This window comes from Delphinapterus leucas, chromosome 10 (assembly GCF_059928025.1).
Source record: "Delphinapterus leucas isolate spDelLeu-1000000601 "Yukka" chromosome 10, BTC_Dleu_Yukka2, whole genome shotgun sequence".
In the NCBI taxonomy this organism is placed as follows: domain Eukaryota; kingdom Metazoa; phylum Chordata; class Mammalia; order Artiodactyla; family Monodontidae; genus Delphinapterus; species Delphinapterus leucas.
Window position 1 is genome coordinate 71,386,661 of NC_143138.1, and position 71,687 is coordinate 71,458,347.

The 71,687-nt window shown below is 47.2% G+C and overlaps 1 protein-coding gene across 1 annotated transcript; it reads right to left on the reverse strand.

Moving 5' to 3' along the window:
- Positions 1-19,800: 19,800 nt before the first annotated feature.
- WNT5A (Wnt family member 5A) lies at positions 19,801-46,902 on the reverse strand. Its single transcript, XM_022572845.2, has 5 exons — positions 45,564-46,902; positions 39,544-39,677; positions 38,040-38,290; positions 33,194-33,486; positions 19,801-22,794 (listed from the first exon to the last, which is right to left on the reverse strand). Exons 1-5 carry the CDS (start codon positions 45,567-45,569, stop codon positions 22,336-22,338), a joined length of 1,143 nt encoding a protein of 380 aa, XP_022428553.1. The 5' UTR covers positions 45,570-46,902; the 3' UTR covers positions 19,801-22,335.
- Between the last annotated feature and the right edge of the window lie 24,785 nt (positions 46,903-71,687).

Below are 71,687 nucleotides of genomic sequence, written 5' to 3' on the forward strand. Positions count from 1 at the left end.
ATAGGGATTATATTAAATCTGTAGATTGTTTTGGGTATTATGGCCATTTTAATAATATTAATTCTTCCAATTGAAGAGCATGGGGATTCCCTGGCCATTCAGTGGTTAAGAGTTGGTGATCCCACTGCTGGGCCTCTGGTTTGATCCCTGGTCAGGGAACTAAGATCCCACAAGCTGTGTGATGCAGCCAAACAAACAAACAAACAAAACAGAAGAGCAAGGGGATTCTTTCCATTTCTTTGAGTCATCTTCAGTTTGCTTTATTAATGTTTTATCGTTCTCAGTGTATAAGTCTTTCATCTCCTTGGTCAGGTTTATTCCTAATTATGTAATCTTTTAGGGTGCGATTTAAAAGGTAATCTTTTTACATTCCCTTTCTGATATTTCACTGTCAGTGCAAAAAATGCAACTGATTTCTGTATGTGAATCTTGTATCCTGCTACCTTGCTGAATTTGTTTATCAGCTCTAGTAGTTTTTGTTTGGAGTCTTTAGGGTTTTCTATATATAGTATCATACCATCTGCATATAATGACAGTTTTACCTCTTCTTTTCCTATTTAGATACACTTTATTTCTTTTTCTCATCTGATTGCTGTGGCTAGGACTTCCAGTACTATGTTGATTAGAAGAGGTGACAGTGGGCATCCTTGTCTTCTTCCAGATTTTAGCAGGGAGTCTTTTAGCTTTTTACCATTTGGTATTATTCAGGTGTGGGTTTGTCATAAATAGCTTTTATTATATTGTGATATGTTCCCTCTATACGCACTTTGGTAAGATCTTTTATCATGAATAGATGTTGAATTTTGTCAAATGCTTTTTCTGCATCTATTGAGATAAACATGTGGTTTTTGTCTTGTCTGTTGTTTATGTGGTGTATCACATTGATTGATTGGTGTATGCTAAACCATCACTGTGAACTTTGGATGAATCCCACTTGGTCATGGTGTATGATCTTTTCTATGCATTGTTGGATTCAGTTTGCTACTATTTTGTTGAGAATTTTTGTATCTATATTCATCAAAGATATTGGCCTTTAATTTTCTTTTTTCATGGTGTCTTTGTCTGGTTTTGGTATCAGGGTGATGGTGGCTTCATAGAATGTCTTTGGGAGCGTTCCTTCCTCTTCAATATTTTGGAAGAGTTTAAGATGGATTGGTATAAGCTCTTTGTGTGTTTGGTAGAATTAACCTGTGAAGCCATCTGGTCCAGGACTTTTGTTTGCAGGGAGTTTTTTAATTACAAATTCTATTTCACTTCTAGTGATCAGTCTGTTCAAATTATCTATTTTTTCTTGATTCAGTTTTGGTGGGCTGTATGTTTCTAGAAACTTGTCCATTTTTTCTAAGTTGTCGAATTTGTTGGCATATAATTGTTCATAGTATTCCCTTATGTTTTTTGTATTTCTGTGATATCAGCTGTTATGTCTCCTTTTTCATTTCTTATTTTGTCTATTTGGGTTCTCTCTTTTCTTTTTGATGAGCCTGACCAGATGTTTGGCAATCTTGTTTATCCTTTCATATAACAAGCTCTTGGTTTTATTGACTTTTTCTATTGTGTTTTTCTTTTTATCTTTTTCTTTTGCTGTACGCGTGCCTCTCACTGTTGTGGCCTCTCCCGTTGTGGAGCACAGACTCCGGACGCACAGGCTCAGCAGCCATTGCTCACGGGCCCAGCCGCTCCGCGGCATTTGGGATCTTCCCGGACCGGGGCACGAACCCGTGTCCCCTGCATCGGCAGGCGGACTCTCAACCACTGCACCACCAGGGAAGCCCCTCTTTTGTGTTTTTAATCTCTATTTTATTTATCTCCTCTCTGATCTTTATTTCCTTCCTTCTGCTGACTTTAGGTTTTGTTTGTTCTTCTTTTGCTAATTCTTTTAAGTGGTAGGTTTTGTTGTTTATTTGAGATTTTTCTTGTTTTTTGAGTAAGACCTGTATTGCTATGAATTTCTCTCTAACAACTGATTTTGGTGCATCCCATAGATTTTGTATGGTTGTGTTTTCATTGTCATTTGTCTGAAGATATCTTTATTTTCCTCTTCTTTTCCACGTTGACCCATTGGTTGTTGTTGTTTAATCTCCATGTAATCTTTTTTTCTCATTTCTTTTTCTGTGGTTAATTTCTAGTTTCATGCCATTGTGGTCAGAAAAGAGGCTTGAGATAATTTCTATGCTCTAAAATTTGTTGCTTGTTTTGTGCCCTAGTATGTAGTCAATCCTAGAGAATGTTCCATGTGCATTTGGAAAGAATGTGTATTCTGGTTTTTTTTGGATATAATGTCCTGAAAATATCAATTAAGTCTAACTGTTCTATAGTATCATTTCGGATCTCTGTTGCTTTATTGATTTTCTGTTTAGAAGATCTGTTCATTGATGTGAGTGGGGTGATAAAATTTCCTACTATTACTGTATTTCTGTCAATTTCTCCTTTTATGTCTGTTAGTATTTGTTTTATCTATTTGGGTGCTCATATATTAGGTGCATATTTGTTGAAAAGTATAAAATTCTCTTCTTGTATTGATCCTTTTATCATTATAGAGTGTCCTTCTTTATCTTTCTTTATGGCCTTTGTTTTAAAGTCTATTTTGTCTGATACGGGTACTGTGACCCCTGCTTACTTGTCATTTCTGTTTGCCTGAAATATCTTTTTCCATCCCCTCACTTACAGTCTATGTGTGTCCTTTGCCCTAAAGTGGGTCTTTTGTAGGTAGCATATCATAGGCACTTGTTTTTTTGTTTGTTTGTTTTTTAAATCCAATCTGCCACACTGTGTCTTTTGATTGGAGCATTTAGTCCATTGACATTTAAGGTAATTATTGATATATATGAGTTTATTGCCATTTTAAACTTTGTTTTCCCATTGATTTTATATTTCTTCTTTGTTCCTTCCTTTTTCTTTACCTTCCTGTGTGTGTGTGTGTATGTGTGGTTTGATGATTTTCTTTTGTATTATACTTATGTTCTCTTTTTGTTTTTTGTGAATCTGTTGTATGTTTTTGATTTGTGGTTACCCTGTTTTTCAAGTATGTTACACCCTTCCTATATCTACTTGCCTTAGACTGATAAGTTATACAGGCTCAAACACGTTCGAGATAAAAAAATCTGTTTCCTTTCTCTCCCCCCACCACATTTTATGATTTTGATGTCCTCTTTTACATCTCCCTGTTCATCCTTTTTCTGTTCATGGTGGTTATCATCACATTCACAGAAAATTTTTACTTTTTAAAAAAATCCATGTACTGGTTTATTTAAGTGATTTTCTTTCCAATTGTAATTTTCTCTTTCCTGTAGATTCTTACTACTTTTCTATTTAGAGAAGACCTTTCAACACTTCCTTTAGGATAGGTGTAGTAGTATTCCTTTAGTTTTTGCTTGTCTGAGAAATTTTTTCTCCTATTCTAAATGATAATCTTGCTGGGTAGAGTATCCTAGGTTGCAGGTTTTTCTCTTTCAGGACTTTGAATATATCTTGCTACTCCCTCCTGGCCTGTAAGGTTTCTGTAGAGAAATCAGCTGATAGCCTTATGGGGGTTCCCTTGTAATTAGCTCTTTGTTTTTTCACTTGCTGCCTTTAGAATCCTCTCTTTAACTTTTGCCTTTTTAATTATAATATATCTTGGTGTAGGTCTGTCTGGGTTTATCTTGTTTGGGACCCTCAGTGCTTCCTGAAACTGGATATCTGTTTCCTTCTTTAGGTTTGGGAAGTTTTCAGCCATAATTTCTTCAGATACATTTTTGATCCCCTTTTCTCTTTCTTCCCCTTCTGGAATCCCCATTATGCATAGATTGACCCACATTTTATTACCCCATAGGTCTTTTATCTTGCTTTCACTTTTTTTTTTGTCTTTCATTATCTCATTTCTGAAATGGGCGTCTATTAGACTAAAGAGATTTGTTTCCTTGTTTGTTCTTTCAGGGGAATCCTCTTGGTCTTTTAACTGGTAGTGGGTTCCTCTGCTTCTTTATTTTACTTACATTTCCCTTGCTCTCTGAGTTTAGGAGAAACAATTATCTACTGTGATTTTTTAGGGCTCTTTACGTGTGGGAGGGTGTCACTGTGTAGCTTGGCTGGGTTTAGTATATTGATATTTGGTGTGATGGTTGTTTTTAGTATAGATGCCTATAGTCTCTTTCCTCAGCATGTGCTGGTCATTATCCCCTTGAGTGGGGGTGTGCAGATAGGGTGGCTGATACCCAATCCTGGGGTTCTCAGCAGCAGCGGCAGCTCAGGTGCACCCCTGGAGCATGTGATTGGAGCAGAGGTGGCTCACAACCACTCCTGGAGTCTGGATGGGCAGTGATGGCTCAAAACCACTCACAGTGACTGGACAGGTGACAGTGGCAGCTCACTACCCCTTCATTCTTTTTTCTTTATTCTGTTCCATGGCAGTGACTTCCACTACTGTGTCTTCCAGATCACTGATCCATTCTTATACCTCATTTATTCTGCTATTGATTCCTTCTAGTGTATTTTTCATTTAATTTATTGTATTCTTCAACTCTGCTTGGTTGTTCTTGATATTTTCTAACTCTTTGTTAAAAACTTCTTGTAACTTCTCGCTTTGTGCATCCATTCTTTTCCAGAGTTCTTGGATTGTCTTTATGATCATTACTCTGAACTCTTTCTTGTGTAGATTGCCTTTTTCAGATAGATTGCTTATCGCCACCTCACTTAGTTGTTCTTCTGGGGTTTTATCTTAATCCTTCCTCTGGGACATATTCCTCTGCCATCTCATTTTGTCTAAACGTCCATTTGTATTTTCATGTAAGTGGTATGTTTCTTGACCTCGGAGAAGTGGCCCTCTGTAGGGGATGTCCTATGTATCCCAGCAGTACACTCCCCTCTCGCCATCCAAGGGCCAGTGACGAGCCCCATGGTATGTTCTGGCTGGGGTTTGTGGACTCAGTTTCACAGTCTGAAGGACTGCAGATTTTTGCCTCTGGTGTCTGCACCCTGGTGGGTGAGGCTGGTCTAGAGGCTTGTGCAGGCTTCTTGCTGGGAGGGTCTCATGCCTGCCCACTGGTGGGTGGACCTGGGTCTTGGCCTTCTGTGGGGCCGGGCCATGTCACGGGGCATGTCTAGAGGCGGCTCTGGGCTCAGCAAGTCCTTAAGCAGCCTGTCTACTGATGGGTGTGGCTGTGTTCCTACCCTGTATTTTGTTGGGCTGAGGCATCCCAGCACTGGGGCCTACAGTCAGTGGGGGCCAGGTCTCGGTGCTAATGACCTAAGTAAGATATCAATCTCCAGTGAAAATTTACTCAGATGAATAGTCCCTGATATCTCTGCCACCAGTGTCTATGTCCCCAGGGTGAGCACAGTCTTCCCCCTTCCCCGACTCCCCAGGGGACCCTCCAAGAATAGCAGGTAAGTCTGGCCCAGACTCCTATGAAGTCACTGCTTTTGCTCTGGTTCCTGGTGCGCATGAGACCTTGTGTGTGCCCTCCAAGGGTGGAGTCTCTGTTTTCCCCAGTCCTGTGGAGCTCCTACAATCAAGCCTCATTGGTTTTCAAAGCCAAATGCTCTGGGGGCTCCTCCTCCCAATGCTGGACTCCCAGGCTGGGGAGCCTGATGTGGAGCTCAGAACTCTCACTCCTGTGGGAGAACTTCTGTGATATAATTATTCTCCAGTTTGTGGGTCATCCACCCAGGGGGTATGGGATTTGATTATCTTATGTGCATGCCCTTCCTTTATGTATTTGGATGTAGAATACTGTTTTTAGTAGGTTCCAGTCTTTTTTATTGTGGTTGTTCAGCTCTTAGTTGTGATTTTGGTGTGCTTATGAGAACAGGTGAGCTCAAAGTTCTTCTACTTCACCATCTTGTCTCTCATCCCTTAAAGGAAGCCATACTTTCTTCAAATACACTTTCAATCCCCTTTTCCCTTTCTTCTCCTTCTCAGATCCCTATTATGTATAGATTGGCTCATTTTGTATTATCCCATAGGTCTCATATATTGCTTTCATTTTTTTCATTTGTCTTTCTGTCTGCTGTTTTCATTGAGTGATTTCCATTGTTCTATCCTACAGATCACTTATTTATTCTTCTGCATTATTTACTTTGCTATTTATTGCCTGTAGCTTGGCTTTCATCTCAGAAAATGAATTTTCTAATTTTAATTGGCTCCTCTTTATAGTTTCTAGTTCCTTGTTACAGTGATCTGTATTTCTGTCAATAACCTTTCTTAATTCCTTCAGTATTTTTATTACCTCCTTTGAACCAGGGATCTGGCAGACTGGAGAGGTCTGTTTCATTGTTCCTTCTTTCAGGGGAATTCTCTTGTTCTTTTAATTGGGAGTGGTTCCTCTGTTTCATTTCTCTGACTCTATTAAGTTAGGAGAAACAGTAATCTACTGTGGTCCTGAAAGGCTATTTTTATGTGGAGCCTGCGTGAGTCTAATATTTTTGGTGTGAGGGCTTTCTTGAGTCTGGACACCTACCACATCTTTCCTCAGTGTGTTCTGGCCATTATCACCTTGATAGGTGGTGTGATTGCTGTTGTGACCCACGCTGCACTAGATGTTGAGTGGGGTGTCTTCTTTGCTCTGTGGTTGTCACAACACTGTCTGGGGCAGGGTTTGCTCCTCAGTTGTTGGAGTAGAGGTCCCCGGATCTCCTTCTGATCTGTAGTGTGAGGTAGGTGGGACTGCAGTGCTTCTGCTGGGAGAGGAGCCACCGAGTATTCCTTGGCAGGAGCTGTCCACCAGGAAGTGCACTCTGTAGTATCACCCGTCACCCTTCGTGAACACTCACAAAGTACACTGTTGTTGGCGCTGCCCTTGGCCCCGCCTCATGGGAATGCGGGCAGTCAGCCCAGATGTCCCTGAGGCACTGTGCTCACAAAGCCTCCAGTGCAGACCTACTGAAGTCAGACACCGGGAGCAGCTGTAGTCACACACCTGGACCTGCCAAGGAAGCTATGGGGTCAGCCCATACCCTGGCCCCGCCTCAGCATTTGTTATTTATAGGCTTTTTGATGATGGCCATTCTGAGCAGTGTGAGCTGATACCTCATTGTAGTTGCGATTTGCATTTCTTTCGTAATTAGTGATATTGAGCATCTTTTCATGTGCTTATTGGCCATCAGTATGTCTTCTTTGGAGAAATGTCTATGTAGGTCTTCTGCCCATTTTTTGATTGGGTTGTTTGTTTTTTTTGTTATTAAGCTGCATGAGCTGTTTGTATATTTTGGAAATTAAGCCCTTGTCAGTTGCATCATTTGCAAATATTTTCTCCCAGTCCATCCACAGGTTGTCTTTCTTTTGTTTCTGGTTTCCTTTGCTGTGCCAAAGCTTGTAAGTTTGATTGGGCTCCATTTGTTTATTTTTGCTTTTTTTTCTTATTGCCTTGGGAGACTGACCTAAGAAAACAGTGCTGTGATTTATGTCAGATAATGTTTTGCCTATGTTCTCTTCTAAGAATTTCATGGTGTCATGTCTTATATTTAAGTCTTTAAGCCATTTTGAGTTTATTTTTGTGTATGGTGTGAAGGAGTGTTCTAATTTCATTGATTTCATGGGGCTGTCCAGTTTTCCCAACAACACTGGCTGAAGAGACTGTCTTTTTCCACTGTATATTTGGGAAGGGACAGAGCAGGGACCTGTGTAGAGAATGGGGAGATTGCTGACACTGACTTATGCTTTTTACCAACTATTTTGAAAAATTAGTCAAGAAGAATTTGTTGATTATCTACCTTTCTCCTTTTGATAAAATGAGCTTTAGCAAGCTATATCTACCTTCTCCTTTTGATGAAATGAGCTTTAGCAAGCTATATCTCTCTCAAGAATACCCCAGGGCTTCCCTGGTGGTGCGGTGGTTGAGAGTCCGCCTGCCGATGCAGGGGACGCGGGTTCGTGCCCTGGTCCGGGAAGATCCCACATGCTGCGGAGCGGCTGGGCCCGTCAACCATGGCCGCTGAGCCTGCGCGTCTGGAGCCTGTGCTCCGCAACAGGAGAGGCCACAACAGTGAGAGGCCCACGTACCGCAAAAAAAAAAAAAAAAAAAAAAAAACCAGACAGGGAGTTTAGATATATGTCTAGCTACAAGCTGTTAGCAGGAAAACTTTGATAGCAAGTGCCTTGTACTTTAGACTGGGTCTTATCTTATCCTTGGGAATCAAGCGTGTCTGGCTGGCTGCCTGCCTTTCTTCTTTCCTTCTCTCCTTCCTTCTACTTCTCTACTATGAATTATAAATAGAAAGATATCATTTTAGTAGAAAGCCCAACATCTTCAACACAATTTGCAAGCTCTTCATGACCTCCAGCTGAACTTCCCAGCCCAGTTGGCCACTGTCCCCACCATTCTTGGTCATCCAGTCTCACTGGCCATTTTTCAGCTTCTCAAAGATGCCAGTCCACCACAGGGCCTTTGCATTTGCTGTTTCTTGTGCCTGGATTACTCTCCCCTGACACCACTCTTCCCAGCCCTGCCGTTGCCCAAGGTGCCTCCTACTTATTCACCAAGTTTCAGTGTAATTCCCAGCTCAATTTCTCTTTCTTTGAGGGAAACTTTCCCTGGTCCCCCGATTGGGTCAAGCTCCCTAGTATAAACTCTCAGAGCACCATGAGCCCTTCATATCAGTTACCAATTGCAATTTCATATTTATTTGTGTAATGGTTTGATTGTCTGCTTTTCCAACTATCTGGTTAATCCCGTAAGAATAGAGACAGAGTTTGCACTGGCTCATACCTGATTCCTTAGTGTCTGGCACACAGCTTTGTTATCATAGTATTTTGTGAGTCAAAGGGATGGATGAATAATTGTCATTTCATACCCAGGAAAACGTCCATTTAAGATTGATGGTTAAATAAAAATATTTTCAATAAAAAAAAACGAAGACAATTCCCATCAACTCACTAAAAGAACTTCTAAAGGCTGCACTTCTGGCGCTAAGGAAAGTCAATACAGATCACAGGTGGTCTAAGAGACAAGATCTTGGCATATATGTTGGAAAATCTAAATGAACATTGACTGTATAAAATAATAACTGCAGTATGTACTTTAGGGCATTAAGCAACCAAGACACTGGTCAAATAAGAGCATATACATTAGGAGAAGAAAAACTGGAATTGAAACGATCTAGGAACCTCACATTGTTTGAGAAGATGATCAAGGTACTGATTAATATTAGACTTTATTCAATATACATATTTAAGCATAGAGGGTATCCATATTTAAAAAAAATAGGAAATATAGCTTCCGAAACAAAAAGTAAGAAAATGGAATGAGAAAAAGGAAATACAAGTCACCCCAAAGAGCAAGAAAGGAAGATAAACAAAAGAAAGAAAAAGTAGGACAGATAGAAAGCTCAAAATATACACAATCAAAATAATGAACTAACTTGTCAGTTAAAAGGCAAAGAGTAAAGATTGTCAGAGTAAAGAAAATCCAACTCCAGATGTTTAAAAGAAACACTCAAAACCTAAAGATACAGAGCAGTTGAACAAAAGGATTAAAAGAGACAAGTACCAACCAAAAGGAGACGATGGTAGCCGTACTGATACCAAACCCAATAGAATTTGAGGTGCAAAGCATCTGGTATTAATAGGGATACTATATAATAGTAAAAGTTTCTATTTGCCAGCAACATAGCAAGTGAAGAAGATGCCGTCAATTCATTTGTATCTTCAAGTCATTGCGAAAACATGTCCATGGAAAGGGAGCAGCTCTGTTGAAACCAAGGGGGAAGCTCACCCCTTGGCTGTGGATGCATCAGCCCAGGGGGGATGCCGTCCCCCTTTACCACCGGCCTCAAACAGAAGGACCTCCCCAAGCTCACCATGGCTTCACTTCCCTTGACTGCTGGCCGAGTGGACTGACTTCTGCTGCCGTTTGGCACAATTCCTCAGTCACCCCCACTGAAAGCGACAACTGCTCACCCACACGTCCTTGGTCCCGTGCTCTTCCAGCCCCAGGTCAGAAACCTAAAGGAACCCAAATGCTCTGTGTCAAGTAAACATCCTCTGATTCTCCCTCCTCCCCAAGCTTCACCATGTGAGTCTGACTTAAATTCTTTCTTCATTTTTTCCTCCTGTACTTTTGCATAATTATCAGCACTGAGCACTGTCCCAGGTACGAAGGAAAAACCCCTTCAGAGTCCTTAGCCTGACTCTCAGGACCTAGCCTAGCGGGTCCTCCCCCCATCGCCTCCTGTGGAGGGAGGGGTGTGACGCCGATTACCAGACTCCTGAGCGGTTCTCCACCCTTGGAAGCCAAAACTTTGCTTAGCTTCAAGTGTGAAGTTAGCCCTCAGAGATCATCTTCCACACTGTTCACAGGGGTAGTCACACGCATGTCAACCATCGTTTCATGTGTCCATTTTTATATTTAAAAATGACCTTTAATGATTGCAAAAAAATCATTTTCATCATAGAAATATTAGAATATAAAGATTAATAAAACTAAAAACTGACTTCACCGCTGTGAACACTTTGGTGCACTGCTATTCAGACATTTTTCCCATACACACAAACACACACACACAGGAATAGTTTTACCCATTCATTTCCATTATGAAATAGAGCATTTAGTCTGAGGGCAAAAAGGAGATGAAGACCCTTGGATATCACCAAGTCAGGTGTGTGAAGCACCCCTTAAAATCACGTGTTCTCAGGACTAAGTTTTTCACTGAAAAGTTGCAAAATCAACAGCACATTAAATAGTAAGAGAAATGGCTTTCAAATGGTTTCCCCCCAAAAGAAAATAGAGCTCTTTGAATTGGTTACCTGTGACTGCATGACAAAATGCCTCACTACCCCTAGACGTCACAAAATAAAGCCCTGAAATGGCATTGGCCCCATAGGAGCTGTGTCTGTGCTCTCTGAACACCTCATCAAAACTCCCTCCTTTTTTTCTTTAAGTTGTGGTAAGAGAACTTAACATGAGATCTACCTGTTAACAAATTTTTAAGTGTACAATACAGTATTGTTAACCGCAGGCACAATGCTGTACAGCAGGTCTCTAAAATTTATTCTTCTTGCGTGACTGAAACTTTATACCCGTTTGAACAGCAACTCCCTATTTCCCCCTCCCCCCATCATCCCCTGGCAACCACCATTCTAGTCTCTGTTTCTAGGAGTTTGACGATTGTGGATGCCTCCTGTAAGTGGAATCATGCGGTATCTTGTCCTTCTGTGACTGGTTTATTTCACTTAGCATAACGTCTGTCCTTCAGTTTCATCTACGTTGTTGTGTATGGCAGGATTTCCTTTTTTTTAATCGAAGCTGAATAATATTTCCTTGTACGTATATACCACATTTTCTTTATCCATTCATCTGTCGATAGACATTTAGGCTATTTTCAGATCTTGGCTATTGTGAATAATGCTGCACTGAATACGGGAGTGCACATGTCTCTCTGAGATCCTGATTCCAATTCTTTTGGACAAAGACCCAGAAGTGGGACTGCTGGGTTATATGGTAGTTCCAGGAATTTAGACCCCAGGAATCGGACTTGAGCCCAGAAACTCTGCTGCCCTTCCTCCCCACCCCCAGCTGTGCTGATTGAACAATGGCAGATGAGTGGGCGAATCAGATCCTTGCTCTGGATTATGGCATTCAACCTGGCAGCAAGGTTTCTAGAAACACAGGAGAGCTGGGAGTGCAGATCTGGAACATAGGTTTTAGTCTCATCCAAGGAGCCTAGAAAAAACAGATTCCCAGGACTCCCTCCAAGCATAATGAATCTGCACGTCCAAGGGAGGGCCCTAGCATCTGTATTTTATGAATATCCTAGCCGATTCAGGAGCTCTGTCAAATTTGGAGAGCACAGCAGAGGGAAAATTCACGCATTTCTGATCTGAGGTCCCCGGAGCCACCCCTATGGCTCGAGACTTCCTTGGCTTCCAGGAGACATGGCAACATCTTCCAAGGAGCTGTTGTTTCCTCCAGCTGAAGTTGGTTTCTGGGATTGTGGTCAAAAGAACCTTAATACGGTCCAGAACCATTGGCACTCTGGGCACCTGCCGTGTTACAGCCTCCATTTTGCACTTTGCAGTCTTTGCTGTTCTTGTGTTGCATCTGCCTCTCTGTGGAGTATTTTCCCGCATTTGGACATTATGCATACGAGAAACAGGGTCCTCAGAATAAGACAGCTGATTTGTGAGTTTCAAATTCTCAATTCTGGGGGAAGCTGATCTCTGTAAGGTGTTTTTCTGATTTAATTCAGCACCCTGTTGACCGCAGGTGTTGGTGTGGTTTAAAGGTGCTGAAGGCCACAATTCTTCCTGCAGGTACAGCAGTGCTGGAAAGTGCTGTAACTACGCCGTCACTTTGGATGTGTGGTTGTTAAGCATGTGAAATGTAGCCAGTGCAACTGAGGAACTGGATATTTTATTTTATTTTAATTAAATTTAAATCGCCAATGTGGTTACTGGCTCCTGTATTGGACAGTGCAGTTCTAGATACTTCACGTGATTAATTATGCAAGGCAGGAACACCAGCTTCATGATCCAGGTGAGGAACTCGACACTCATAGAGGCAAAAGGAGATGCCTGAGGTCCCCAAGTGAGACAGGGCAAGGATTCAAACCCAAATTCAATCCATGATATGATAACTGGTCTCCCCCGCCCCCCCCCCACAAATATACAAGCACAGACTCACATACACAATGTGTGTGAAATCCTGAGAAGGGATAAAATAAAACTGAACAGCCCATCTCTGAGGCATCAGCTCTGTTTTAGTTACAAAGCCAAAACGAAAAGAAAAGCCACAAAGCAGGACACACACTGTCAATTCCTCCTAACCCTGTAGCCGGTCAGGGCAACGGGCTTGGCTTCTCCTCCAGCCGTCCTGGCTCAACACGGGGGCCTGTGGTCGAGTGTGTTTTATTGCATGCCGAAAACTCCAAGATAGCTCGGCCTCCAAGAACAAAAGTGATTGTGGGGTGAAGAGGGAAGGGGGCCAAGAGGCAGTCCCTCCCGCCTCCTAGGACGAACACTGCGTCTAACAAGAGGCATCCTGGCCTTTAAAACTACCGCCCAGCTGCGGAGGGGCCCTGCGCCCCGGGAAAACTCCATCACTAACAGTTATGGTCAGCCATTTAAATCACATTACACTGTAAGTGGATATACAAATTGTCAGCCCTAATGAAATTTAGGAGGAAGCAGTGGGAGAGGTGAAAACACTTAGAACTGGTTTCTTGGTTTGCGAGACCCGAATTCAAGTGGTTTAAACTGCTCGCTGAGAACGTGCTCGAGTGTGGTTTTCCTGCCGGCGCGTGGAGGCTCCCTGGGAATCACCGTGCAGTCTCCTTCCTGGTTCAGCCTGGACTTGCACCTCGCAGTCGACCTCGAGGTCAACTTGGAGCGGCTCGAGGCATGAGAGGGTCTCGCTCTTTTCCGCACCTTGCAGAAGGCCTGGCGCCCAGCAGCGTCTGGGGAAGGTGGAGTGAGAGAATAAAAGCAGACAGCCTTCAGGCACAGCCGGAATCGTGAAAGTCTGAAGAGGCCCTAGGAAGGGAAATCCACCTCGAGGATGCCAGAGATCCCTCCAGAAAGACGGCCGGGGGCTGGGAGGGCTGTGAAGAATTGACCGCTTTTAGCCTCTTCTCCCAGGAAGCACGTTCGGGGGACAACGTGCCGAGGAGTGCATTGGAGTTAACTCGTGAATCATCTGACGCTACATAGTTGATCAGGCTTCTCTCTCCAGGGTGGGAGGGGTCCCGGCAGACAGGAGGGCTTACAGATTAGGATAATAACATAAGAGCTTCTGGTTAATGAGTGGTCACCATGTGCCTATCACTGCGGGCACCCTTTTCCAGGTAATCCTCACAGGAGCCCTGCACCGTGGATAGGGTTTGCCCGTTTCACAGACCAGGAAATGAGAGCTCAGAAAGGTCAGAGTTGCCCAAGATGGTGCAGGTGTTTCTGATTCTGACACTCACAGTTTTCCTGTGTTGCCACCTCATGCTGGGTGGGGCATGGAGCCAGGACGTGGTAGAGGAGGACGCGCAAACGAGATGCTCTCCCTGTATGTATCCGTAAGCAGCGGAGGCCGGTTTTCATTTGCATTCTTTTTATTCCCAAGTATTAGGGTTTGAGGCCTGTTCTCCACCTCCACATGCCAGCAATTTCCTGGGACGCGATACTGCTGAACAGGAAACCAAACTCAGTCATGTGACCCCATCCAAACCGTTGTGCACATGTCAGGAAATAAGGCCCACCGAGGGGAAGGGATTTGCCCAAAGTCACACAGCAAAGTGGTGGCCAGAGTTGGGCCACTATCCAGATGGTGAAAGTGCTGTTGGGCTGGTCATAAAGCCAGAGTCTAGGTCTCTCAGGCCTGGTTCATGTGCAGAGGGAAACCTTGCAAGAGTGTGTGAACTTTCACCAGGGACTCCAAGGTGATCTCAGCTCGAAAACTAGGACAAGTGACTCTGGGTCAGGAATGAAATGTTAGGTTTCTAGTGTTTCTAGCCTTCCATTTTTCTCTTTCCAGTAACCCTGAGGTAGTGTCATCTCGTGGATAAAATGAGGGCTCTATAATCAGAGGGACCTGGCTTTGCTTCTCACCAGCTCTGTAGTTTCGGAAAAGACAATCTCCTGGGGCTTCTGTTTCTTCTGGAAAATGTAAAGAGTAACCCTTCTTTTTGTTGGCTGCCATGAGATCAAACAAAATAATGAAAAATACATAAAAAAAAAACCCCCAAAACCACCCAGGACATGTGTGCAGTAAATGGGAGCAGTTGCACAGGTCTTATTATTTCCACTTGATAGACAGGAGCCTGAGGCCCAAAGGAAGCTCACTGGCTTACGCACGGGGGCACAGCTTGACACCCGCAGTAAGCAAAGTGGGGTACGGTGCAGGGTGTGCCTAGGGTTCAGGGCTGCTCTTCTCAGCCTCAAAATCTTGCTCTGTAAAGAAGAGGTAGGTCCCCACCCTGCTCGTGTCACAGGTCTCTCCTGAGACATGGGAAAACATTCCTCGGAGTTTCCCAGGGATGGGGGAGGACTTGGCATGCCTGAGCTGAGGCTGAGCCCATCCTCTGATTCCCCACCCTTTGCTTCCCCAGCCTGAGCCTGATCAGGAACCTTCAGGAGTCCCCTCCCAGTGCCTTGAAGGGAGCGCCCTGCAATTTGCTGAATCAGGGAGGCACATGAGTCATCAAAAGCTGGTGATGGGAATGTGGCTGTTTTCTCCCCATGCCAGTGGGTGATTGCTGCCGCCACCACCATCATCCCTGCCACTCCTTGAGGTCCTACTCGGTGCCATGCTCTTTACTTCCATGATTAGCAATCCTCACCAACACTCTATAATGTTATTATATCCTCATGTTCCACATGAGAATACTGAATGAAGCTCAGAGGGGTTAAGTAACTGGCTAAAGGACACACAGCTAATAAGAGCAAAGCTTGGAACCAGGTTTTCTTGACTCCAAATTCTTTGTCCTACCCTCTGCCCCATGCTTAAGGTGGGTTTCTGGGGGTGAGAGAAGGGAATCCTATTGCAGGTGCTGTCAGAGGAGAGAGGCGAGGTAGAGCCACTCAAACACTGTGGAATCTTGGCCCATGGGAGAGACCATTTGAAGGATGCTGCAGCAACTTCTCCCAATCTGTACAGATCTCCTTTGCAATGTGACTTTGCCACTCCTCTCATTGAGAGGTGGTGCCTATTTCTCTATCTCTTTGAATCTGGGCTGTCCATGGGCTTGCTTTGGCCAGTAGATGCAGTGGAAGTGATATATAGTCATCCCTCCATGTCCATGGGAATTGGTTCCAGGACCCCCCCCTCAGATACCAAAATGCGAGGATGCTCAATTCCCGATGTCAGCGTTCTGTATCTGTGGATGTGGAGGGCCAACTCCAGTGTAACTGGATTTCAGGCCTCAAGAGGCCTTTGAGGCTTCCAGTCTCACCTTCGTGGGATGTGGTATCACAGTGTGAAAGAGCCCAGGGCACCCCTTATCCTTAAAGATAAGAGACCACATGGAGAGAAAGGGCCAGCCAGCAGCCAGAACCAGCTACTGAAGTGTGCGAGAGAGAGGCCGTGTAGGATCAGCCAGCCCCTCATCCGTCTGCCGGCCCTGAGTAACAGCAGCAGGACACCGCCCCTCACAGTTAACCCAGCCCGTATCGTTTACCCACAGGATCCCAAGCAAATACAATGGTGATTGTTTTCAGCCACTGATTTTTGGTGTGAGTGTGGTGTGTTATTCAGCAATGGACAACTGATAAAGTGAGTGACTTAATTCTCCCAGCCTCGGCATCCTCATCTGTGAAATGGGCATGATGCTCACATCCGTGTCTGATAAGCTTGTCAGGGGGAGTGAAGGAGATGAAGCCTGTGAGTCTCGAGGCGCTGAGTCTAGTACGGTGTTGGCAGCATCGGCATCAAGGGGTCACCACTGGTGTGAGCGGCTCTGGTCAGGGTCTCTGAGGCAAGAGTCATGTGGTAAGCCCCTCTGAGGGTCTGATGCACACAATAGCCCCTCACAATTATTTGGCCCAAAATGTCAGTAAGGGTGAGGTTGAGAAACTCTGAGTTAGAGGGAAAACACTTGTGACAACCATGGCAAGTGCGTGAGTCTGCAGGGGTCAGTTAGGTGGCATAAATGGCTGGCTAACTGGACACAGCCGGCCTTGTCTGGAAGGCGCAGTGGCTGCTGGGATCCCGCTGAGTGTCGCTACAGGGGACCTGTGATACCATGTACTCAGGTGGCCAGTTCTTCCTGTTTTGAAGCAAGAAATCCCAATTTGAATGTGAAAATACTCATCTTTTTAAGTGCTGCCAATTAATTTGAGTATCTTTTTACTGCTTGCCAGTCAAACAAAACACATCTGGAGATGTTATATACACAGAGGGCCACGGTTTGTAACCTCCCCCAAACACTAAGGGGGCCTTCCTAGCACTGAGCTAGCCGCTGGGGGGTATTTTAAAGAACACTGGCCCACCTTCCTGGGTTTAGTCTTCAGACTTCATCCTTCTTAGCTAGCCTATAGTGAGCTCTTCCTATGTACTCGAACCTGCGCTAAACAGTCCAAACACGGTAACTCATGTTTACAAGAACCTACAGTGTAATACTCTCTCCCACCTTAACTGGGTGCTCAGAGAGGTTATACAGCTTTCCCAAGGTGACAGAGCTAATGGCAATACCAGTATTTGAACCCAGGTGGTCTGGCTCCGGAGCCTATATTCTTAATCACTGAGCCAGGCTGCCCTGTGAAGGATGCTACAGCTCCATACTCTACATGGGAAAGCTTGCAAGGGACCTCTCAGGTTCATTAGCCACCCTAGGCAAGCACCAGTCCACCACCGTGGTCAGCCTGCGTTCCCCAAGTGCTCAGAACCTCAGTTCCTCCATCTAAAGCTGTGCGTCTCACCTGGGGTTGATTCTGCACCCTGGGGTACATTGTGCAGTGTCTGGAGACATTTTTGCTTGTCACAAATGGGGGAGCTACTGGCATCTAGTGGGTAGACGCTAGTGATGCTGCTAAACGTTGCACAGGACAGCCCCCCAGAATAAAGAATTCTCCAGCCTCAGAAGCCAAGTGCTGAGGTGGAGAAACCTGATCTAAACACCTGGCTGGCAACCATGGCAATTTCCAAAAGGGAACCAGCAGAGAATATTCCAGGTGATTCAGTCTGTTTACCTAGGACATTTTTTTCTCTCTCCTCAGATCATTCTTTCTTCTCTTGCCCTGGTACTTCTTCACAATCCCATGTTGCTGTGCTAAATGCCTGCACTGAATAATCATCTCCCGATACAACTCTCGTAGATTAGCAGCAGAACAAATAAGAAATGGGAAAAAAATAGCGACAGGCAAAAAAAGATAAGTATTAAAATACGCAACAGATCCTTGAGATTTGACCATAATATCATCTACATGCCTGAAATGTGCACTTTTTCCTGGATTCGCTAAGCCACAATCACACTCTAGGCCCACATCAAATTTCAACTGCCATGGACACCATCTCTGCCAAACATACACGTGACTGCACTGATTTTATAAAATGACTTTAATAGAAAAGTAGTACAAGATATGAACAAAAATAAATAATCTTTATCTATTTCTAGCCCAGCAAATGGTACACTGCTTGTAAAATTGGTTTAAAATGCAATTTTCCTTATTCCTTTTTTGCTTTTGAAATACTGAGACAGAATGTTAATTAAATCTTCTGGATTAAAATTGATACATTTTTGGTTTTTAAAAAAGAATCGTACCAACCTTTAATCATTCCACATCCATTTTTTAAAGTTGGCTAACAAGATGATGTTTTACTAACATAAAATATTATCCAGTCATCAGAGTTAAATGTAAGGTCTGTGCGAACAGGTAAATTAGAAGATTCCTTTACTTAGTTTTAATTCCTACGTTGCTGAATGTTTCCTGTATTAAGAATGCGTTCCATCATCTTACTTTCAAAGTATGGCATCTGGCTTTCACCATTCCACAGAGAGGGGAGACTAACAAATACTTTCTTAAAAAAATAAATATTTTAGAAGTATACTTTACAGTGATAATGCAGTATCTTAGACCTATGTCTTGGTGCGTATTTGCATCATATATACCCTTCAAGTTATCAGTACCTTTTCTAGCTGTTTCTATTTAAATGATGGGTCACTCAGTCTTTGGGGACTGTTTCTGCTAATGAATCTGTGAGTCAGCCAGTGACTCTCTTATTTGGAGTACTTATCCTGCTACAGTGTCGTCTTTGATACTTCTGGTGGCTTGAACAATGTCTTGCAAAAACAAATTGAAAATTGTATTGGCAAATCGTACAAGCAAAGGGTTTGCATGGGCTACTGAAACACAGTGCCAGTCTCGGGAGGTCAGCAGCTTGAGAAACTGAACAGATACACTGGACTAAAGCTTAAAACAGTCTTCCTTGTACTTAAGCCCATAATTACTATTTTGAACATAGCTCTGTTTGTCGCTGCCTGTATATAAATTTTTTGTTAATTTTCCTGTATTGGGAAGATCTTGAATGCACTCCAGGATGAGAAGAAAAAAAAATATGCTGACGCTCCTAAATCGAGTATATGTTTTTGCAATAAAGAACACTGGTCAATATACAACTGAGGAAAAACTGAAACAGATGTGAGTCCTAGAACCACAAGCGTTTGAATTTGCCCAGAAATGCTATTTTAAACACTCTATATGTTGGTGTACTGTTTTTTTGTGGAATAATGCATTCTTGGCATCCTTAAAAGGTTTCAATATGTTACAAGGTTATCCGGAAAGAAAAAAAGCAAAGGGCTAACGTATCAATCTGTGCGTCGCGGGCCAGGCTTCGCTGTGCGTTTTCAAGAAGCACAGGGCTTGTATTAATTGCACTTAACACAACGAACCTTCAGTTTCCTTCATTCTCTGCAGACTGAGGCTTGCTTTTCATAAACCTGCTTTCCAAGGGGCAAAGAGACACTCCATCCACACAGTAACTTCGAACTAGAGCAGCGCGCTAGCTGCAGTGGTGAACACAAATACACTTTCTTTTGGACTAAAATTCTGGTCATGGATAAAAGCATGTGCCTTTTCAGTTCTTAGCTCTGAGATGTTACAACACCAACAAGCTCTAAAACAATTAAGTTACATGCATAATGCTCGAAGAATGTGAGCAATCCTATAACCAGCTTTAAGCCATCTGCTTGATTTCTTTTTTTGAGGAACATATATAGGAAAAGAGAATTCCCCTTTTGTTCCGTTACATATAGAAATCTTTTGAAGCTCCCAAATAGTTTGGTTTTGGTAAAATTCTCCACTCTTCTGTTATTCTGACATGTAGTCACCCCTAAACTATCCCTCATGTTTTCTCAAAAACTCTCCACATGAAGTATCTGAAGGACAATTGAAACCACTTACCAATATCCAAGTAACGTTTTATTTTATATTCTATCTTCCATTTGGCATAAGCCTTTCGATGTCTGTTTGTTTTTTGAACCAGTGAAATATACAAATCACACGAGACAGAAATATGTACATGAAAAGTATAGAATAAAGGCCATAGAAGATATACATAATATCTGAATGACAAGTAGAATATTTTACATTAAATAGTTTCCTTTAAAAACTAGGATTGTTAAACTCAACTCTCTTCATAAACATGAATCACTAAAAAGGAACAAAATCTGGTTTAGCAAATAAAAGGAACTTACTTCATGGTTTTTGTATAATAAAAACCAAAAAAGTGACATTTTAAACTAATTAGTGCTTCTTACTTTCAAGATCTTTTGCTTGCAATTCACTGCAACTGCAGGGGAGTGAATATCCTTGTGCAACAAGAGCCACAGGTGGCTGAGGTGATCTGAGGGCCACCCGTTCCCACGAGGGCTGCAGGAGATGTGTATCTTTCCAAACTTTTAAAACAACAGAAGTCTGAGATAAGAACACATTTGATGGCACTCTTTGGAAAGAGGTGTCCTGGTTTAAAAATTTTTTTAAACTAGCTATATATGTTGTGAGCTGGATTTTCCTTAGGGACTCAAATAGGTACTATCAGGTCTAATGAGCTCCAGTTTCCACTCTGCAAAATGCATGAAGGAAAGAGAAATGCCGACAATGCTTCCGAGTGTTGAATATCTCTTCATTCCCACGTCTGTGATGAATAAGTAATGCCCTCTCCAGAAAGGGTACAGAAAAGGAGGATGGGGCAGGGAAGATAAAAGAAATCTTCAAACCAACAATGCACATGAGTATAAGACCTTCCGGATTCCTCAGAAACAAGGCTGTTCCGTGATGCTCAGGGCGTGACGGCATCAAGGCCACAGCCCCAGCTCAACTCAGAAACCGTCTGGAAAAATCCCAATTGGATTGCAATGGAGGACAACAAGGCTCTAGACCCGAGTAAACTGTAAATCTAAATCACTGGCTGCACTGAGATATAATTATATCTATATTTATATATATATATGTGTGTATATATATATATATATATATATATATATGTATGTTATGTACAAGAGACTGAGATATCAGGCACCATTAAACCACATTTCCCCCCTTATAAATGCAACTGTTCAAGTCCTCTAGGAACAGTTCTGGGGTACACCTGCAGGGTAATAGGAAAGCGTGAGTGGAGAGTCTAAACACAGGAAACGCTGCCACACCTCTGTGAAGTTCATTCGCCAAGTAATGTCATTAAAACACAGAAAACTACTGCTCCTCAAAATAAAAGTTATAGGGGAAAAACAAAATCCCTAAGTAGCAAACTGTTTCCCAACGGAGCTCCTATGTTTCATTTCCTGTCCTACTATCAGAGGGGACGCAGTGGAGCTGCCGTTTGGAAACGTGCCGGTGTCACAGCGCAACAAGGCATGGAGGAATCGGATAGGGCGCGGGGTCAAGTAGGGAGGGCGGATGTCACGTTTCCCCCTCAAATAGGTTTTCTGCTCTGGTGCAGTGCTGAACTGCACGCAATTACCTTGTAGCTCGGGCTGAGGATCTGTGAATGGAATTCATTTATTATTTTCATTGTTATCATTTATTAACCAAGTATCCCTAAGAAAATTACAGTATATTTTCCTTTACAGTCAAGTCAACCTCCCTTGCCCTTCTCCAAACAAAAATTCTAGTACCCAGAATCGCTCGGGGATCCTTTTCCAAGTGGATAACCTAATTCCCACAACAGCGTAAAATCACTGACTTAATATAAGGAGTTTTTAAGTTTTCTCTTTTTTTTTAATTTCTGGGGCTTCCCTCCCTGCTCCCCAAGTTTCAGTAGCTAGTAGAATGGACCATCTGTAGATGGAATGTTTGAGAACAGTGCGACACATGATAAACCTTTTTTCTTTAAGGGATATGAGATTTTTGCTCTTAGACTTTAAATACCATTTTGGAAATGTTTCAGGCTGGCAGCCCCTGGGAAAGGGGCGGGTGTGTGTGTGTGTGTGTCTCATTGTTTTGTTTTCTTCTCAAGACCTTTCAACTTTCACCAGAGCGCCGAATTCCTTTTAGTCACAGGAGCTAAATCACGCATAGATCTGTACCACCCTCTTGCAGCTGGACGCTACCTGTCCCATATGACCCCATAGTTGAGACAAAGAAAACAGTGTTTCCTTGACCTTCCAGATGTGCACACATCCAACTTAAGGTGTGCGTTATTCCCCCCTCATCCTATATACCAGCAAAAGAAGTCTTGTCTTACTTTTCAATGATCCACAAAATAAATATTTTCTTGGTTCCCACCCCCCCCTTTTTGCCAAATAATAATTATAATATTAATAATAAACCACAGAGTTCTCAGATGGGAACAGGAAAAAAAAAATGGTTCCGGTTGCAATTCTTGGGGACAAAAAATAAACAGTATTAAAGACAACAACAACAACAACAGAATCACTGTACTTTCTATAAATAAGTGGGTCCTGGGAGTGGGGCTGGGTGACAGGCGGGCGGCGGGGTGCCCACTACTTGCACACGAACTGGTCCACGATCTCCGTGCACTTCTTGCACTTGACGTAGCAGCACCAGTGGAACTTGCAGTGGCAGCGCTCGGTCTGCACCGTCTTAAACTGGTCGTAGCCGCGGCCGCAGCACATGAGCTCACAGCCGTCCATGCCCTCGGACGTCTTGTTGCACAGGCGGCCCTGTGTGCCCAGCGAGCCGGTGCTCTCGTTGCGCACGCAGTAGTCGGGGCTGGGGTCGATGTAGACCAGGTCCTGCGTGGTGGGCGAGTTGAAGCGGCTGTTGACCTGCACCAGCTTGCCCCGGCTGTTGAGCCGCATGGCCGCTGCGCTGTCGTACTTCTCCTTCAGGGCGTCGCCCACCTTGCGGAAGTCGGCCAACTGCAGCCAGCACGTCTTGAGGCTGCACGAGCCTGACACCCCGTGGCACTTGCAGGCCACGTCCGCCAGGTTGTACACCGTCTGTGGGGAGAAAGGGACAGTCAGCGGGCGAACTCACCCGGGAGCCCAGACTTGGGCGGGGGTCGGGTGACCGAACTCCCCGGCTGGGTGGAGCCCTGGTCACCAGCTAAACCTCGGCCTGGGCTACTTCCCCATCGTCCTCCATGACCAGGAGCCTTGTGTTGCCTTCTTTAAAAAGTCTGCAAAATAAATAGCCTCTTAGCCCCTCATTATCACACATCATCATAATAAACAACCACAGTTTTTGAATGGGAGCAGGAAAAAAACTGGTTCCATTTGTCTCTTTTTTTTTTTTTTGCAGGGAAGAACATTGGCAGCAACTCATACGTCTTGAACACTCAGCCCTGAGCTGCTATCAGTCCCTCACCTGCGTCACCTGGATTCATCCTCACCACCAGCCCACGAGGGAAGAGCTCTCTCATCTGCATCTCACAGAGAAGGGAAGCGAGACCCAGCAAGGTGAGTTACTGACCCAACCACTGGGAAGGAGCGGGGGGAGCGGGGGGCAGGATTTGAACCCAGGCAGGTGGGCTCCAAGCTCATGCTCATGACTTGGCCCTGGGCACCCAGCTGGTAAGTGGCAGGGCTGGGCAGGTGTCCAGCCCAGGTAGGATCAGGGTTCAAATCTTTCCTCACTCTTACTATCACTACTGCTGTGTGGCAGGCACTATCGTAAGAGCCTTTTTATACTCTTCATCTCACTTAATGCCCCCAGCGAGGTTGTAACGTGGCCTGGATTAGATGATGGCAGTGACGCAGATAGAGGGTAAGTGGCCCGCACAGGTCGCACAGCTAGAATGTGGGAGAACCGGGTGTGGATCTCAGGTACCCTCACTCCTGCTTCTCGCACACTCCCTACTCTCTATCCGCCCCTGCCTAGGCGAAAAGCATCCATCTTGGACCCAGGCGGACCTGGGTTCTGTCCTAATCTGTCCCTGAATTTAGGCAACAGGCTTCACCGTTCTGAGCCTCCGTTTTCAATTTGGGAAGGGCACTGTGATGGTTGCAACCTCACAGCACGGTTGCAAGGATAAGATCAGGAGATGCGTGAAAGTACTTAGCAGGCAGGATGCAATCAGTAAACCTGGTCTGCAGGGTGACCGTCTGGACGCTGGTCCTGGGCCCTTGCCCAGTCACCCTGGCCTCGCAGTAGCAGCACCTATGGGTCTGGCCTCACGGTGCTGTGCGCCCAGCAGTCTGGGAGGTGGCGGCTGCCTATTTATAGTGCCGACTGCCCACAGTTCCTGTGCCAGTGACCCTCCAGAGCCGGCGTGCTGCTGGCACGCTGCACAGCGCCTGTCAGGAACCTGGAGGGGGCCAGAGTGAGTTAGAAGGCTGCTTCTGCCCAGAACAGCTACCTTCTCCCTCCAGGGATGCATAAGGGGCTTTCTTACAAGGGGAGCTGAAGTGTACTCCCTTGATATGAAGTGTTTCAGTCCCGCAGCTAGTCTGCAGAAGGGTTTTGCAAACCCTTCTATGTAACCTTCGCTCCCCTTTGAGGAAAATCAAAAGCTGATGTCCCAAGGAGATTCTAATATGATTTCCTGGTACAGTGTCTAACTTTCCTCCTCCCACCCCCACTACCGTGCAGAAAAACTGTCTTCCCAGTAATCTCACCCACCAGAATCCAAGCACAGTTCATTGCTCCAATTACAAAATTTCCAAAAACACTCCCCCTATTTAAAAATCCAAATGTTAAATGAAATTCTATTGAAGGGGCTTTTCCCACTCTCCAAAATCCCCTCTCTCCACCTGGAAATCCCTTGACCTTCTCTTCTTGGTTGCTATAAGCCCCTAAGGATTTCTCTCCATGAGGGAAGTCGAAGAAATCCACAAAGATGGATGAAAGCACCAAACAGGGGCACAGTGGGGCGCAGAAGGGTCAGCCATACCTGTCCTGGAAGCGTTTCTGGTCTGAGATGCTGGGCACCCGGCATGCAGCGTAAGGTGGTGTGTCCCTGATGAGGGCAAGACCAAAGTCCTAGGGCCCCAGAGAGAGCGGGACTGGCATGCCCACTCCATGGCGCGGGTCGGCTGCCGAGGGGGGTGAGTCCACGCACACTGCCGGCACCACAGCAACGGGCGGCCTCAGAAAGGAGAGGCCGCACTCACCTGGAGCAACTACCTGACCCCTCAAGGCGCCACAGGTGAAATTCTCCAGAGTTTAGTCTTTCCCTGAGAACCGCCCCCCCCCCCAAATAGTTAAGATCAAATTTGAGAAGAAATAGGTTAGCTGGAATGATCTAGATAATCTTTGGCTTCCCTAAGTCCTTTGCTTCCAGTAACTAAGCTATCATTTATCAAGCACTTACCTCAGCCCTTCAACTGAACCTTATGAAACTGGACGTCAGAAATGGTGAAGTATTGGTAATAAGGTGCAATGTGCTATGTGATGGCAGTGAGTCCCACAGCAAGCCCAAGCGATAGCTAACGCCCATTTAACAGATGTGCGAACGGGGAAACCGAGGCTCAGAAACGAACAGACAGAAAGAGAGTTTAACCTAGATTTCTTTAATCCCCAAAACTATGGCCCTTTACCCTCGACCTGTGACGCATTAGTTTCATTTAAAAAAAAGCGCCTGGGCTTACAGGTCAATCCACTAATTCTCCCCACGGGCTTGAAGTGGTTCTCCAGCCTCAGTTTCCCAGTCTTTAAAATGAGGGGGTGTGGATGAGGGGCCCAAAGGCTCCTTCCAGGCCTCTAGCTTCACTCTGTGATTATCGTCCCTTTTCCTCACCCCAAAATACAGAAGACTGAAATCTCTGACCAGAAAGTTCCTGGCACTTACCTTGGGTTCTGTGAAAAAATAATGGCTCTGGTTTTCAGTGCTGCCAAAGTTAGGAAAAGTTTTCACCCCTTCATTATAAAGTAGCCATAAAGTGCCATGTGTTTAACCACAGGAAAAAAGGGTCTTTATTAACGATTGTGGGCGAGCCTTTCACATCCGCATCAGGGGAAGGAAAGAATGAAACCGGGAGACTGGGGCTACCTGGCAAGGATTTCCTCTCCGCACACCTCTGAGTGGCTCTCTCCCCTCCCCAGAGCATCTCTCCGCACACCTCTGAGTGGCTGTCTCCCCTCTCCAGAGCATCTCTCCGCACACCTCTGAGTGGCTCTCTCCCCTCTCCAGAGCATCTCTCTGCACACCTCTGAGTGGCTCTCTCCCCTCTCCAGAGCATATCTCTGCACACCTCTGAGTGGCTGTCTCCCCTCTCCAGAGCATATCTCTGCACACCTCTGAGTGGCTGTCTCCCCTCTCAGTGCATCTCTCTGCACACCTCTGAGTGGCTCTATCCCGTCTCCAGAGCATCTCTCTGCACACCTGAGTGGCTGTCTCCCCTCCCCAGAGCATCTCTCCACACACCTCTGAGTGGCTCTCTGCCCTCTCCAGAGCATCTCTCTGCACACCTTTTAGTGGCTGTCTCCCCTCTCCAGAGCACGTCTTTGCACACTACCCAGTGGCTCTCTCCCCTCTCCAGAGCACCTCTCTGCAAATTTCTGAGTGGCTCTCTCACCTTTCCAGAGCATCTCTCTGCACAATTCTGAGTGGCACTGCCCTCTCCAGAGCATCTCTCTGCACACTTATTTTTTTTTCTTTTTTTGTGCTACGCGGGCCTCTCACTGTTGTACCCTCTCCCGTTGCGGAGCACAGGCTCTGGACGCAAAGGCTCAGCGGCCATGGCTCACGGGCCCAGGCGCACTGCGGCATGTGGGATCTTCCCGGATCTGGGCACGAACCCGTGTCCCCTGCATCGGAAGGCAGACTCTCCACCACTGCGCCACCAGGGGAGCCATCTCTGCACACTTCTGAGTAGCTCACCCCTCTCCAGAGCACCTCTCGAGCACACTTCTGAGTGGCTGTCTCCCCTCTCCAGCGCATCTCTCTGCACACTTCTGAGTGGCGCTCTCCCCTCTCCAGAGCATCTCTGTCCACACTTCATTTTTTTGGTGTTGTTTTTGTTTTGTTTTTTTGTTTTGTTTTTGTTTTTTGCGGTACGTGGGCCTCTCACTATTGCGGCCTCTCGCGTTGTGAAGCACAGCCTCCGGACACGCAGGCTCAGTGGCCATGGCTCATGGGCCCAGCCGCTCCGCGGCATGTGGGATCTTCCTGGACCGGGGCACGAACCCGTGTCCCCTACATCAGCAGGCGGACTCTCAACCACTGTGAAACCAGGGAAGCCCTCTCTGCACACATCTGAGTGCTTCTCTCCCCTCTCCAGAGCATCTCTCAGCACACTTCTGAGTGGCTCTCTCCCCTCTCCAGAGCATCTCTCAGCACACTTCTGAGTGGCTCTCTCTCCTCTCCAGAGCATCTCTCAGCACACTTCTGAGTGGCTCTCTCCCCTCTCCAGAGCATCTCTCTGCACACTTCTGAGTTTCTGTCCCCTCTCCAGAGCACGTCTTTGCACATTCCTCAGTGGCTCTCCTCCCTATCCCGAGCACCTCTCTGCACACTTCTGAGTGGCTCTCTCCCTCTCCAGAGCATCTCTCTGCATACCTCTGAGTGGCTTTCTCCAGCCTCCAGAGCAGCTCTCTGCACACTTCTCAGTGGCTCTCTCCCCTTTCCAGAGCACCTCTCCGCACACCTCTGAGTGGCTCTCTCCCCTCTCCAGAGCATCTCTGTCCACACTTCATTTTTTTTGCGGTTGTTTTCGTTTTGTTTTTTTGTTTTTTTGCGGTACGCAGGCCTCTCACTATTGCGGCCTCTCCCGTTGTGGAGCACAGACTCAGGACGCGCAGGCTCAGCGGCCAAGGCTCACGGGCCCAGCCGCTCCACGGCATGAGGAATCTTCCCAGACAGGGGCGCGAACCCGTGTCCCCTACATCGGCAGGCGGACTCTCAACCACTGTGCCACCAGGTAAGCCTGCTCTGCACAATTCTAAGTGGCTCACCCCTCTCCAGAGGATCTCTCTGCACACTTCTGAGTGGTTCTCTCCCCTTTCCAGAGCATCTCTCCGGACACTTCTGAGGGGTCTCTCCCTCTCCAGAGCACCTCTCTCCACACTTTTGAGTGGCTCTCTCCCCTTTCCAGAGCATCTCTTCGCACACTTCTGAGTGGCTCTCTCCCCTCTCCAGAGCATCTCTCTGCACACTTCTGAGTGGCGCTCCCCTCTCCAGAGCACCTTTCGGCACACTTCTGAGTGGTTCTCCCCTCTCCAGAGCATTTCTCTGCACACTTCTGAGTGGCTGTCTCTGTCTCCAGAGCATCTTTCTGCACACTTCTAACTGGCTCTCCCCTCTCCAGAGCATCTCTCTGCACACATGTTCGTGGCTCTCCCCTCTCCAGAGGATCTCCCTTCACACCTCGGAGAGGCTATCTCCCCTATGCAGAGCATCTCTCTGCACACCTCTGAGTGGCTCTCTCCCCTCTCCAGAGCATCTCTCCGCACACCTCTGAGTGGCTCTCTCCCCTCTCCAGAGCATCTCTCCGCACACCTGAGTGGCTGTCTCCCCTCTCCAGAGCATCTCTCTGCACACCTCTGAGTGGCTCTCTCCCCTCTCCAGAGCATCTCTCCACACACCTCTGAGTGGCTCTCTCCCCTCTCCAGAGCATCTCTCCGCACACCTGAGTGGCTGTCTCCCCTCTCCAGAGCATCTCTCTGCACACCTCTGAGTGGCTCTCTCCCCTCTCCAGAGCATCTCTCCGCACACCTCTGAGTGGCTCTCTCCCCTCTCCAGAGCATCTCTCCGCACACCTGAGTGGCTGTCTCCCCTCTCCAGAGCATCTCTCTGCACACCTCTGAGTGGCTCTCTCCCCTCTCCAGAGCATCTCTCCACACACCTCTGAGTGGCTCTCTCCCCTCTCCAGAGCATCTCTCCGCACACCTGAGTGGCTGTCTCCCCTCTCCAGAGCATCTCTCTGCACACGTCTGAGTGGCTCTCTCCCTCTCCAGAGCATCTCTCTGCACACCTCTGAGTGGCTCTCTCCCTCTCCAGAGCATCTCTCCGCACACCTCTGAGTGGCTCTCTCCCCTCCCCAGAGCATCTCTCCGCACACCTCTGAGTGGCTCTCTGCCCTCTCCAGAGCATCTCTCTGCACACCTTTTAGTGGCTGTCTCCCCTCTCCAGAGCACGTCTTTGCACACTACCCAGTGGCTCTCTCCCCTCTCCAGAGCACCTCTCTGCAAATTTCTGAGTGGCTCTCTCACCTTTCCAGAGCATCTCTCTGCACAATTCTGAGTGGCACTGCCCTCTCCAGAGCATCTCTCTGCACACTTATTTTTTTTTTCTTTTTTTGTGCTACACGGGCCTCTCACTGTTGTACCCTCTCCCGTTGCGGAGCACAGGCTCTGGACGCAAAGGCTCAGCGGCCATGGCTCACGGGCCCAGGCGCACTGCAGCATGTGGGATCTTCCCGGATCTGGGCACGAACCCGTGTCCCCTGCATCGGAAGGCAGACTCTCCACCACTGTGCCACCAGGGGAGCCATCTCTGCACACTTCTGAGTAGCTCACCCCTCTCCAGAGCATCTCTCTGCACACTTCTGACTGGCTCTCCCGGCTCCAGAGCACCTCTCTGCACACTTCTGAGTGGCGCTCCCCTCTCCAGCGCATCTCTCTGCACACTTCTGAGTGGCGCTCTCCCCTCTCCAGAGCATCTCTGTCCACACTTCATTTTTTTGGTGGTGTTTTTATTTTTTTGTTTTGTTTTTGTTTCTTGCGGTACGCGGGCCTCTCACTATTGCGGCCTCTCGCGTTGTGAAGCACAGCCTCCGGACGCGCAGGCTCAGTGGCCATGGCTCACGGGCCCAGCCGCTCCGCGGCATGTGGGATCTTCCTGGACCGGGGCACGAACCCGTGTCCCCTACATCAGCAGGCGGACTCTCAACCACTGTGAAACCAGGGAAGCCCTCTCTGCACACATCTGAGTGCCTCTCTCCCCTCTCCAGAGCATCTCTCAGCACACTTCTGAGTGGCTCTCTCCCCTCTCCAGAGCATCTCTCAGCACACTTCTGAGTGGCTCTCTCCCCTCTCCAGAGCATCTCTCTGCACACTTCTGAGTTTCTGTCCCCTCTCCAGAAAACATCTTTGCACATTCCTCAGTGGCTCTCCTCCCTATCCTGAGCACCTCTCTGCACACTTCTGAGTGGCTCTCTCCCTCTCCAGAGCATCTCTCTGCATACCTCTGAGTGGCTTTCTCCAGTCTCCAGAGCAGCTCTCTGCACACTTCTCAGTGGCTCTCTCCCCTTTCCAGAGCATCTCTCCGCACACCTCTGAGTGGCTCTCTCCCCTCTCCAGAGCATCTCTGTCCACACTTCATTTTTTTTGTGGTTGTTTTCTTGTTTTTTTGCGGTACGCAGGCCTCTCACTATTGCGGCCTCTCCCGTTGTGGAGCACAGACTCAGGACGCGCAGGCTCAGCGGCCAAGGCTCACGGGCCCAGCCACTCCACGGCACGAGGAATCTTCCCAGACCGGGGCACGAACCCGTGTTCCCTATCTCGGCAGGTGGACTCTCAACCACTGCGCCACCAGGTAAGCCTGCTCTGCACAATTCTAAGTGGCTCACCCCTCTCCAGAGCATCTCTCTGCACACTTCTGAGTGGCTCTCTCCCCTCTCCAGAGCATCTCTCTGCACACCTCTGAGTGGCTCTCTCCCCTCTCCAGAGCATCACTCTGCACACTTCTGAGTGGCTGTCCTCTCTCCACAGCACGTCTTTGCACAGTACCCAGTGGGTCTCTCCACTCTCCAGAGAACCTCTGTGCATACTTTGGAGTGGCTCTCTCCCCTCTCCAGAGCATCTCTCTGCACACTTCTGAGTGGCCCTCCCCTCTCCAGAGCATGTCCCTGCACACGTCCGAGTGGCTCTCCCCTCTCCAGAGCATCTCTCTGCACACGTCTGAGTGGCCCTCCCCTCTCCAGAGCACCTTTCGGCACACTTCTGAGTGGTTCTCCCCTCTCCAGAGCATTTCTCTGCACACTTCTGAGTGGCTGTCTCTGTCTCCAGAGCATCTTTCTGCACACTTCTAACTGGCTCTCCCCTCTCCAGAGGATCTTCCTTCACACCTCGGAGAGGCTATCTCCCCTATGCAGAGCATCTCCCTTCACACCTCAGAGAGGCTATCTCCCCTATGCAGAGCATCTCTCTGCACATATAGGAGTGCCTGTCCTCTCTCCAGAGCACGTCTTTGCACATTATTCAGTGGTTCTCTCCCCTCTCCAGAGCACCTCTCTGCACACTTCTGAGTGGCTGTCCTCTCTCCACAGCACGTCTTTGCACACTACTCAGTGGGTCTCTCCACTCTCCAGAGAACCTCTGTGCACACTTTGGAGTGGCTGTCTCCCCTCTCCAGAGCACCTTTCTGAACACTTCTGAGTGGCTTTCCCCTCTCCAGAGCATCTCTCTGCACACGTGTTCGTGGCTCTCCCCTCTCCAGAGGATCTCCCTGCAGACCTCGGAGAGGCTATCTCCCCTCTCCAGAGCATCTCTCTGCACACTTCTGAGTGGCTGTCCCCTCTCCAGCGCATCTCTCTGCACACTTCTGAATGGCTCTCCCCTCTCCAGAGCATGTCTTTGAACACTACTCAGTGGCTCTCTCCCCTCTCCAGAGAACTTCTGTGCACACTTTAGAGTGGCTCTCTCCCCTCTCCAGAGCACCTGTCTGCACACTTCTGAGTGCCTCTCTCCTCTCCAGAGAATCACTCTGCACACTTCTGAGTGCCTCTCCCCTCTCCAGAGCATCTCTCTGCACACTTGTGAGTGGCTCTCCCCTCTCCAGAGAATCTCTCTTCACACTTCTGAGTGCCTCTCCCCTCTCCAGAGCATCTCTCTGCACACTTGTGAGTGGCTCTCCCCTCTCCAGAGAATCTCTCTTCACACTTCTGAGTGCCTCTCCCCTCTCCAGAGCACCTCTCTGCACACTTGTGAGTGGCTCTCCCCTCTCCAGAGAATCACTCTGCACACTTGTGAGTGGCTCTCCCCTCTCCAGAGCATCTCTCTGCACACTTATAGTGGCTCTCCCCTCTCCAGTGCATCTCTCTGCACACTTGTGAGTGGCTCTCCCCTCTCCAGAGAATCTCTCTTCACACTTCTGAGTACCTCTCCCTTCTCCAGAGCATCTCTCTGCACACTTCTGAGTGGCTGTCCTCTCTCCACAGCACGTCTTTGCACAGTACCCAGTGGGTCTCTCCACTCTCCAGAGAACCTCTGTGCACACTTCTGAGTGGCTCTCCCCCCTCTCCAGAGAACCTCTGTGCACACTTCTTCGTGGGTCTCCCCTCTCCAGTGCATTTCTCTGCACACTTTTGAGTGGCTGTCCCCTCTACAGAGCATCTCTCTGCGCACCTCTGAGTTGCTCTCTCCCCTCTCCAGTGCACCTCTCTGCACCCTTCTTCGCGGGTCTCCCGTCTCCAGAGCATCTCTCTGCACACTTCTAAGTGGCTCTCTCCTCTCCAGAGCACCTGTCTGCTCACTTCTGACTGGCTCTCTCCCCTCTCCAGAGCATACCTCTGCACACTTCTGAGTGGCTCTCTCCCATGTCCAGAGCATCTCTCTACACACGTCTGAGTGTCTCTCCCCACTCTACAGCATCTCTGTGCACACTTCTGAGTGGCTGTCCCCTATCCAGAGCACGTCTTTGCACACTACTCAGTGGCTCTGTCACCCTTCCAGAGCACCTCTCTGAAGACTTTGAGTGGCTCTCCCCTCTCCCAAGTATCTCTCTGCACACTTCTGAGTGGCTCTCCCCTCTCCAGAGGATCTCTCTGCACACTTCGGAGTGGCTCTCCCCTCTCCAGAGCACCTCGATGGGCCTGATGGTCAGACCTATATAAAACTCCAGTCTGATATAAATGCTCCTCGTTTTGGTAGAACTTGTGTTTCTGAAAAACCCTGAATCCATCATGCCTGCTATCTAATGACACGAGGAGGGGCACGAAGAAAGCAGAGGGGAAGGTAAGTAACCCTGGAAGCTTGGGTGAGGGCCTTATGAGCTGAGCACTTACTGGCATAAATAACTCCCCTGTCCTCCATTTAAGCCCAGCCACAAACTTGATCCCGGGCGGAGGGCAGCGAACGTCAGGAACATTTTTATTTGTGAGCTGGCCTGGCCAGCTCTACTGTGGACCAATTACAAAGGCAAAGAAAGCTCTTTCTCAGGCCAGGTCAGGAGCACCTTGGCTGGAGGGGGCCAAGGCGGGATGCTTCCCCTCCAGGAGGCCTTTCTGGGGTGTCCACCCCCTCCAGGGAGGCCTGTGTGTAGCTGCTTGGGGAGGGGGTGGGGGGACAGTGGAAAGAGAGCAGCAGCGAGAGGCGGGGAGAGACCGGCAAAGCTAGGACGGGAGGCGGAGGCAGAGACGGGAAGAGAGGGAGACCCAGACGCAGAGACAGAGAGAGAAACGGAGAGTGGAGCACAGCACCGCCCGCCCCCAGGAGGGACGCGGCGGCGGGGATGCTCACCCTGCGGCCGGCCTCGTTGTTGTGCAGGTTCATGAGGATGCGCGCGCTCTCGTAGGAGCCCTTGGCGTGGATGCGCTCCCGCTCGCGCGCGTCCACGAACTCCTTGGCGAAGCGGTAGCCGTAGTCGATGTTGTCGCCGCAGCCGCCCCACAGCCAGTCCCGCGGCAGGTCCTTGGGGCGCGCGGCGCGGCTGCAGCCACAGGTGGACAGCTCGCCCTCGCGGCAGGCGCGGCTCATGGCGTTGACCACCCCCGCGGCGCTCACGGCGTACGTGAAGGCCGTCTCGCGGCTGCCTGCGGGCGAGGACGGGTGAGTGGGCGCCCCGCACTCCGCAGCCCCGGCCGCCCCGGCACTGCCCCAGTGCCGCAGAGGGCGGGTGGCGGGGGACCGGCTGGCACACCGCCGATCCCCCGCTCCTGGCTGGGGAACAAGGAGGCCCTGAGCCTCCGCCCCCCCCCCCCCCGAGGGAGAAGGCGGGAGACATTCCCCCCACACACGTAGAAGCGACACATGACAAAGGAGTAGCATCCCTGGTACCTCTTCTCTGACACTTCAGAGCCCAAGGCAGGATTCTAAGCGGTGCTGGCCTGATTTTTCTCTACACCTCTTATGAAAATATTCCAAACTTATTTTCCAAAATGCCCATGAAAGAAGTCACTGAGGGAAAACGCAGAATTGGGGTAGACTTCCTTACACTTATTTTAATGTTTGGTATTATTTTCATTCTGAGTTACCTACAGGGCCGGGAGCATGGGAGCTGCAAGGCTTAGAGCCCCTGCAGCAGCCCCTCCCCACTCCCTGCGGCCTCGGTGGTTGAAACCCGGCTTTCCCATCCTCCATCCGCAGCATCTAGCCTGTCTCAGAACAAGGCTCCTGACTTTCCCAGAGGACGTTTCTAAACTGGTCCCTAGAGAGTTTTAAATGAAACTCGCCTCTTCTCAAACCCCAAGCTGACCGGGCTGACACTTCTCACTCACGTAGGTGTCTACTTTTAAAACAGCCCGCAGTTCCTTAGTGTCACTTCTGCAGCTCCCCAGCAGCCTCTGACTCCAAGTGTTAGGATAATAGCAAAAAGGAGGAAAAAAAATAAAAAGGTTCTTCTTCCCAAAACTTGTAAAGAATATATAGGCCTAGAGGAAAGAAGTTCTCTCCTTCCCTAAAACTTGTAAAGAGTATCTCCCTGTCAAACGGTTCTATAGGAGCCCTATTCGTAAGGACTAAAAAAGAGGTAACCATAGACTACCTCCATCTCCACTTGTATGTGGAGACATTTCTACATGTAACAAGAAGTCACTTAACGTATTGTCCTATGAGAGAGAAAGGGTTAACATCCGGCCAGCTGAAGCTGGGCCTGGGGTGGGGGGGTGGAAGGGGGGGCAAGATGAGGGGGGGTCCTTCTTTTCCTCAACTATAAAATTAAGGGTATTGAACTAGATGCCTAGTGAAAAAAAGGGCCCCTTCTGGCACTAGAATCTCTTTACTGGAAACGGTTGCTCCTATACTTAAAGAGCTTGCTAACAATCTTTTTCTTTGGGGGGGGGGGCGTGGACAATGGGGGGAGAGCACAAGAACAGCTGACAACAGGACTCAGCCCCAACCAGAAGGCCCATCCTGCAGGAGGACGGCTCTGCCCATGCAAGTATCCCCCAGGCTGCCCTTTTCTTGGACTTCTGCTCCACACTTCAACCCACAGCCATTTGTGATCTCCCTTCCAGGAACAGTGATGGTTCTGATTTACCAGAGCTTCCCTCCCACATTTTAAAAAATGAATAACTTGAGGACTGTACCGGTGGTTGACAGGAGGATCCAGAAAGTTCCTGTGGGGGGGGTGGCGTGGGGGGTGTTACATCTACCTAGCCTGGATTGGCAGGGCAGAGGACAGCAAGGGAGTGGAGAGAAATGAGGAGAGCAGACAGATTCTAGGGAGTGATTTGAGGATTAACGCTGATAATATAGAAAATGCTGTGTCCCTGGACGGGAGACTTGTAGAATAAAGAGGTAGTCTGAGGAAGAGAGAGAAAAACAATCCTCTGGAGACAGAGGAAAATAAACCACTCTCCTGTATATAGAGAGCACAAAAGGGCTTTTACATAAAACACAATAATGCTGCTATTTTCGTAAGTCTATCTTGAACATATCCTTTTTTTGCCCCAGAATACAAACCTGGTAGAAATCTCTAAGCTAACTGGTCATTGCAGGGAAACGTCAGCTTGAAAAGTGCTCTTTGGCGAAAGCCTGTGGATACAGTCATCCTGGATGGAACACTGCTGGTCCAGTTACAGCGCCCTCCCTGTGAAATCTACATCTACTCCTATTCTCACCCTCCTTAAAAATGGCGCCTTTCTTATACATCTTTTCACAGCATGGAAACAAAGACGAGACAGAGACAAAAGCTGGAAGGAAAGGCTAGCATGATGAAAAAACGAGAAAGTTTCCAAAATGAAGAGTGGGCCCTTTATGAGGCGATGGTGTACAGCGCCTGGACTGGCCTTGAGAAAGGAGGTAAGGGGTTGGGGGTGGCAGCCTGAGTCAGACACTGGCCCCATCACAGGGTCAGATTCTCAGGGACAAGAACTGGCCTCCATGTCCCTGCTGTACTAAGTGCTCTGGAGTGGGGCACCCACACGCCTAGCATCAAAGGTGTTTTAAATTTTCCCTTAGCTCATTCTCTTCCAACATACCGTTAAATAGAAAAGTGAAAGCTAAGTAACTTTTCCACTATTGGCGTGGGGTCCATGTTTCTCTTCCATAAAAATCTATTCTGATTTTTCTTCTCTCCATCTCTCTCTTTTTTCTTTAAAGGCTCTGTCTGCGTTCACCCGAAAGCCACCCAGCAGCAGCTTTCTGCTCTGAGACCTTGGACACCTGAGGATCCTTGGGCAAGGTGCTCCCAGGGCCTCCGTGACTTGCTAATAGGATCTAGGAGGGCTCCCTCCTCTAAGGCCGCCACAAGGTTCCACTCCGGCCCAGTTCGATTCAACCTAGACAGTGCCACACAGCTGAGGACCAGAGAGTCTACTTACAGGGGACAATTAAATACAGGCCTTTGTACCAAGGGTTCTGCTTGTTCCCTGAGGAAGCAGGCTCTTTGAATCTTGGACCACATTTTAAATAAATCTTCAGCAGAACTCAAATCCACTTAGCAAATGATAGCTTATTCTGAACACGTTGGCCCAAAACAGACTACGTAGGAAGAGGATCTTAAAGCTGTGCTCCAGTGACTACACAGAAAAACAGTTCCAATTGCTGTCTTCCTTCCTTGTGGCCATTGGAGGTGTATGATTTTCACTAGCTCATATACATGTGAAAAGCCACTCCCATAGTTTAGTTTGAGAGGAAGGCAGATCGGGGGAACATATAAGGCAAAGGTGACGGGGGAAAGCTGACAGGTCACCAACCATTCTGATATAGCCAAAAAAAAAAAAAGGTTTTGGGTCACTCACAATATCAAAATGCACCAGAATTCAATCTTCACTACACTGCCAGTTAACTACATAAGGCAGCCCACAATCAGGGGAAAAACTCCGGTGTTCCTGAAGCTTAACTCCTAGGTTCAGAGCCCAGTACATACATTAGCACATTTTAATCATTAACAGGAAGGACAAAGCCCTATGAAACTCTGCAGGCTGAGGCTGCAGACCATTTTCCCATTCAATTAGAGGAACAGCTTCCACTCCTGTATTATTTTAGTTTATGAAGCCGCTTGGCTCAAACATCCACTGACAAGTCTTTTTTGTTCTCAATGAATGCACTTTTCAGGGTTTTTAAAAAAGCATTTTATCCGTCCATGATGGACATTAAGCCAACTTTTTATCTTCAGTCAGTATAAATAGTTAATTGCTTTGATAAATTGCTTCTTATTTTAGGAGTCACTGCAGTCATATTAATTACACAGGCTTGTTTGCATAAAAGTAAAAAGAGACCGAAAATATTCACTAGAAAACACAGACAGGACCACATCTGTCAGACTGTAGCCTATGCTATTCAACCAAACCAGAGGCAAACTGATGTGCCAAATTCTTTGCCTTTAGCCCAGTTTTAATGCCACCTCCTCCCTGAATGGAATAGCAAGTTCAACAACACATTTAAAAATAAAGAATTGGACCGTGAGCCATACGTTAAAACTTTTTAAAGTTTCTAGGCTGAGGTCTGAAGCACGTGCCTTTATATCAATGGCCAACATCGCAAATGTAAATTGGATCACATCTGATTAAACGTCTTTCTGGGACTAAAAATAAAGCCTTTAACATATATATCTTGATGATAGCCTTAGGAAACATCTATATTAGGAAAATTAAAACCTTGTTTACTTCCAACACACCCAGCATTCTGAAAGATGCCAGGTTTTAGTCTGATGCTTGGGCCACTTTAAAATGACTCAGCTTTCCTCCTCATCTTTTTTTTTTTTTTTTTTTTTTTTTTTTTTTGCGGTACGCGGGCCTCTCACTGTTGAGCCTCTTCCCGGACCGGGGCACGAACCCGTGTCCCCTGCATCGGCAGGCAGACTCTCAGCCACTGCGCCACCAGGGAAGCCCCCTCCTCATCTTTCTTTTGAGGTGAGGTGTTCTGCTACTACTATTTTAAACAAAATGCTTTTTAGAAAAATTAAGTGTTCAGAAAAATGAAGGTGTCTTTGATGCCCTCCCCCATCTCCTGATTTGGGTCAAGAAGTCCAAAACTTATAATTAGATGTGGGGACAGGCACACACACAGCCATAATGACAAAATTCCCAAGCCACCAGCCTGCTGGAAGACTCCCTCCATATCAAGCTTGTAAGTAACACTAAAGACTTCTCCTAGGAGAGAGGTTTCTATATATTTAAAAATACATTAAATGGTTTCCTACCTATCTGCATGACCCTGCCGAAGACTGAGGTGTTATCCACGGTGCTGCAGTTCCACCTCCGGTGTCGGAACTGATACTGGCATTCTTTGATGCCTGTCTTTGCGCCCTCTCCGATGTACTGCATGTGGTCCTGATACAAGTGGCATAGTTTCTTCTGTCCTTGAGAAAGTCCTGCCAGTTGGCTGCACAGAGGCTGTGCTCCTATGATATATACTTCTGACATCTGAACAGGGTTATTCATACCTAGCGACCTAAAAAAGGGAGGGGGAGATGTGCATTCAAGATTTACGTGAACTCTCAAGGTGGGCCCCCTGAAAACATGTCAGCGATACATAGTTTTAAGCACACAGATGCTTTTTCTCTCCTGCTTGTCCCCATGACAAAGTATGAGAAGGGCTTCATAAAACTCCTCTGTTTAAACTCCACTCAGAAAACAGAGGTATTGTGTAGTTCCCATCCCGCCATCTGGCTCCTCCGTTAGAGTTTTCACTCCCTTCCTTGCCCCTCGCCGCCATATACCTGAAGCAGAATTTCACAGAATTCTGAAATCCACACCAGAGAAGGGGGAAATGGCAGTTTGGGGTACGGGCCTCTGACATTAAAGAAAATGACTCACTTTGCCCCACAAACTGGACCGATCTGCCTTGAAAAATGTATGAATGCCGAAAGTAGACACAATTAGACACGGGTAGGAGATAGATAGCGGTTCCTTTTGACTGATGGAAGAACAGTAGGACAAGTGTACTGAAGAATACTTGTCCTACCGAAGAAAAATTCAGCCCGTTCCGGACATCTTAAAAGGGCTCCTTATGTGATTGTGAAAGACCCAAGACAGGGTATCCAGTGAACAGAAGTCGTGTTTGACAGTCAGAAAAATGCTGTTCATTTACAGCGAAAAAATATCCAGAACGCCGTCAAAAATAATCCCCTGGATATACTGCAGTCTATCTTCAAGGCCCCTGCCGGCAAGAAACCCTCGTTTAGGGACATTTGACTACTTCAAGTTGACCTCCTTTTGATCAAATTTCAAGCCCCAAATACCCACTTGGAGGTTAGCTGTCTTCCTACAACTCTGCCTACCTCAGACCCTGAAGGTTAATAACCTCAAGTGACAGAAAATAAACGCTGGAACTCACTTTTACTGCCTCGAGGTGGCAAAAAGTAAATTTTATAGATAGGCTTACAATTATGAGAGAAGTGAATTTCGGTTCCCCTTTATTACATGATGTACTACAAGCATACCTCTGAACAAGGACCTCATAGAAAAAGGTCTGAATTTATAGGTTCTGATTCCCTATGGAGCTAAAGATAAGCTTCAAAGCATTAGCAAATTAAAAAATGTTTTGATTTAAAGATACATATATATGTATATACGTACCTGTATAAGATATATATATATATGTGTATTAGATAAATGCACCCAAACTCACGACTCAGCTTTAAATATTGCAGCATTATACAAACGAATCTTTAAATAAAAGAGTATGCACATAGAAAAACTTACCACCAAGAATTGCCTTCTATTACGACCTGGGCGAAGGAGATAAATATGGCCAAAGCCATTAGGAAGAACTTGGAAGACATTGCCCTTGCAGCCGTCCCCAAAGCAACTCCTGGGCTTAATATTCCAACCGACTTCTGGAGAGGGAAGAAAGGAGCAGTTTATTGCCTCTCAGATAATTCTCAAGCATACAAGTTTAAACAACGGAAGCATCCGGGGTCTCTTAAGTTTACTGTTGATTGACTGCGCTTCTCCTCCGTGAGTTTTTTGATGGCAAGATATAGGCAGTTTCTTTTTCCAAATTAATCCACCCACGCAACCTCACCAGGAAATCTGATTTCGCTGGGATCCTGCGCGCGGGGCACGCCAGCGATTACAAACATGTCTCAATGCTGTTGAGTCAAAACCCCGGTGCCAGGCGCTGCCTCCTTCCTGCTTGCTCGCGTCCCGCACCCCCTCGCTCCCCTCTAGTTCGCGCTGCGCTGAGTCCCTCCTCGGGAATTCACTCAGGAACCCGCTGCCACCCTCGTCCGCTCCCCGACCTGGGCAGAGCAACAAGTGGAGCCGGAATTAATTCCATGGGCGAGAGGAGCGCAAAGGCGAGAGGATCGCGCCGCCGGCGGCTGCGGAGGAGGCGGAGTGGCCGGCGCAGGGGTGGGGGGTGGGGGGTGGGGGGTGGGGGCAGCACGCGGGGGTGGGGAGGGCAAGGGGTGGGGGGCGAGGCCCGCGGGAGCAGCGCGCGCGCGAGTGCCCAGCTGGGAAATGCGGCTCCGAATTAACATCGTCTGTTTCATAATCAGTTTACGGCCCACTTTGGGGCCAGCCACTTCCAGAGGGGGAAGGGCAGCCCGGGTTTCCTTAGAACGCTCTTCAGCCAGACTGGAGGGGGGAGAAGGAGATGGGGGGGGCACAGGGGATAAGGGGGAGAGCGAGCTGCTCTCCCAACCAAGGAAACCGGAAAACAATGCCCTCTCCCCTGCCTTCGGCCTCCTCCTTGGACTCAGTGTACCCCAGAGAAGGGATATACCCCAGAGGAAAGAAGGAGGTCTGGGTCCCGCTGTCCCGAGAGACGGGATCCCTCGGCCCTCCCCGCAACCCTCCCCCAAATTCTGATTTTCTCACTCCCCCTACCGCCCCCCTCCGATCTCCACTCCTGGCAGCTGCCACGGAGAAAGGGGAAAGGAAGCCAAGAGGGACTCCAGTTTCCTTTGGTCCTGGTCTGGAGTTGACCATCTCTCTATCGCGACACCGTGAGCCTGGTCCTGGAACAGCGCTACCCCACCCTCGAGCCCAATTCAGACTTGGTTGGGTCAGTCCCGAAAGGTGAGGGTCCAAGGCGAGGGCAGAGCCGGTGCGAGTGAGCCCCCGCCGGCGGGGCCAGAGATGCTCCCGCGCCTCAGCTGAGTCCCTGCATTCCAGGGCGCCAGGGCCCTTGGCGGCGAAGGTTCGCGTCGTGAAGAATTTCGGAGGCAGGGGGCGGCCTTGGAAGCTTCCGCTGCCGTCCTCCCCACTGGTGACTTCTCCACCTGTAGGCGGCGGCGGAGCGAGGCGGTGGCGGGTGCGGGTGGGAGGAGCGGGTTTCCAAAATCCCCTTTTACATCTCTGATAAGGGTAACCCGGCCGCGCTGCGCCGCCCGCAACCCCCGAGGGAGCCCCTTCCTCGGAAAAGGGAAGGTGAGCCTCCTCCAGGCGGCAGAACGGCCTGGCCTGGAACCTGCGCCGGAAAAGAGATCGAGGGAACCTAGGCAGCCGTGGAAACGCGAAGGGGCTCGGGAGCGCGCCACAGCTTTTCCCCGCCAGCCGCCCTTTTGGCCCAGACTCCTTGGGGCTCCTCGAGAGGAAATGCTTATGTGGTCCCAGTGCCCGCTACCCAGGGCTCCGCGCCCGTGTCCCACTCGTCCCTAAAACGCCGCAAAGCCCGGGGAGCATCCCGGAGAATAGAAACCTGGGGTTTCCCCAGCCCAGCAGAGAGAAGGCTCCGTCTTCCTCCCCACCCCCGCCCCAAGTGTCAAGTTTCCTCCAGGGGAGGGGGTTGGTTGCGAGGGCTGCCTTCGCGCGCGGCCCAGGCTGCGAAGTCTCCTCTCCCCAGCGGCGGCCAGGACCGCGCGCGCACACATTCATACACACACTCACGCACATTCACACACTCACTCGTCCACAGACACACACGCTCCGACGTGCTTCCAAGGAGGCGGCAGAGATCGCTGCGGGCCGCGCGCACTTTCCGAGCTTCCCGACGGGCGGGGCGCGTGGGGCGGGGAGCGGGCAGTGGAGAAATTGGTAACAGATTCGGCGGATTACTGCGGATCTCTTTGTTAGAGGCGAAGCCAGACAAACCGAACCCACTCTCGGCCCGACGACCCCGGGGCGAGTCCACTCGTTCACAGAATGGGGGCCAACTGGGAGCGGGCCATTTGGTTTCTGCGACTCGGGTCTCTAAGCTCCAGGCTGGGGGTAGGCCGGAGGTGTCCCAAAGGGGATCCGGCAGGACAGCCCCGCGAGTCGCGTCTCCACTTAACCCCGCGTGCTTGGCCGGAAACACCTTGGCCCTCTTCCCGCTCCAATCCCCGCGCAACCCAGAAAAGGCCCCACAAGTTTGAAAGACAAGGAACCCACAGCAAACTCACTAATACATCCACTACTCTGTAGGGTGAACGTCCCTGCCTGTTTACCAAGAGATCTGATCCGAAAAGAGTACGAATAAGACCTCTCCGGAGACTCTTAACACCGAGGGTAAAACAAAAGTTCTGGGGAGAAGCTGAGTTTACCAAAGAACGGACTAAAAGTTTTTGAACAATTTCAGAGCCCAAGGAAACCGACTTTGTAAGGATCCTTGGAATCTGTTCCTAGTGTGCGACAAGTAGGAGGGTTGCGGGCATTTGAGAGGTTCAAGCACAGGGGAGGCGTGAGGTGGGGGTAGGGCGTTCGTTCGCACGCCCTTGTTTCCAGCCTCAGAACAGATCCCTAACCCTTCTTGAGAGAGAGAGAGAGAGAGAGAGAGAGAAATCCGTCACACTAGTTTAGAGGACGTTTGGGGCAGCAGAAAGCTTCGGAACGCACGCGCAAACTCGCGCGGCACTTAAGTCCGAGGCCGGAGGCCACTAAAACGAAATTCCCCGGAGGGAGGGCGAAGATTCTGGACCCTCGGCCGACGGCGCTACCTCACTTGATCTGGGTATCCCCTGCCACCTCCACCCTCAGCCCCCACCCCCAGTCTCTGGGAGCGGAAATGATGGAGAAACTGGGAGGAAGAAATTAGATTGACCTGGGCTCGTGCTGGCGAAAAGCACAGGAAACCCCAAGAATCCCAGCTCTTAGTGGGAGATAAATTTTGTTTCCCCCCCACCTGCGATCTCTCCTGAAAGCAAGGAAAGAGACGGCGAAAGTTGCAGAAGAAAAATCAGTGGCAGCCACAAAACTGGGGCGTCCTGCCCAGGGGAACGCCGCTGAGAGAAGCAGGAGGGGATGATGGGCTGAAAGGAGGTCCGCTTTGGGGGAGCAGACAAGGAGCCAGAGCTCCGCCAAGGGTGCCTCGGGAAGTGTCCACAGCGCTGAGTGCTGGGGGGGCGGGGGCTGTGTGGAGCAGAGAGAGGAGGTGGAGGAGGGAGCTCCTTGAGCCCAAATCAGTGCAAGGAAGGTGTGCAGCCTCTGACTGCCCTGTCTCAGAACCGACACCAGGTCCGGTAACAGGGCATATCCAAGGGAAGAACGGTGGCCAAGTCTAGTTCTGTTCCTTGCCTCACCTCATCCATCCCCAGACAAGGCTCTCCAGACTGCAAGACAACTCTCTCTGTCTCTCTCTCTCACACACACACACACACAGATGCCACTTCCACCTTCCCACACAAGATGTCTAGCTCTCTCTAGCCACAGGCTCTCAACTCTGTCCAGAAGAGCTGTTTGTCGGCAGAAGGAGAAAGAAAATTAAAGAACACTTCAACCCCCACTCTTCAGAGGCAGTTTCAACTCCACTTTTTAATAGACAAGAAACAGACCGAGAGGGAGAGAAAGCACCACTTGTCCTCGACCACAGGGAAAACTGGTGAGAGCGCCAAGGCCAGACCGGAGACTTCCTAGGGTGACGCTCCTGTTCCTTGCTATGCCCTGGAGAAGCGGTACCAATCCTTCTTCCACTTGCCCGAGCCCCATCTGCTGCGTCGCACCCTTGGCCCCTTCCTTATTAACGCAGCCGCCCACTGCAGCTTGGCCTCTGGGGGCCTCCGAGGGCCCCTCCTGGGAGAGTGGGACCTGGTGATCTGAAGGGATGTGCTTGCAGAGCCAGAGGTGGGAGGAAGAGGCGAGCAGCTGCCCGCCGGCCCAAGGAACCGAGACTCCAAGACGTCCTACCTCAAGGCAGCCAACAGGGGGCAGCCGGTACCGCACAGCGAGGAAGAAAGAGACTACAGGACTAGCTGAGCTCTGGCGCACCGTACTAACCCCTTGTGCACCGGGGAGCTCCGCTGAGCGGAGGGAAAAGCAAGGGACTCTTTGGCTGGGCCTCCTGGGTAGGGTCTTCCTTTGTGGAGACGGGCCTGGCTAAGTAAGGCTAGTATATCCAAGACCCGAGAACAACTGACCTTCTACTCCGCCCCAAAACACGCAGGGCACAGGTCCACACACTCGGACACACAACTTCCACTGCCTCCCATCGCCTGCGCGCTTTCTTTCAGCTTTGGCCCCTCGGAACTCCCCTGGCAGAAGTTGTCTAGAAACAAAATCTCCGCGTCTGGCTGGAGCAGCCTTGAACGTTGGCGGGAGGGCAGGGGTTGAAGAGGTGCGATCCCACCGCTGGCTCCAAGTGACTTCCAAACAGTAAGCTGTCCATTTAAAGAAAGACGAGGGAGGAGAAGGGACCCTGATGCCAGGCTGATTGGAAAGTAAAACAAGGCCACAGGGTCTCCCAAGTTTGGGGGTTTTAAAAACGGGGTTTTTTTTTTTTTTGGTGGGGGGGGCTTGTTTGCTTTAGGAAACATCTTAATTACAATTCCAAGCTTATTTTCTAGAAAAACTGAAAAGGGGAGAGATCAAGAAAAATGAAAATAAGGATCGAAGCTTGGAGGACAGAGAGGAAAAGTTGTTCGGAAAATAGCAAGTTATACCGCAGGAAGAAATGTTAACTTTCTGTAAAAGTGAACTCTCGGTGACCCTCGGAGTGTGTGACTCGGCTTTAACATACAACTGACAATTAAAACAAACAAGAGTTCACAAACTGCCCCCCGCCCGCTCTCCCAACGCGGAGGCCCAAATGTTTCTAAAGGACAAGGCAGATTCCGCGCAGGGGGCCGGGGCGCGCTCTCCCAGCGGACAGGATTAGAGCCACCACTGCCAGCCCTCCCCGCCCCCATCACTGGTGCAAACTGCGGAGCTCACCCAGTGGCAACTAATAATGCTAATAACGCGACCCCGTTCCCCGAGCCAGGGTGCACGCTGGCCCCCTGCCAGGCACTCTTAAAGGCACAGGGCCTGCAGCGCTTGGGTCCCCGGCTGCGTTGAGCTTGCAACCTGGCCTCTGGCTGCAGAGGGCGAGAGGTGCGCTGCTCGGCACAGTCGGCCCCTAGTCCAGCTTCACGGTCTCTCAACCAAGGAGTCCCCTTCCCCTTTCTGAGCCCTGGCTGCACACCTTCTCGGTGCCCGCGCTTGGTAAATATTTGTTGAATTGAATCATTATGCTGTTACTGAAATATACAGAGTAAATTACACTCGCGTTTCTCAGGGCAAAAGGAAACTCATCCGTGAACCGCTGTGTTTCTCTCTTGTCTCTTCCCCACTTTTTCTCCAAAGTTTGCAGAACGTTTGGTGGGACTAGGTCTCCTGGGAGGCCGAGGCAGCGCGCGGGGCGGGGGTGGGGGGGTAGCGCGGCAGGGAAAGGGTAGGGGTCCCTGCCAGCTACGCGGGAGTTCTAGCCTCTCCAGCCATTAGGAGAACTGGGGGGGGAGGGACAGGAATAGGTGGAGGGGGGGCGGGATAGTTAACTTCCAAAAGAAAAAAAAGTGGCGAGCGTCGGCGGAGTACAGAACACCTACCTTCATTGCGAGGGGGAGGGGGCGCGGGGAGGAAGTCGCCGCAAGACCGAGGGCAGCCGAAGAATCTGAGCGGAGCGGCCGGGTTAAGCCTGGAGGGACGATCCGGCGCAGAGCTGCGTGCTCTTCCAGGGCGCGTCGGGCAGGGCAGGCTCAGGGGATTGGAGCCCAAGCGGTCACTGGCGTCCGAGTCTGGGTGCCTGAGCCGGAGCAGCGCTGGGAGGCGTCCGTGAACCGAGGGGCGCCGAAGTCCGCCTGCCGGCAGCAGGAACAGGGCCCGGCCGGCGCGCAACAAGGGAGCCGCGGGTCCGGCGAGGGCGCGCAGGCGACTGTTTCGCGGCGAGGCGCTCCCTCTCCAACGTCCATCAGCGACGGCGGTAATTAGGGCTTTCCAACCCCAAATGTGGGCGTGATTGTGCAAAATACTTTACAACAAATAAAAAAAAATCTTCACAAGCGGGTGAAAAAAATGCCCCACAACTCAATTCTGGCCCGGGGCGGGGGGGTGGGGGAGGCGATCCGTGCGCCCAGGTGCCCCCAGTTCATTCACACCACGGATTCTGCAGACTCCTGGCGGCTCACGCCTCCTGATCTCCAGCTCCTCCTCTCCAAGTCTGTGGCCGAAACGTCTGCTTCCAGGCGCTGATCCTGCGGCCGCGAGTGAGTGTGTGGATGTCTGTGTACACACACAGACACACACCCAAACACACACACACCCACACGCACTGCAGCTTGGGGGCCACAGAACAATCAGGCGCGCATGGGTTTTTCTCCGGGAGATGCCGCTGAAAATGCAGAAGTCGCCATCCAAGCTGCAAGAGTCAGCGCCAACTTTTGTCCTTTCATTTTAGGGTTTGGTAAAAAGGGGGAGCAAACTGGGTAAAAGTTGTCCCCGAAAGTTCTGCCTCCAGTGGGTTCGGGGACGATGCGCGAGTGCCCCAGGGGGGAGACACTGGCTCCCCCCTCCCAACCCCCTTCTTTCCCTCTTCTGGTTAATCCCCCTCTTTTCCCCGCCTTTCCAGGGCGAAGAGGCGCGCGGGCACCGCGGCCGTGGGGCTAGAGAGGGGCGAGGGACTCCGCGGCGGCTGTTCAGCTCCGGCGGTCCATGGCCGGCGTGGCTCCCCACCTCCTCGTTTGGCGCCGGGACGGAGGGGCGGGAGAGTGAGCAGGCGGGCGGCGGGCGGTCGGGGCACGGCGGCGGCGGGAGGAGCTCGCTCCGCAGCGGCCGCACGGAACCGGACTCCGGGCGGCGGAGGCGGCGCCTCGGAGCTTGCAGCAGCCTTCCACGCGATCCTGCGCCCCACAGACAGACTGACCGACCGCAGGGACCACGTACCCCCCACCCACCCCCCGGCCTCCCTCTCTCCCTCACTCTCTCCGGACTCCTCTCTCCCCTGGTGTTCTCAGAGGAAAAAAAAAAATTTTTTTTTAAGTTTTAGAACCAAAGGCTGCTGGAAAGGGGGGGAGGGGAGGGGAGACAGAAAAACTCAACTTTGTCTTTGCGCATGCGTGCTGAGGCCGACCTATGACAAACTCTGCAGGATTTTAAAGCCGTACCACGAGCTGGGGTGCAGGGGGGCGGGATACACTCCCTGCTCGATCCCCCTGCTTTTGGCTCCCCATCCCCCAGGCGTCTGCTGAAAGAGAGAGGTCCACTCCGCAGCCGCTGCCTGACCGCCGCCCGGCCCTCTGCTCTCCTTCCAAAACCGCCTACCCAATGGAAGCTGAACCCCAACTTCAGCCTGGACCCCTTGGCTCACCTGTCCAAGGCCGCTCGCACTGGGGCTGCACAGGGGGCTGTCGCCATGACACGGGATCTCTAGCAGGACCTCCTTCCCATTCTTAACCTTGGGGGAGGGTCCCTAAGCCCGGGGGCTGGAGAAGAGGACAGGCGCACACATCCTGCCCCACCCCCAGTGTACGAGATCTGGGTGCTGGGGTGCGCGAGTGAGCATCTGGCTGCGACCCAACGCATCCAGAAGCGACCCGTGATCCTGCCGGGTTGCATCTTGGCTGGTCCCCTCAGGTGAAAAGACTGCGAAGTTCGGCAAAACCAGGTTCTGCAGGGCACTGCAACTTGCAGGCACTTCCAGACACCTGTGGTTTGGGGAACCCCGATTGGGCGGGGTTGGTGGACGTGTGACCCCTACCTCCCGCACGCCAGGGGCGCCACCCACAAACAGTGGTTCACATTGGAGTGCAGTTCTTGTTCTCAGCCCTCCCCATCCTCAACCCAAGGTGGAAGACACACACACACACACACACATGCACACACGTGCGCGCACGCACGCACACACACACACTGGATTCAATTTCTGCCATACATCTGGCATGCCCTTGACCTTAAAGCACAAAACCCTTGGCCTGGGTACTTGGGGCAGTGGCTGTTTTGTTCTTTCCATCCCCCACTCCAATCTCTGGCTGATCACCCCAGGGCGATGCTGCCCCACCCTCTGCAAGTCCCTTCCTGACCCTTACTTGTCCCAGCTGCCTGTACCCCTCCAAGGTCCTGGCCTTTGCTGGGCACACCAGAATGGCAGTGTGGGCTTCCCACAAACTGCAAGAGAAGCCCTGGCTTCCTCCGGGGACGATTTCTTTCACCAGGGGCGCATGCAGACTTAAGAAGGGGGAACCCAACTTTATCACAGATGCCCTTGGGACATCTCCCGTTCGCCTGAATCCCCTCTCCCTTCACATTCTCTAGGCCTTGACCACATAGTGGCTATTTTCCAATTTCTAATCTAGCCTTAGATCTGCCCATGGGAAGGAGGGTCTAAACAAAGAAGGGTCCCCTCCTGGCAAACTGCCCCTGGGCAGTCAGTGTCTCTCTGCAGTTCCCTCCCTTCAGCTCTTTGGCCCAGCGGCTGCAGCCTGGATTCTCCGGGCTGTGGGGAACACACCCTCCTCCTGGGCTGGCACCCCAGCAATGCTCCGCAGCATGGCTTCGGACCCAGTTCACCCACGGAGGCTCTGATAAGTGTCAGGAAGTAAGGTGACTAAGAATAGAGTTCCCAAAGGGTGCTGAGCTGAAGCCCCCCACGTGGGGGGCACCTGAGTGCTGGAGGTAGATGCTTATAAGATCCTATTCTGAGAATTTGCTCCAGAAACACTAGCTACCTAACCACAAACCTTTAAAAAAAAAAAAAAAGTTATATTCTGAATTATCGGAATAACTGCCGGCTTCTCTCTAATTGCCTTTTTTAGTTAGCCTTTGTTAGCCCCAAGAGTTTCATTTCCTGTTTTGCTGTCTCTCCTCTAGTGGGAACTGGTGCTAGGTTATGGTTGAGTGTAAACTCTGCAGTCTGGAGTTCCAGTCCCAAATCTGCCTCTTTCCAGCTGTGAAACCTTAGACAAGTCATTTAGCCTCTCAGAATCCTCTTAAACACACACATATGACAACACAAATATTGATTTTGTTACAATACAAACAAACAAAACCCAGAGAAATAGAATGACCTCGCCACACAACAAAGAAAAACAGAAACCTGATGACCTACCTGGTAGGAGCGCAGTGAAAACGAAACAGATGACCTTGAAAATCAGGGGTGCAGTGAGAATGAACAGTGATGCTTCTGGAGAACTTAGCAGGGGTCAGGCACGCACTGGGCACTGAATACCTGCTACTCTACAAAAAGCAGCTCTGAAAACAGGTTTTTAAGCTCCTTTGGTGGCAAAGCTGTACCTCCCATGACAAGATCATTTATAGTCTTAATTTATCCCAGTTGGAGTGAATGTTCGTACTCTTCACAGATGAAATATGAACGGTGTTGGGTTACCAGGTACTTCCCCAGACCTCACTGGGGCTATTTGCAAACTAAGTAATCATGTGCCCCATTTTATCTTTCAAAAAAAAATTCCAAAATTTCCAACAAACCAGTCTATCCCCAAGCAGTTCAGATAAAGGACTGTGAATTTCATCTGATGAAATTAATATTGGGTGTGCTGAGATTATACCCCACTGTGAGGTTATTATATAACCTCTGTGACAGTGTTTTTCACGGCTGTAACTCCAGTGCTCAGAACAGTGCCTGGCACTTGGTAAGTGCTCAACAGTATTTGTTGAATGACCAAATGAATGCCTGAATGGATGAAGGAATTCTTTCCAGGGGAAAATGTCAAGGGAGACCAACTGTGAAATCCACTGAGAACCTTCAATCAGGTTCTGCTCTGGAAAGTCGGGCTCAGTTGTAAGAACCAGTCCCACCATGGGTGCTGGTTAATTTGGCTGTGAGAGGAGCAGACAGTTGGAAGGAGGCAAATGGATGCCTCTTCACCTCCACCTTCAAATATTCTTGTTTAACCTACCTCCAATTTGTGGAGCTCCATGGTTTCCCTTTGCAAACCGTGTGTGCATTTGGGTGTGTGCACACAGATTGAGTCATCTGCAGACACGCTGGCAAGGCATCGCCATACTCCACTCATTAAAAATGCTTTTGAGTCTGTGGAACAAATAAATCAATATTTTTGGCTGCTCTCCCAACAGGGTTATTTCACAAAACAGAGTGCAAGATAAGGAATTTATGAACGATCGCATCCCTGTGCCGCCTTTCCCAGTGGGAGAAAGCAGGGCCTGGGTTGTCATTCTGGGAAAATCTACCCCCCTTTTATGCCCAGCAAATAATATTTTATGGCCCTAGGTTTATGGTGGTGTTTTAATGATCCCCTGTAGAAAGCGGTTTTCTCTCCGGTCACTAGAATTTGTCAAGAAGGGCTGGAGGCCATAAAAGAGGGACGGGCCCCAGGGACAAACAGGCTCCATCTTCTGAAATAAACTAATAAAGATTTCCAAGATGTTTACTTCTCCACCTCAGAGTCAAGACCAGCCGGGCTGCCGGCGAGGGGCCCACAGATGGAGCACTAAACAGGACAAAGAGGCCGGAAGGGGGTCAGGGCTTCCTTACCACCGCATGGCCACAGTCAAAGTAATACCATCACATCGTGTTGCCACTGGCCACTGGCCTTGCAGGGAGGAAGGGACAGAGGCTCCTTTGAGGTTGGAGGACAATTTTGGACACTGGGCAGATTCAAGGAGTCTCTTTGAGAACCTCAGGCTCTCCTAGCACTGGCCTAATCACGGTGCTCTCCTAACTTAGAGCCCTCTTTATTTTTATAGTCAATGGTGCTTTTTTTGTGGGGTGGGGGGGGTGGGGGGTCTGAATGGATGCTTTGTTTTTTTGAGTTTTAAGGGACATCGAGGTCAAACAGACCTAAGTCTGAATCTCCACTCTGCCTCTTGCTGACCAAGTAACCTACAGGGGTCACTTTCCCTTCTGAGCCCCAATCTCCTCACCTGTAAAATGGAACATATTAGGGATGCTCCAACAATTGAGATAATGTACAGAAGGCCTCGGTCCAGCCTCTGCCTGTGGAGAAGACTGCTGTAGTGATTTCAACATGAGGAATATCTGTCCCTGGGTCTCTGGGGAAAATCCTGAGACAAATGAGTTGCCTGAGGAGGGTAGGGGTGGATGTGTGGGAAGAGGAGAGAAATATGGTAGGCAATTATACATGATCCGCCGGGTCTGCACGGTAGAATTCAATAAGGAGGAGGTTGATAAGTGCTGAGATAATAATGAGTAATGAATAATAGTAATGACTGCTGGTAACATTTATTGAGCTCTTATTATGTGCCAGATACCAGCTCCTGTCTGAACTCTTTAAATTCATTGCTTTGTTTCATCCTTACTACTTCATGGGGTAGATCCTGTATTATCTGAACGATATGGAGAAAAGAAAGGGTTCAAAGAGGTCACAATTTCTATAAACCCAAGCTGTTCTAGTATTCAAACCCAACAGTTTGAACCCTGGTAATCTGCATCTAAATAACAGAGGCTTAACCACCATACTTTACCTATAAATAAAGAGAAAACCACTTTTTTAAAGGTATCTCCCTGATTCCCCAAATGTGCCCACACTTTTCCCCTTGGCCTCTCCCACATGAGGCTTACCTTAGTGGAAAGAGTCTTTTCCTGAAAGCTTCTGATTCACTCCACTAAGCCCCGAACACAAAAACCACCGGAATAAGCCACACCAGGAAAGTCTGATTCAAGTCCAGTTCAGTTTGATGGATCTGTCAAAGATTTGTCCTTATTTCATTCACTGGCGTGCCGTGAAGCCACGACTTCCCTGCCCTCATTCCACCAGCGCCGTCAGCAGTCAAAGCATCCATACTCAGCAACTCACCTTGAATGCTGACCTTGTCTGGACAACGTCCTCTGAATTCTCGGTTCTCTGAGAAGGCCTTGGCCTGCTGCTCCTCCTGTGTTATCCCTGACACGAGAGATGAGGACATGAGGGCTCGCCCTCCCCAGTGCAGCTCAGATCGTATCACTCCCCTGCTCGAAGTCTTGCACGGACTCCCTACCTTACCAGACAAAGTCTAAACAAGTTGACCTGCCTGACGGCCACATCGTAATGCATCCTTCGCGCTTGCTGTTCCCGGTGCCTGGAAAGCTGTTCCTCCCGCCTGGGCATCCTCACTTCATTCAGGCCACCACCTCAGTGTATACATCCTAACCTAAGGGACCTCCAGCTCCCCCTGCCGGTGGTTCTCTGCATGATTTTCTTCTTCCATCCTGGTCTAAAATGAGCTCATTTCATCGGCATGCCTATTTCTTTGTTTTCTGTTTCCCCTCACTAGAATGTAAGCTCCAGGAGGGCAGGGGTCTCATCTATCGTGTTCAGAGCTGTAACCTCCAGTGTCCGGCCCAGAGGAAACGCTCAGCATGAATGAATGAATGAATGGTCATGCCCATAGCAAGGGTTTGAACCTTGGTAATCTGACTGTAATATCAGGAGCTTCCCCAGTATACTTTATAGATACTTTACCTACAAATAAAAGGCAAATTTTTTAATGTTTCCCTGGTTCCCCAAATGTGCCCCCATTCTTCCCCCTGGTCTCTCCCACACAAGGCTTACCTTAAGTGGAAGGAGTCTGATAAGAGCAATTGTTTTCTTCTGAAGGAAGATGGCGTTCCATTACTCCCCCTTTTGCCGTACTATTTCTTTGGAAAGGCGATTTTTTTCTTAACTGGCGTTTACTTTTAAAAGGCAGCTGGCATGGTCAGTCTTGTTGCCCATTCCATATTGTATGTGGGCCACTGGGCCTCTAGATGCTGGGTTTAGGAGAACATAGGTTAACTATTTGCAGGGGAACCCAAGTCCATTTATTAGACTCTCCTGAGAGACAGGAGAAGATGTTGGAATTTTATTTTGTCTTATTTATTTACTGGTCACAAATTTCAGTATCACGTGCCTAAATCTGTGTATTAGGATTTGCAAATCTGATTTGACTACACTCGGTAATTACTTTTGTTCCCAAACAACCCATCACCCGGCCAAACTTCTGGGTATGTAAGAGAAGGTTTTCAAATTCTTCAGCTAAGTTCCTTTCTCTGGAAGAAAAATCTAGAAAAGTGTAATATGTTTCAAAATTTTCTGACTTAGGCATGCAGTGAAACTGGTTGGCAGAAGAACACAATCTCATTAGAAAGGGGCTGGATAATGTGCAGATTCGGCTCTAAGAAGATTCCAATGTAGATCAAATCTATCCTTTCCAGATACGAAGCAATGAACAAGTTTCCTTTCATGACCACCTGGAAAGCCTACCTGGAGGATGAGTGTTAAAAATGGATTTTGCCTGAAGAAGAAAAGTGCATCCTGGCATCTCAAGACTACATAAGAATATGAACATCTCTTTTTGTTATTTTCAGCTATGTGACACAAGTTTTAACTTCAAACCAATGATGGAGAAAATTTTTCAGCAAGAGAGATACATAATAGTAACGTATCTAAATGTAAGGGACAACATTTCACCATTTAGTCATTTATTTGGAATTCCTGACACCAACCTGTGCACAAAGTATCTAGGAAGCTGAGGCTTTTTTTTTTTTTTTTTAACTTTTCAGGAACGTTCTGACTTACAATAGCAATTGCACATCTTACTGAATTTTAACTGGAGTGACTCTCACCAGATTTTTCTCTTCCGTGCAAATATTCTCGACCTCCTTAAAAGGGACCACAAATAATTCCAAATAGCAGAACTAAACCCCAAGTCCTTTTAATCTTGTATACATTGGCACTCTAATCATCAATGCTCAAATATGTGACAATGTTATGACTTCCCAAATCTGTCTCAATAAATCAGAGAATTTTGGATAAAAGAGTCTTTTCTCCACTTAGTTTAATCCTTAATTCAGTGATCTGTAAGTGTCCATTAAGGTCAAGTGACAATTCATTGACTTTGAAAAACATGAGAAACACTCCTAGGGCAAAAGATCCTGATGTCTCTGAATGTATTTAAAGTAAGTGGTTTTGACTTAAGCAAAGATTTCTACTTAACCCAGAAGAAAAGCAGTTACTCCTTGGAAATAGCACAGAATTCAGGAAAGTGAAATGAATAATGGCAAAGGATTAAATTTACCTATTCCAGCCCGTACATATATCTACCGAGTATATACAGGAACATGATGGCTCCACTCATGTGTCATTTGTGGACAACCCTCCTTTCCTCAACCCAGGAGCATGATACTCTCAGTCATGCAGACATGTCATAACAGAGATTAGTGAGTACGTAAGCACCATGCCTCGCTCATTCTGCATGCTCAATTCAAGGATGTTTGGAAATACCTCTCTCTATTTGAAAACGGAATTCAATCCATGTGACGGCATCATCTATTTCAAAATTCAACAACAGGAAATAAAAACAAGTCATAAATTTAGAGTGTCAGTTTGCTGGGACTGAATTATAGCTACAGAAAATAAATCAAAGATCAGCTTAACACATATGGAAAGTAGTAGCCATGGACATGACTGACAGGCCATTCATTCTTTCATTCATTCATTCTTTCATTCATTCATTCTTTGCTCATTCAGCCAACATTTATGGCTCATCTACTGTAGATCATCAACTATTCATTTAACAAGCTTTATGACGCATTCATTCATTCATACATTCATCACATTAGTATTGTATGTGCCAGGTCATGTTATCATGTTGGTTTGTTCATTTTAGTCAACAGGTAATTACTGAGCACTTATACTAAGCACTAGACCCGAACAGGCTCTAGAATAAAATCTCAAACGTATGGCTGAGGGGGAAGCCCCCCAAATGTGTTTCTAAACATACCCTGGTTGTTACTGCTGCTTGGGTGAGGGCTCTGGGTCTGTGACCTCTTAAGGACCAAGTTCAACGTTGGGGATCCCTCCTAGTGCTGGCTGGCCACGCTACAAGTCCCAAGGGGGTCCAGCAAGAGACAGGGGTTTACTCTGACTCAATGGGTCACCATCAGAAGACAAACCCTCTACATCCATGTCATTGCCAGGTCTCCCAAGCACTGAAGTCTTACAGGAGGCTCAGAGAACAGATGCACACTGTCCTCTGTTGAATGACACTGGTTTGAGGTTGGGAGAACTTGTAAACAGTCTCTTTTCTACAACCGTGACTACCTACCCCATAGAAAATAGAATTTCCCCCCACTTCTGTCTTAAAACACTCACTCAGGTCTGTGCTAAGCATTTTATGTACATAATATGGAGCCTGACCTGAAGGCTGTTATTATCCTGATGTTACCGAAGGGGAACGTAAGTTTGGAGTAGTGAAGCAACTTGCCCCAGGGCACATAGCCAGGCTAAAGATGAATCCTGCAGATCAAGAGCCCTGGTTGGCTATAAATGTGGTTTCTGGGTAAGGGGTTGGGAAGCATCCCATGACATAAGGAAGTGTTGAAAATAAAGGCAATATAGAAGTAAGCAGAACCCAGAAATGGAGAACAAAAATGGGACACTGGCCTTCTGACCTTGTCGAAGCCCTTGGATCCAGCCGTGCCTGAGGGCCACCTTAACCTCCTTACCTTTCTTTTGTGAAATCAGTTTGAACTGGGCTTTAGCACTTGCAGTTCAAAGAGTTCTGACAATACAACAGTGTTTGGTTGTCTTAGGGAAATTAATATTTAAGTTAAAAAGGCAAATTCAGGTTTAGGGTTAAATGGCAGATACCTGTTCCCTGCTGGGGTTTGGACCAGCCCCCTCGAAACTAAAGGAGATTTGATCTGAGACCATCCTCAGGTTCTCTTGAGACAGAATATCTTGTCAGAGCAGGAAGAAGCCATGGGGGCTGAGCACTAATGTATGAATGGTGTGGAGTGGGAGAAGAATCCATACGTGAGTCAGGCGAGGATCTCGGGAGCACTTTGAGGATAAGCAGTGAGGTCCAGGCCAGGAAAAGGGTATGTGAGGGTTTTTTCTCAGAGACGAAATACTCTGAGGTTGAGTGACGGACGGTGCAGCCTGTGACCTACGCCAACATCTAAAGGACATCTGCCTTTGACGTATTTGGGACTGTCAGTGAGGAAGTCAACAACTGTCTTTTAAAAGTAGACCCTCGGGAATTCCCCGGTGGTCCAGTGGTTAGGACTCCACACTTTCACCGCCGAGGGCCAGGGTTCAGCCCCTGGTCGGGGGAACTAAGATCCCACAAGCCACGCGGTGCGACCAAAACAAAACAAACAAACAGCAAAAAAAGTAGACTCTTGATTTCTTTGGTCTCTCTGATGCCATTTCATTTGGAAACATAAATGGTTTAAATAAATTAAATTCATTACTTTGAGCCTTAAAATCCAAATACTCAGGGGAGAGAAAGAAGGGACTTAGATTCCCTATGCCCATTAGGAATTTGAAGTAACTAATTTCTCCATGTGGATTCATCAATTTGCTCCCCGAAAAATACTTCTTGCAAGTCTCCTTCATGCCTGGCACTTTCCTACAGGCAGGGCTACAGAGACGGGCAAAAATTGGATAAGGTTCTTGCCCATACGGTACTTACGTATCTTCCCTGCCTAAGAGATCCTCCTTTTCCATGGTAGTGAATATATTCATTCAGTCATTCATTTAATGGTTTTTCATTTATACCAACTTGTATAAATATACATATTAAATATGACCAAGTAAAAGCTCAGCTAGCAGGATGTTCTAGGAAAGAGCTATTCTTTGAGGATAAATTAATTGTTTAGCAAACTGGGAATGTAAGAATTAACATGTTAAACTCCTGCTATACCTTTTTGTTACCTTTGTTAAAAATAGAAATTTTACTGAGTTTCTTCCTCGGTAAATAGAGTCTGGTAAACCTGGATGACACAGACTTCAGTGACTCAGGCATGACGGTACAGGGGTGAGAGCTACACACGCCCAGTACAGTGGTCAGGGACCACATGCGGTTGTTGAGCACTTGGAAATGTGGCTCGTCCAAATTCAGATGGGCTGTAAGTGCAAAATATAAACTGAATGTCAAAGCCTCAGCACGAAAAAAGAAAAAGATTATAAGATATTAAGAGCGTCTAAACCGACTATGTTGAAATGATAATATTTTGGATATACTGCATTAGAGAAAATATATCATTGAAATTAATTTCTCCTCCTTCTTTTTAACTTTTTTACAAATATAGCTGCTAGCAGATTTAAAATTGCATACATGGCTTGCATTATTTTCTGTCGGATGGCTCTGGGTTAGAACAGGGCCCTGGAGTCAGAGTAAGGATTGAAATCTGGTGCCTCTATTTAATAACTGTAGGGACGGATAACTTAGCCTCACTAAACCTCGGTTTCCCCCTCTGTAAGACAGTTACTAACAGTACCTACCTCCCTGGGCTGTTGTGACAATTAAGTGAGAAAATGTACTCACAGTGTTTAGCACAATGCTTGGCATGTAGTTCCTTCTCAGCGAATGTCAGCTGTTCAGAGCTACTCTGCAGTTATCGTCTCCGGAAAGTCAGGAGATGGGGCTAGATCAGCACTGACAAAAAAATATACTATAGGACTTTGCATAAATCCCTGACACCGGGGCGTTTCCTTTTAATTTGCCATTTTCCTAAATCTAAAGTGCTCACAAAATGAGGGTAGTGTTACTGGACAGCCACGATGAGCCAGGCTCTGGTTAAACACAAGCTCCGATGAGTTAGGTTCTGCTTAATCGAGGACTAATACTCATTATAGCTCTTCGTGGCATTGGAGAGTACATGCAGTTATGGTCACACACACTATTAACACAGGTAATGGTTCCTGGGAGCCTACCATGTGCTGGACATTGTGTTAAGCATTTTACTTAAAGGTCATGCTCCCAACGGCCTTAAAGCACAGGGAGGTTGAGAGATTTGCTTAGGGTCACCCAGCCAGGAAGTGGCAGAGGCAGGACTCAACCTGTCTGTTTGACCCCAGAAGTCAATCTAAGTATTACTGAAGCAGAAATAGTCTGGGTAATTCCTTGTGGTCATGAAACTATGGTGCTTTCCTCAGAGCTCCACGGACTGTTTAGCTAGAGGAGGAAGCTTGGTTTATCACAGGAGTTCCAGATTGTTGCACCAACCAAACAGAATCAGAGATTTCATAATAATGAAAAGTTCTGCTTTCAAAAGGTGTCCATTCTCTAGTTATAAGGAAGCAGAGGACATCCGTCTGTAATAACGACCCCATTAAATGCAACCCTTCCCATTTATGGCTCTAAAATATTACCAGGCAGAAAGGGAAAAGTGGCAGAACTTTCTCTCTTGAGAATTTTCCAGGACCTTACAAACATGACCCCATTAATCCACTCAATACCCGGATGAGATAGGTAGTTGGTTGTTATTATTCTTCTCACTTTCAAGATAGAAAACCTGAAGCTAAGAGAGATTAAGCAATTAGTTGAAGGTCAAATGGTGAGCTAGAGACAGACCTGGAAATGAAACAATTATCTTCTGAAATTCCAATCAAACGCACAAACTGATTGGCTAGTTACCACCATGTGCTAATATTCAGTTAGATGCCCTCAGCACAAAATGACTGGCTTTTACAGGAGATTTCTGCAGCTGTATTTGCCTGAATTTGTATGGATTGGTTTAATACCAATGTCCAAACTGACATCAGGTTTTTCCAAAATATTGGCTGAAGGAAAATACAGTTCCTTGCTCCAAATGTGGTATCCATTTTACCTAGCTCGGCTACATTTAATCATACCTACAAGTGCCGTTTCTGGAGGATAAAGGGAGGATTGTTCTACAAAGCCATCCCGCTCGTGTTTTGTTTTCTTCAGAGATAAGCTGTAGCACATAAAAAGGTTTAGGGGGCATCTTGCAATTTACTCTTATGTTGAGACTGAAAAAAGATGAACATAAACTATCTCGGAGTTGTACAAAATCTGGAATCCAATTTGCCTGTATTATCGTTCTTCAGTCAAATGCCTTTTACTCTTTTCGGCTGGATACTTTTGACAGTAGGTGACACTGTATGAACCAAAGTCATAGGTTAGGAAAAGACAAGACTTCCAGGTGCACCAGGAGGAATCCATGCTTTTCGGAACAATTGCAAGGACACATGCACAGAAAATTGGTCTCCTGAAGAAAGTGCTACTAATGATGCCTCTTGTCCAATTTTGCAAAAGGCCCTGCCCCTCCAAATACCTGGAGCAAATTTTTATTTCTTTCTGCCTACTTGAGTCTTAGGTAATTTAAAATCAACTACTCTGTTATCAATTTCGACTGGTTTGGGGCAACATGATATATCAATGAAACCGTTGTTGTCAGAAGGAAAATAGGGCCATTTCATTAGCTTGGTAGAAGGGCATCTACACTTCTAAAAATGGCCCCATGCCATGCTCTGAACTTGTTCTTTCAGAATTCACTGTGATCACTTTTCAATTTGTTGAATTTCAGTTTCTTTGGCCAGCCAAATAAGACTGTTGGAGAAATTCTTCTCCCATGACTTTATAATTTCTGGAAGTTCAGGAGATTTGGGACTGGTCATCTTAAGAAATTCCAGTTCTGTCCCCTATCACTGCTCAACGTGCTCGACTTTTGCTCACCCGCCTTGGTCCTGTGCTGATGTGGACAGCTCCTTCTAGAAACACAAATTCAACCTAAGCCCACTGCAGGAATGCTAGCCTGCTAATGCACAGACACTGCACGGGAAGAAATAATAGTAGCAATAAAGCTTATCCAGTTTCTTCTTTCTTAAAAAAATCAAACACTTTGCGGGAATCCAAAGGCAAGACATTTTTTCCCCTGCGACCCATTTTAACTTCCTTTCTCATAAGCTGAAAACATGATGCTCAGAAACCAAAGAATCTTCAACTAAAGTTTGGGGTCTAAGTCTGGCATCTTGCAAAGGAATACCTTGAGCATTTCCGATTGGAGTCATGGTGTCAATATCTCTAAAAGTCCTAGTATGTTGCTGTCTTGGGATATTTCCATGGAACCCATTAAGCTACCTTGCTTGAAGGATGCTGAACAGCTTGGCATCATTTCCAAGCGACCATGCTAAACTGAGAAAGGCAACTCCATTACCAAAGGGACACTGAAAACCAAGGCCGTGGATTGTGGCCAGAGGTGAAGGTACTGATTCCTAAGCAACCCATGGCTAATCCTAAACCCTTAATTCTTCTTCCAGGTGTATGCAGCACTTGGGAAGGAAAAAGGAAATGGTCCTGCCAGTGCAAAGGCTTCCAGTGGTGTTTTGCCACACTGGTATCAGTCCTTTCTCTGTTTTCTAACCAGGAACCCGTTTCTTATCATACAGGTTGGGCAGCTCTTTCCTGCATTTTAAAACCCTGGTGTCTTATTGTCTACAACGCTTGATGTTGACTTGAGTTCACGTGTTTTGTGGAAATACAAGTGGTAATTACACAATTACCTGCCATTGGCAACAGCCACCAGGGAAATTTACGGCCCCCAATATCCACATCTGGTAACTGGTTATTAAACGTGGTTGATGAAAACGCTGACATGGCAAATGGGATCTGAGCAAGGACTGGCTCAGCAGTGATTCTTGTGAGACAACGGCTGGAGGTCCACAAGAGACCATCGATTTTATTTCATTAAACATTCTAGTATTTATGGCAATATTACTACTAATAATAGTTATCATTTCCATTTTTTGAGAATCTGTCACGTGGCTGGCATTGTGTTAAGTGCCTATTTGATCCTTATTAAAAAAAAACAAAAAAAACCCCTTCTGGGAATGTATTATAATTTTAGGATTAGAAGACAGGCACAGAGAGGCTAAGTAACCAGCCCAGGGTCACTTTTTGGGCTGTGATGGAGTCAGGATTTTAACCTTTCCCGAACCTGCAAACTCAAATACCTTCAGGGGGTCAGGCTGGTAACACTCTGGGGTGAAGTGGGCCAGGTGTAGCTTTATAGAGAGAAATGAGGACAATCGAGAAGTGGCAAGTACATCTAACATCTCCCCAGGTTCCCAAACTCCAAGCCTATCACTACTGCCCTGGGGGAAAAAACCCTAAGACACGGTACTGGCCAGACAAGAAGCATCCGAAATCTGAATTCATTCCACAGGCCCTAGTTTTCCAGCCTTCGTCATCTGAAACTGGAGTCATGCTTAATGACATTACATCTTTTTAGGATACTTTTTCAATGAGATACACAGACGGAAACGTGCGCAGATTATACGTATGCCACCTGATGAATTTTCATAAACTGAACATAACCACGTAACCGACTTCCAGGCCAAGAATCAGAATATCACCAGCATCCCAGTGACCTTTTCTCGTGCCCTTACCGGTTACAAACCCTCTGAAGGTGAGCCATTATCCTGAATTCTAACCCCATAGAGGAAATTGGTCTGTTTCTGAGGTTTACATAAATGGACTCGCACAGTTGGTTCTCTTGTGTCCATGTGCTTTCACCTAATGCTATGTGAGATTCATCCACGTCGTGGCAAATGGCAATAACACTCCTTCTTAACAGCTTTTACCCTAAAGTCTATTGCTTGATATATTTGCCTGAATACATTATAGCTGAGCCTCTAACGAGGAAGACTTCCTTCTCTGGAAACAGGTTCTAAAAATTGAAACAAGTCACTCTAGGACTTTGTTAGAATTTTGGAGAGAGTTCTGTTGTTAAAATAGTTTTTCTAAACATTTTCTCATTTATTGTCTCATTTTATCTTCTCACATACCACGCCAGGTAGTTAAGAGACATATTATTCCCATTGGTTAGATTCAGAAACGGAGGGTACACGCAATTATATGACTGCGTGCTACCATACAGCAAGTGTGGCAAACTAGTTATAAAACAGAGATTTCATTTATGTCTTCATTGCCAATCTAATGTTTCCACCTGAACATACATCCTGTTGCTCCTTTCTGGGTCAAGGTTCTATTCACAGGTAAAATAAACCCGTCTCCAATGATGTTTTGCTGTGAGTCTGTCATACTGCTGTGTGCCTTTGATGCTTCCCTCCTCAGCATCCATTTCCCTTTCTTATTTGAGAGTCCATTCTTTCCCCTTTCTCGATCCACAAGATTGAGGTGGGCTCCATCCCTAGTGGGGAACAGCACATGACTCCTCCTCTAGGGGTCTAGGGTCTCACCTGAAGCCTGGCGACTGTTCAAGAATGGATTACCACGAAGGAAGCAAAACTGAGAAAAGGACAGTGAGAAGTCATTTGAGCCCCTGGGACAAGCCACTCCTGAAACCCACTACCTCTGAACTGTTCACTGCATGAAGCCATATATATGTATGTGTATGTATGTGTATGTATGTATTTGTTTTTGCTCAAATTGTCTTGTGTTATGTTTTTGTTCTTTTCTTCTTTGCTGGGGGAGGGGGATACTTGCGAAAGAAAAAAATTCTAACAGTTATGCTTACGTAAATAAATACTCATATTTCACCTCCCAAATTCAAACAGCCATAACGTCCTTATCCAGTGAGTTGCAGTTATGCAGACACGGAGATTTTGTCTTGAATTTATGCAAAGTTTCTCTCCTGAGTCCCGTCTAAGTGAAGTCACAGTGTTGGCACAGACAACATCTGTTTTTAACCCATAGAAATGCTGGCTTTGCCCTGCACTCGGGAAAGGGTCTGTTCTGCCCAAAATGATCACTTCTGCCATAGATGCTGAAGTAACCCAACAGGGGGAGGCAAGGCTAGAGGTGGCGAAGGTATTTTCAAATAGAAGAGAAAACTGACTGGTCCAAACAACAGACCAAATCAATGAACTGTTGATTTAGACAATTTTGATCCAAAAGACTTTGGGAACTTCTCTAGCCAGTGTGGTGCCCTCTACACTCCCGGCAGAATGTTCTGAGACAGAGGTCTGATCATTAATCTCTGCACTTTAAAAATCTATCATAAAGTGGGAGGAAGAAGTAAGCACAGTGGAGCAACCTGACAAACACGACCTCAGCCAGGTGATCAATCAAGGTCAACATCAAACAGCCAACAACCGTATTGTAGTATGCATCCTTGATATGATGTGATGCAAGTGGCACTCTACCTCTGTGGTCTTCTGCCCATAACCCATATTCCCAGTCTGACCATGAGAAAAAGATCAGACACATCCTAGCGGAGGGACAACCTACAATATACCCGGATCCGTACTCCTCATAACTGTCAAGATCATCAAAAACAAAGAGAGTGTGAGAAACTCACAGTCAAGTGGAGCCGACAGGGACATGACAACCAGACGTAATGTGGATTCTGGATGAGCTCCTGGAACAGAGAAAGGACATTAAAACCTTAAAACTAAAGAAATCTAAATGAACAATAGGCTATAGTTAATAACAACGTATTCATGTTTGTTCCATTAGTGACAATATACCATGTGAATGTAAGATCTTAGTAACAGAGGAAACTGTATCTGTGTGGGAAGGAAGGTTATATGGGAACTCTCTGTACTATCTGCTCAGTTCTTCTGTAAATCTAAGAATGTTCTAAAAATAAAGCCTATTAAAAAGAAAGTTTATTTAAAAATCTATCTCTGGATTTTTGTTGCTGCAGGAGGGTTTCCTAAAATTCAGAGATCAAAGTGGACCCTTGAAATGATTACAGGGGGTCCACAGGCACAGTCTGAAATATCCCCGAGCCACAGAGTTAAACATTCCTTCACTGACCATTTTCAATCATTCTGACTCAGTAACAAAGAAAAACTCTCTGTTCAGCCCCACAAACACATTTCTAACCTTTGCCAGTTTCCCTCTTCAACAAAGAAAGAGAAAGCTTCAGACTCAGAGCTTTGTTTTCAATACTTACTTTTATTGTTCTTATTTTCATTATTTTTTGTCCTTATATTTGGCGATGGCTACGTACGGAAAATTATCCCACTTACTCATCTATGATGGTGGCATTTTTTTTCTTAAAGTATATTCATTTAAATAAGACAGTAAGCCTATTTAATTTTATAAGGTACTTAACTCGACTACATATTGTCTTAAGACATAGTAAGAATCTAGCAAGCAGTATGCAAGTAACTGGAGTTGACAACCAAAGGCCAACAGGATTAGGTCTACACCCCTTAGCCTGGAGCTCAGGGTCCTCTCCCACCTTGAGGACACCTGTCCAGTCTCCTGTCACCAGATGCTCCACCTTGCAAACCCAAAGATGCCTAGAAAATCAGATGCCGATGCCCGGACAATGAGAGCTTAGAAGAAACAAGAGAGGCCCATGGCTAGCAGGTTAAAATGCAACAGGCTAAGCGTTGTCTCAGCTCTCCTTTCACACGTGGCTGGACGTCCTTTGGGCCCCACTGCCATTCTCTCATCACGTGGGCCAGCAGTGGCGCTGACGAAGCAAACAATTCCTTCAAGCCTCTGTGAGCTGGATAGTCGTGGTGGAGACCAAACTTGCGATATGGAAGCACTGCTGGGTGGGTACCAGTAGGATCTGAATTTCAGCCCCATATGCTCCACCCACCTGACCTGGGGCCTGAAGCAGAGGGCTTGCTGAGCGCTGGGTGCGAAGCCTGGCTCCACCGCGTACCATCTGGGCGACGCTGGGTGAGGTGTGTAAGCTCTCTGGCCTCTTTCTCCTTGTCTGTAAAGTGAGGATAATAATAATACCATAATACATGAGGACAGTACCTACCTCATGGGACTACTGTCAGGATGGGTGAATTCATGTAAGTACAGCATTTAGCACAACGCTCCACCAAGTAAGTGGGCTCGATAAATGTGCACCGTTTCTGGTCACCTCTGTGGGCCTCCGTTCCCCTTGCTGTGAAATGTGGATCACGACAGTACCTACCTCATGCGACTGCTGTCAGGAATAAAGGCGTGGTGCCCGTGGGCCCCCGGTGCCATGGTTTGGCTCCTGGCAAACACTCCATAATGTTCAATTACTTTTATCTGTGTTTACTTATTATTAGTGCGATTATTCTTATGAATTAGTGATGCCAAGAATTAGAACGTCTCTCCAATCTTTTGTAACAGCAGTTCACAGACACAAGAAGCAGTCAGGGTGGATTTTTAAGGTCAAACGTCAGGCTTGTCTATATGCTTCAGTGGAACTGAAGGTATGGGTGGACCAGCAGTTTGTGAGCTGCTACTTCTCCTTCCAGAAGGACTGGTTCTGTGCACATAGGAGCAGAGGCTCCATCTGGTCAGCTGGGCTCATATAACCAGGCTTGAATGCAAGCTGGCTGCTTCAGGAAGTTCTATGAGGTAAGAAATCCTTGTCCAACAAAAGTTCTTTTTCCATAAAAAGGCACATAATGTAAAGGGCAAATGACTTTGCAGGTTGCCCCCAAATGTGTCTGACTGTGAGAGAATTTCGCACCCAGTGGCTTTGAGTCCATAAAGTATAGAAATGAAATGATATTTCCCCTGTGTCATCAAGGGCCAACTGGGAGGAAGAGAGTCTGTCTCATCCTCTCCTCCCCAGAGAGCCTTCAGGGACACATATTCCTGTTTCGGAAGTTCTAGGGACAGCCTTGGACTGCAGTGAACTTACCGTCTACGCCTGGATCAGTTGCTTCCGACTGGGCCTCAGTTTCCCCATCTGTAAAATGAAGATATCAGGTTACATGACATATACCTTCTAGCAATATAAATCAATTACTGTTTAACTGCAATAATGGTAAGAACTGATAATTTGTTTCCTCGAATGTAATTCAAACTTTAACAAAACCAGGAGCTGATTCTCCACTGCGATCCACAGGTGAGCTGCAAAGGCTGGTGAGCCCTTGCATGGACAATCCTGTCTGTGTATTTTTCTGGATGATTTTGTGCATGTATCCAAGTGATGGCAGGGCTATTGTTTTAGCCTCCTCAGCTTTCAGTGTCTTTCTTCTAGACTAGAGCCCTTTTTTTTTTTTCCTTTGGAAACTACGTCTCCCACATCCAGTAAGTCTGGATGTATGATCCAAAAAGGACCAGTAAGAGTCCCTCTAGAGGGCTGTTATGGATGCTGGAAGAGAGGGGTGTCTCTCTTCTAAAATCCAAGAATACTCAAAGCTGTTGGGAGTCATCTTTGCCACCAAGTGGAGAGAAGCAGCAGGACTGATGTCAACCTCGTGGAACGTGCAGAAGAAACAAGGAGGAAAAGAGGAAGGGGGGGGAGAGGGGAAGAAAGGGAAGTGAGAAAAGGTGGGAAGGAGGAAGAGAGGGAGGGATAAAGAGAGATCGAGAACAAGGCTGGAACTGAGAGAGAGAGAAAGACAAAAACGGAAGGGAAAGGGGGAGGGAAGGAGGAAGGGAGATGCCACCCGTGACTTAATTACTTAATACAGTATGAGCCCTTAGATCCAGCTATGCATAGAGGGAAATTTACACCTTGGCTCTTCCAGTAAAGTGAGTCCATAACTTCCCTTTTTCTTCCTTTTGTCTTCAAGTCCATAGCTTCTTCAAATGGGGATCCATGACCCAAACAAGATTAGAAACCACCACAGTTGGAGCATTTATTCAAGATGGAATGAACTCGCTTCAGAAAGAAACAAAGTTTATTTGATGAATATAAATAAGGCGATCAGCACAAAGTACTTCTCATACACGTGATAACAAATTTATGAACTGTACATACCTTGTACGTTGTACTTCTACTAGACACGAGGTTACAATGACTGGCTACTACATGCCCACTGGTAGTTTCTGAGGGTTCCTTAGGTTTATTTATTTATTTTTTATATCGAAGTCCATAATCACATGGTCAATATCACAACCCACATGCCACTCACTTGGAGAAATATTACAAGAAGCACTGTCAAACGAGGGTCGCTGGGAATTAGATACACTGACCCCTGGCAGCATTCAAACGCCACTCGACACAAAAACATCTCAGTAGAGCTTATGTCAACACATTTGAGGTCTCGTCATAAACACTGTTTAAAAAGTAAATGGAAACCCACTTTCAAATGAAAGTTGACACGCTGTTAACGTGCATACTGGATACACAAAAATCATTAAATACAAAATAGAGACAGTACATCGAAATCAAACGGGGTATAAAGTATAAGCTTGCTTTTGCACAAAGCAAGAAGACCAACTCCTCCTAAATGTTAGTCTCGACTTTTTCAATTTCGTTATGATTAAGGGGGAAACCTGCTAAAGTCTGTGCAAAGGAAATGTCTTCCCAATAACACAGTGTTTGTTGTAAACACAAACTATTTTTAATATGTGAAAAGGGAATTTCTTTTGCTAAACCCCCAATATCAGAGAATACTACATGATATATAATGAAAAGATGCTATGTTAGACAGAATTCAATTTTTAAGGGACTAAATGATAATGCCCCCGTAAAAGTAAGATTGGGACGACTCTAAACATAAGTGGGGCAAAAATGAGCCCCCCAAACAATAGGTGTGACAAAATTGGCACATACTTGGAAATAGCTAACTATACACGGTTGGCTGATTTTTCTGTTTCTAGGACCCTCTATTCCCTAGTGGATTTCCTACTTCCTACTTCAAGTATTCAGTGGCAGGGTTCAGATCAGGACCTGGTTGCAGGAGGCAGTGCGGCCACCTATTTGAGGACACCCAAACCGTTCACGGGGACACGTTGCAGGCCTGGGTTTTCAGTGCAACATTATGTCAGAGTGTGCTAAATACGTCTGCAAAGAACTCTGCTCGTTTCTCCAGTCAAGACCTAGATCCCTTCGATAGTTAAAGGACAAACTTTTTAAACATGAATGTATTGGATTGCTTATGCAACGCAAAAGCTTTACACAGTTTGCAATACTTACGACAAGAACAAAGCCAGAAGCAAGAAACCTGCTCGAATATATTACTCCTAATGCACCAAGGATGAACAGTGCAGCCCAGACACAGTTTCGTCTTCCCCGATAGATAAATAAGGTGTCTGACTTTTAAATATCTCTATGGCTCACGCGAGAGGTCCAGAGTTAATTGCACCGACATTTTAAAAAGTAATAATAACGACTAAATTCAATGCAAGACTTCAGGAACGTCTGCTTAGAATCCTTTCCACGGCAGCAAAGAAAGACAACTATATTTATTAAGGCCACTCATGCTTAAATTCACTGTTTGTCCTTTAATAATGCAGATTTTCATCCCCCACTTGCATACCTGTGGAAGTGTTTCTTCCAATGACAAGAAAATGGATCAGTACAAGAGTTGCACATGTTTGCCAGACTTGGTCATGAGTTTTATGAAGTTATAACAACTTTAAGTTGTTTTGAATCTTCAGAGGAAGCAGGAGTTTAATTCTCCTTAGTACCATGTCACTGTATGTAAAAGACCTCAAAATTTGGTCTCTTTCCCTGGCATGTGCTTTAAGTAATGACTCTGTACCACAAACATGTTGTGTAGAGCTATATACAGATACACTGCTTTTGTGATTATTCCTCATTCATCAATGTTTTCATGTTTGATGCTGAAAATGTTTTGGAATCCATGTTGGAGACATTTTAAAAAAATGAGAAATGACCCTTCGTTTACAGAAGATCTAAGCTTACACTGTTTGCACAGCGTTTGGATCTTGAATGTGAATGAGTCCCAGCTTCTTCGTGGAGACCTGCATGTACAGGAATGGTAAGAGTCTGAGGCTCAGCCGCATCCCAGCCACGGGGGATGCATGAAACACATGGAATGGAAATATGCAGGTGTCTCAGGCTCTGGCCACTCCCCAGTACAAAAACAGGGTAGATAAAACTATGAGTGATCAATTTAGATGTGCCATGCATTGTCAGAGACACACACCATGTTCTCATAAGGCGATTTCTTGGCAAGTACTAGTGGTTTAAAAAATTGATTTCATTTCCAACCTGGCCCAGAGGTAACTACTGGTTCCATCAAAATGTGGTTCTTCAAACAGCAGATTAAAGAAATAGAGGAGGGTAAAGGCTCACCATTTTTGGTGTTTTGGTTTCTTTGTCAAACACCCCATGCATCTTGGTATACAAACACTGCCACCCACTCACAGAATTTACACTTTTTGATAATCTAATGCATTAGGTATGACCACTTAGACTGAACCAGCAGAAAAACGGGAGATGAAGCTAGCTGTCCAACAGAAGCTGAATCCACAGTTAGAATCCCATGAAGTTCAAATGTATCCAGTGATGTTTAAGCAACATGAGTAAAATGTTATCAAATAATGACATTCAGAGGAGATGAACACATTTTAAATGCCCAAATCCCGACCAAAAAAATGGAGGACCTGCCATGTTTTCCTCCTCCACATTCTCCTTTCCAACATGTCTGAATCCATGAGAAAGGACATGAGACGATGAAGGAAATACCAAGTTGAACAGAATTGTGCTCAGTAATGAAAGTGAAAACTCCTCTTCGGTCCTGATGAGCGTTCCTGGGTGGTGATAGACAGTGATGTGAGCTGCACTGCAATAGATTATCAGAATATTGCTGCAGAGCTGCATTTCCCCTTTAGTCAGCCCTTCTGATAGCTGCAACAAGAAAGCACATAGTTTAGCAGGGAGAGGAACTGGCAGTGATATCGGAGATAATCCTGGCAGACACTCCCCCAACTCCCACCCCTGCCCACCCCCACCACTCTCTTTGATCGGGGTTGATTGGGATTGGGGAGGGCAGTGATGCGGAGGAAGCATGGAGCGACGAAGTGAACAGAAAGTTACGTTATGTCCTGCAAACACATCTGAGAAGAGGCCTCTTTCAACATATTTCACATACAGGTATAGATGACTCTTGATATGCAAAAGGAAATTGAAAGGAAATAAGCCCGAACTGTTGTAGTGATTATCTCTATGTGATCAGATTACGATTTTGTTTCTCTCCACGGGTTTTCTACAATGAGTATGGTTTTTAAATTATTTTTAAACTTGACTTTATAGATATTAGAGAGTTGAAGATGGTCAAGACACCAGAAAACTTAACATTCACTTACAAACTACCTAAGAGCAATGACTTAAAAGAATACTGGAAATTTCACTCCTAGGTATATACCTGGACGAATGGAAAACAGGGACTCAAAAAGACTACTTGTACACAATTGCTCAAAGCAGCATTACTGACAATAACCAAAAGGTAGAAACAAATCCCAAGTATTCAGCAACAGATGAATGGAGAAACAAAAGGTGGTATATACACACAACAGAATATTATTCAGCCCTAAAAAGAAATAAAGTTCTGATTCATGCTACAACATGGATGAACCTTGAGGACGTGACGCTAAGTGAAATAAACCAGTCACCAAAGGACAAATACTGTACGATTCCACTTACATGAAACATCTACAATAGACAAATTCAAAGATGCAGAAAACAAATTAGAGGTTACAGGGGCTCAAAGGGAAGGGGGGAATGAAGAGCTATCTTTTAATGGGTACAGAGTTTCTGTTTGCAGTAATGAATAAGTTCTGGAAATGGATAGCAGTGTTGCTTGTACAATGCCGTGTATGTATTTAATGCCACTGAATTGTACACTTAAATTGGTTAAAATGGTAGAATTTTAATGTATATTTTACCACAATAAAAGCATAACTTAAAAAAGAATATTGCTATCTCCTTAAGCAGAGCAGAATGAAACAAAGTTGGCTGCCATCCCCACATCCCATGACGTGTGTGTATATGTTCAGCCCTAAACATAAATACAACAGTCATCCATTTGCATACTTCACGCCCTGGGGAAGATGTATCCAGAAGCACCCCGAGTTTTCTCATTGTCCCCATAAGGGTCCCTGGGTGTGGAATACAACTGCAGCCTGGGAAGAAACAGTAAAATGGGTGAGAAGAGAGGACCAGCCCACAACGAGCCTGCAAATGATGACTTTCTTCCCTACTGATGCTGGGCTTTGTGCACCTGCATCATTATCATTCATGTATGGTCTCTGGATACTTCGGGAGTTTCCGGGCACACGGCAATAGTGCAGCTACCTGGGGAATATGGCGGGGAGGGGAAAGATCAAACACACACACTCACACACGTGAGCCACTTTTTATGTATAGTCTCAGCTCTCTGATCTGGTGGTCGATACACAGCATTTCTCAAGTCCCCCTGACTAAGGAGCCAACCAAAGATCCCACTGTCTGCACAGGTGGGCGAGTTATTTCGAGCCCTCACTAAGCAGTGCAAATGAAATAGGTGGCTCAGATGAACTGTGCTAATTCATACTCTGAGGAGTTTGGTGTAACCCTTCTGGTGAAGAAACTTGAATCGGGGCAAAAAAAATGACTTTTGCAGAGCCAGAAAGCTAGGGAGTTCCTAGAGCAGATCATATTACTCATTCTGGCACACAAAATCTCTGCAAACTCTGTATGAAAATTGTAAGTCAGAGCACGCTTTCTGCTTCATGAGCTGTGCATAGCTCTAATTCTTCTGTGCATTAAGCATTTCTTAATCATCCTTTTAAGGGGCTGACCAATATATTAAAAGGCCACATGATTAAAAGGTAAAGAGAAACCCAAAGTAGTACTAAAATGCACCGGTCGTATTTTACAGATGGGGAAATGAGTGAAAAATAATTACAGCGAATGTCCAACGTCCTTGATGTTTTTCCAAGATAAAGTAGCAAAGAACAATCATTTATTCAGTTGAAAGAAAGACTTCCAGCTGGGTAACAGGCCACAAGGCAGACTACAGTGCCTCACGACAGCAACACACTGCTTTGGGTTAAGGTTTGCGCTGTGGAAAAGAGAGCTCTCAAAAAGTGTCGCCGTTCCTTCCACTGGACAGCCCATTTGCCAGGAGGCCTAATGGATTTGAGGGGAAAAAAGATGACACTGCCAGCAGTTGCAAATGTAAATGATCCCTTGTTGAGGGGCAAATAAGCACACATTTAAAAAAAAATTTTTAAAAAGCAACCCTGGCTTCCAGCAAGGAAGCAATCTGGGCAGCCACCCACTGTGAGATAATCTCTGGCCGGTCCTCCCTGCCCTGGATGGTCACAGCAGTCCCAACCTGTCCCCACGCGTCCTCTCTTCCAGCACCCACTCT

Coding starts and splice junctions, on each gene's coding strand:
- WNT5A (XM_022572845.2), bottom strand. Junction 38,291..39,543: donor ATAGAAGGCAATTCTTGGTG/GTAAGTTTTTCT, acceptor TCCCTTTTTTAG/GTCGCTAGGTATGAATAACC. Junction 33,487..38,039: donor CGGCAGGGTCATGCAGATAG/GTAGGAAACCAT, acceptor CCTCGCCCGCAG/GCAGCCGCGAGACGGCCTTC.